Source organism: Capra hircus, chromosome 23 (genome assembly GCF_001704415.2).
Source record: "Capra hircus breed San Clemente chromosome 23, ASM170441v1, whole genome shotgun sequence".
NCBI classification, from domain to species: domain Eukaryota; kingdom Metazoa; phylum Chordata; class Mammalia; order Artiodactyla; family Bovidae; genus Capra; species Capra hircus.
Genome location: NC_030830.1, coordinates 3748160 through 3820248, shown reverse-complemented (window position 1 = coordinate 3820248; position 72089 = coordinate 3748160).

The following is a 72089-nucleotide window of genomic DNA, read 5'->3' as shown; positions in this document are numbered from 1 at the left end:
TCTTCTGCAGAACATGCCATGTTCTTCCTTTGTGTCTCTACAGAAATAAGTGAGGCTATCACTCTAGTTTAAAGCTTCCATTGCAAATGAAAAGTTAATCAGGGTTCTCTTCATTTGTACCTATTCCAGTTGGCCTTTATACAGATAATCAAGTAATTTAGGGACTAGCGCAGAGAATGGAAAACAAGAGGGTAAAGGAGCCTTTACTATAAAGTGCAAGGAGAAAAGCACGAGAAGGGAAAAATAGGCCTGAAATGGAATTTATCATTATTTATTGCCAAGCTCTTTATTTCATAGATGTGCAAAATGAAGCAGAGATGGACAAATTGACTTATTCCAGGCAAAGCACCTAAGAGGTTCAGTAGAGGTTCAGGTCTTACCCCCTCGCCTGTTGAGGATTCTTTCCTCTAGAGCACAGGGCCTCCCCTCAAAAGGCATTAGGAACTAGGCCACCGGATCTTGCTGCAAATTGCTGAGACAGAAGATGCGATGAAAGCAAGCAAAACAATCACTACAATGCAGGTAACAAATAAAGATTTTTTTAAAAAACAGACCAAGGCGGCCCCATTGTTTACACCCATCACTATACGACAGTAACTTAGAAGTGAAAAATTACAATCACCATCTCTATATTGTTTATTTTATCCAAGACTGTGCAGAAAAGAAAATGAGGAGAAAAAAGAAAATAGCATTTCTAGCTAAAAATTCGATTATACTTGCCAATCAAACTGCTGCTCTGACATTTTGTAATTGTAGAAGTTTTAAGAGACATGTCTGAATAGATCATCAGACAGGTAAGTTCTGTGAATGAAAACTAAAGAGCAGGCCAATGTGTATGGGTAGGAGAGAAGCTGTTACTGTCCCAAAGAAGAGCGCCTAGGATTATTCAGTCCTGCATTGTAGAAAAAATGCAGGCTTTGCAGTCATGTGAGCCTTGAGCTCTGCCTTTTGCCAGCTACACACTTCGACTCATCTGACTCGAGCAATCCCAGGCAGAAGATGGGACAAATAATTAATACCATCCTACTCGCTGTCAGCATTAAATAAAGTCATATACTTAAAATTACTGGCATAAAATAAATGTAGAGTTAAAGGCAATTAGGATTATTTTCATATATTTTAAGAAGAAAATTTCAAATCTGTATAAACTGTGAAAGTGAAAGTGAAGTTGCCCAGTCGTGTCCTACTCTTAGCGACCCCATGGACTGCAGCCTACCAGGCTCCTAATGTTGACCTATGAACCTACTACTCAGCTTCAGGGATTAAAAATGTATGGTCAATCTTGTTTGCTCCAAATCTACATCTGCTCCACCTCCTGTATCACTTGGAAGCGAGTCCTAGACGTTACTTTTCATCTTTTGCTGTTGTTCAGTTGCTAACTTGTGTCTGACTCTGTGATTCCCTGGACTGCAGCACACCAGGCTTCCCTGTCCTTCACTGTCTCCCAGAGTTTGCTCAAACTCATATTCATTGAGTTGGTGATGCCATCCAACCATCTCATCCTCTGTCACTGCCTTCTCCTCCTGCCTTCAATCTTTCCTATCATCAGGGTCATTTCCAGTGAGTCAGGTCTTCGAATCTGGTGGCCAAAGTATTGGAGCTTTGGCTTCAGCATTAGTCTTTCTAATGAGTATTCAGGATTGATTTCCTTTAGGATGGACTGGTTTGATCTCCTTGTGGTCCAAGGAACTCTCAAGAGTCTTCAGCACCACGGTGAGAAAGCATCAGTTCTTTGGCACTCAGACTTTATGGTCCAACTCTCACATTCAAACATGACTAAATACAAGAGACCTGGGCTGGTTCGATTCCTGGGTCAGGAAGATCCCCTGCAGAAGGGAATAGCAACCCACTCCAGTATTCTTGCCTGAAGAATTCCATGGGCAGAGGAGGCTGACAGGCCACACACCATGGGGTCTCAAAGAGTTAGACATGGCTGAGTGACTAACAATTTGAATATGAGAACTTTTATCAGCAAAGTAATATCTCTGTTTTTCAATGTGCTGCCTAGCTTTGTCATAGCGTTCCATCCAAGGAGAAAGCATCTTTTAATTACATGGCTGCAGTCACCATCCGCAGTGATTGTTCAATATGTATCTCTAGAAAATAAGGATGATTTTATATTCATAAATTATTACCATGCCTCCCAAGTAGTAATAATCCTCATTATTAAATATCAAATCAGTGTTCAGACTTTCAAGCTGTCTTGTCAATACTATGTGGGGATTTTTTTCCTTTAGCTTATTTGAGTCAGGATCTTGGTAAGTTTGGTTTGTAGGTAATCACTGTGATGATGATGAAAAAAGCTGCTGGGAGGAAGTCATTATTTTGGAATGGAAATAAACTTCATAAGTAATACTAGTCCTTGCTACAGGAGATTAAAGAAGGTGCAAGAATATAATATATGACTCATAGATCAAGTCAAACTTCTCCTTTTTCTTACGCTACTTCAAAGGAAGAATTAACTCAGTTGTCCTGGCAAACAGATGAATGAAGAAAACAGCCCTTGTTATTCCTGTATTATTCTATAAGTCATTAATTTGAACTTGTCTACAAATAGAATTCTTGAATATTTGCAATAGATCATGGATTAAAGCTTCAGTCCCTGATGAATAATAAGTATTATATGTGCTTAAATTAATGAAACCACCATGCAATTATGTTCCAGTTTCACTGAAGTTGATCCAGACCTGGTTAAATTAGGGTGTACATAAGGCATTATTTTAGGTCACACAATTGTTCAAACAAAGCTGAAAAGGATGGTTGTTCTCTTACACTTTGTATAACTGCAGTAAATCACATATTTTTTTTAAAGGGAAGTGATCAACTTTAGATACAAATATATTACCATACAATAATAATTTAATCTTGGGGTTAAATGACTTTTATTTGGAAAATAAGCAGAATAATCAAATCTCAGGAAAGTCCTACTAGAATAAGAATTTAATCTTTTTTTTTTTTTAATATAGAGAGCAGTTTCTACTATATGGTGCTCCATAACGATTTTATCATGAATATACAAATTCATGTAGCCATGATCTTTCCTGACAACAATGGGCTTCCATTAACTGACCAGGGTTCTGGAAAATGGTACAAACAGGCCTCCAGTTTGGCAAGAGAAAACCGATAAGTCACCTGGAAAGACTTTCTCTCCCTCATTCCATATGCACCTCATCACTAGGTTCTGTGCAGTTCACACCCTGCATGCTGACTGAGTTTTGGGTTTTGTGGTTGCGGGTTAGTCCCTAAGTCCTGTCCAACTCTTTTGTGACCCCCATGGACTATAGCCCACCAGTCCATGGGGTTTTCCAGGCAAGAATACTGGAGTGAGTTGCTGTTTCCTTCTCCAGGGGATCTTCCTGACCCAGGGATCGAACCCAGGTGTCCTGCACCACAGGCAGACTCTTTACCGCCAGGTCACTTCAGTTGTGTCTGACTCTTTGTGACCCCGTGGACTGTAGCCTGCCGTCAGGCTCCTCTGTCCATGGGATTCTCCAGGCAAGAATACTGGAGTGGGTTGCCATGCCCTCCTCCGGGGGATCTTCCCAGCCCAGCGACATAACCTGCATCCCTTACGTCTCCTACATTGGCAGGCAGGCTCTTTACAACCAATGTCACCTGGGAAGCCCTGCGGTTGGGTTTGTGAGTATAAATCATTTGGATGAGTGGCTTCCAGAGATGCTGGTTTCTCACACTTAGTCCACACTTTGCCTTCATCAATTCACTAAAAAATTCAGCTAAATTCATCTGTTGATGTATATTATTTGGAATCTGACTCAGATAAGAAATTGTTTGTTCTCTCTCTCTTCTTGGAGGTGCTCATCTTTTACTAGATTTTAAATTAGTTCTCTGCCCTGTAATTCCATTTTTTACAGTATGTTGTGATTTTTCTTCTTTTAATTATCTGTGTCTTCTTGTTGTAATCTTGGAAGAAAAGCTTTTCCAGCTTTCTACATCTTAAGCAGAAGCTACAAAGTCCCTGACATGTTTTAGCACATAAAAAAGATTTTAAAAACACATTGTTTGATTTTATTTAAAAATATGGGCGCAGAACAAATTGAATGATATCAGAAAACCTTATAAGCAAGTACACATGTAAACTAGTGATTACCAGTGAAATAAGAGGAAAGGCAGGATCTGAGAATCTACATGATTCAAATGTATGAACAACTTATGTTCACCTCCTCAAGAGCAAGCATATTTTGTTAAAAATAGAATGCATAGTGGTCTGCAGTTTAACTGTTAGTTTCAACATCTATAAGCATGTTTGAGCAATAATAACCAGCAACACTGTGTTAAACTAGGCCACACATGTTTTTTTCTTTCTTGTCCTTCAAAATAAAAGCAGCAATGAAAAATGAATAGGAAGACAGGGTGAACGAGACAGAATAAAAAGATTGCCATCCCCACAAATGCTGATTAATTAAGGATATGGAAGACATCAAGCTGTCCTACTAAAAGTGTTTCTGGAGAAGGAGTCTCAATAAGTAATACGGCTGCCATTACTCATTTGCAGAACATATACTGAGCATTTCTAGTCATTCCAATATTGAGTACCAAACAATGGTCATTTCGGTAAGCAAAAAGTTTTGCCTTTGTTAAAGAGTTTCAAAGTCCTAAGTCAAGAATGAAATATTATTTATCATTCAGTTCCAGCAGCTCAAAGCATGTGGAAGAGGGAGAGAGCAAGCAAGCAAGTTATCTAGGTTTCTCATTCTACACGTATAAGCCAGTTATCAGAAATTCCATATTGGCAAAATTTTTATTTCACTGTAGGTCAATCCAGAAGAAAGAAAACATTTTTCTACAAAGGCGCCTATGTTGCTGTCAGATGGCAGCACATTAAATTGTCCAAAAAATCCACATCCTGGCATGTGAGTATTTCTCAAAGCTAACTATTCATAAAATGTTGACATATCATTCCTGTAACTGTCAACAGACATGGATACTGGTAAGATCACATGAAATTCTCTTCTGAAGGAGACCAGCTATCACAAGACTATTCTGGGAATTTTCAGAATGGCTAATACTCAAAATAAGGAAATGGTCAGATTTATCTAAATTTATCTAGATTTATCCAAATATATAAAAATATGATAAAAAGTAACAGTTTCAAAATAAGAAATTCTGAAATAGTCACAAAGTCAGAGATTCAAATAGTATTAGAAAGTGAAAGTGAAGTCGCTCAGTCGTGTCCGACGCTTTGCGACCCCATGGACTGTAGCCCACCAGGCTCCTCCCTCCATGGGATTCTCCAAGGAAGAGTACTGGAGTGGGTTGCCATTTCCTTCTTCATCAAATAGTATTAAAGGGGGCCTATTAATTATATTTACCAAGCTTAGTTAGTAAAGCATACAGCTTTGGAGATGATTACACAGGGAGCAATTCCTTTTAAATGTGAAAAGTTTATGTAAAATTTGACTGCATTAATCATGGTTCAACACTGTGATATGCAAGGTCCTTTGATGATCTTGACATATGAACTTAGCCCAGTTGATTTATGCCATATTAAGGTAGAGATTTTAATGTTTGTTCTTAGACACTTTCAGGGAATTTAACTGGATGAAGAGCATAAATATAGAAATAAAACTCCCCTAGCTGTTATCCAGTGAGTGATTAGGAAAAAAAAAATTTAGCTCAGTACATCTGAGATGTTTTCTTAAATATCTTCAGTTCAGTTCAGTTCAGTTGCTCAGTTGTATCCAACTCTTTGTGATCCCATGAATTGCAGCATGCCAGGCCTCCCTGTCCATCACCATCTCCCGGAGTTCACTCATGTCCATCGGGTCGTGATGCCATCCAGCCATCTCATCCTCTGTCGTCCCCTTCTCCTCCTGCCCCCAGTCCCTCCCAGCATCAGAGTCTTTTCCAATGAGTCAACTCTTCACATGAGGTGGCCAAAGTACTGGAGTTTCAGCTTTAGCATCAGTCCTTCCAGTGAACACCCAGGGCTGATCTCCTTTAGAATGGACTGGTTGGATCTCCTTGAAGTTCAAGGGACTCTCAAGAGTCTTCTCCAACACCACAATTCAAAAGCATCAATTCTTCAGCGCTCAGCTTTCTTCACAGTCCAACTTTCACATCCATACATGACTATTAGAAGAACCATAGCCTTGACTAGACGGACCTTTTTTTAGCAAAGTAATGTCTCTGCTTTTGAATATGCTATCTAGGTTGCTCATAACTTTTATTTCAAGGAGTAAGCATCTTTTAATTTCATGGCTGCAATCACCATCTGCAGTGATTTTGGAGCCCCCAAAACTAAAGTCAACCACTGTTTCCACTATTTCCCCATCTATTTGCCATGAAGTGATGGGACCAGGTGCCATGATCTTAATTTTCTGAATGTTGAGCTTTTTTTTTTTAATTTTTATTTTTACTTTATTTTACTTTACAATACTATATTGGTTTTGCCATACATTGACACGAATCCACCACGGGTGTACATGAGTTCCCAAACATGAACCCCATTCCCACCTCCCACCCCATACCATTCCTCTGGATCATCCCCGTGCACCAGCCCCAAGCATCCTGTATCCTGCATCAATGAATGTTGAGCTTTAAGCCAACTTTTTCACTCTCCTCTTTCACTTTCATCAAGAGGCTTTTTAGTTCCTCTTCACTTTCTGCCATAAAGGTTTGTCATCTGCATATCTGAGGTTATTGATATTTCTCCCGGCAATCTTGATTCCAGCTTGTGCTTCTTCCAGCCTAGCATTTATCATGATGTATTCTGCATATAAGTTAAATAAGCAGGGTGACAATATACAGCCTTGACGTATTCCTTTTTCTATTTGAAACCAGTCTGTTGTTCCATGTCCAGTTCTAACTGTTGCTTCCTGACCTGCATATATGTTTCTCAAGAGGCAGCTCAGGTGGTCTGGTATAAGCATCTCTTTCAGAATTTTCCATGGTTTATTGTGATCCACACAGTCAAAGGCTTTGGCATAGTCAACAAAGCAGAAATAGATGTTTTTCTGGAACTCTCTCCCTTTTTGCATGATCCAGTGGATGTTGGAAATTTGATCTCTGGTTCCTCTGCCTTCTCTAAAACCAGCTTGAACATCAGGAAATTCACAGTTCACGTATTGCTGAAGCCTGGCTTGGAGAATTTTGAACATTACTTTACTAGCTTGTGAGATGAGCACAACTGTGCAGTAGTTTGAGCATTCTTTGGCATTGCCTTTTTTTGGGATTGGAATGAAAACTGACCATTTTCAGTTCTGTGGCCACTGCTGAGTTTTCCAAATTTGCTGGCATACTGAGTGCAGTACTTTCACAGCATCATCTTTCAGGATTTGAAATAGCTCAACTGGAATTCCATCACCTCCACTAGCTTTGTTCGTAGTGATACTTTCTAAGGCCCACTTCACTTCACATTCCAGGATGTCTGGCTCTAGGTGAGTGATTACACCATCCTGATTATCTTGGTTGTGAAGATTTTTTTTGTAAATATCTTCAACTAACTTTAAATGTCTTGTAAAATAATAAAAAATATCAAATATTTTAAAAATAAAATATTGAATGGATTAGATTAACAAAAGATCAAAGACAGCAAAAGAAAAGGTCACTGAATGTAAAGTTGCATAAATTAGGTTCAGTTCAGTTCAGTTGCTCAGTTGTGCCCGACCCTCTGCGACTCCATGGACTGCAGCACTTCAGGCTTCCCTGTCCATCATCAACTCCCGGAGCTTGCACAAACTCATGTCCATCAGTCAGTGATGCCACCCAACTATCTCATTCTCTGTCGCCCCCTTCTTCTCCTGCCTTCAATCTTTCCCAGCATCAGGGTCTTTTCCAATGGATCAATTCTTCACATCAGGTAGCCAAAGTATTGGAGTTTCAGCTTCAGCATCAGTCCTTCCAATGAATATTCAGGACTGATTTCCTTTAGGATTGGGTGATTTGATCTCCTTTCAGTCCAAGGGACTCTCAAAAGTCTTGAAGAAGGTACCCAATATGAAAACACAAATTTAAAAGTATTAAAAATTAGACTTGCGTAACAGTTGTGGAATTCCAAAAAGAGAAGAGAGTTAAGGATACCTATTCTAATATCAAGAACAACAACTTAAAAAATTAATGCAAAAAGACACACTTAGAAATGAAGCAGAGAAATAAAATTTTAATGCTATTTTTTGATTATCCTAAAATAGGAAATTATAAATAGAGAAAGAATAATAGCAACAGAGATAAATGGGACAAATAAATGGCCCATAGAAAAATGTTATAGATTTAAATTAATAATATCAATTAGTACATTAACTGTAAATGTATTTCCAGAAACATAGGTTGTTCAGTGTTAGGACATCCATTGTTATAGCAGGCATTTTAATACATTTAAAGAAATAAAAATCATATGATTGTATGTAAAAAACTGAAAACCCTTGACAAATTTCAACATCTGCTGATGAAATTTTTTTAATTAAAGACATTTTCTGAATATATGTATATTTTAAAGTTTCCTCCAAAATGAGTTTATTCATAATTGCCTGTAGTATTTCTTGGAGTGACTACTGACTTTTATTTATGCTTACTCTCTGGACAGTTTCCTTCCAACTGAAGTCATCCCATTAGAACTGATGATACAAGATTTGTCCTTGAATTTAAATGATATGTTCAATGATACCATCTCATCCTTGCAAGGCATATAGGTCAGCTTCTACTCAGAGGCTGAGAGTTTTATGGATTATAGCATTGGCCCAGAATTCCTCCTTGTTTGCCAAGGTAGAATCTGTGAAGTTGCTAATACATCTTTCTCAATCTGGTTTAATTCTTTAGGTCAGGTGGTAAAGTCAGTGCAGAAATGGAAAAAGAAACCCACCTGGCTATCTGAGGTAGACTCTACTGGTTTATAGGATTTGTTCAGTTAAAATGAAAGTGAAGTCGCTCAGTCGTGTCCGACTCTTTGCAACCCCATGGACTGTAGCCTACCAGGCTCCTCCCTCCATGGGATTCTCAAGGCAAGAATACTGAAGTGGGTTCCCATTTCCTTCTCCAGGGTATCTTCCCAACCCAGGGATCGAACCCCGGTCTCCTGCATTCCAGGCAGACACTTTAACCTCTGAGCCACCAGATCTGAAACCCTATAGGAAGTGGCTAAATTCAATGCTACAGGTTGCCCTCAACCTGCTGTTTGGAGTTCTGTTTCTTGTAGTCTTAATTAAATATTGCATGAGACAAATTGAAGGGACTTGTCCCTAGTCTCTGTTGATCAGATTAATCAGAGTGGCTGATGGAGTGGTGTATTCAGGTGTAATTTTGCCAGAAGGCAAAACGGAGCAAAGTTCAGGTAGGGGAACTTTGGTAGTGGGCCATCAGGGGAAAAAGAACAAGCAAAGTCTTCCAGTTCTTTAAGCTCAGAGTTCCTCACTTGTGAAGGAAACCTATATGCAAAATTAACTGAGGCCCTCTTCATGGCTTCTGTGAGACTTGGGGTGATATTCACGCTTCTTGCTGTGGTGTAAGAAATTAACAACTTTCTTAAGAACTGAGATTCATGTGTCTTCTACTACCATCCATGAAACAATGGCAAAATAATTTACTACCTTGTAAGTGGGGCAGAATGTCAGCTACTCCGTAGTTATTGATGCCAGGATATGGGGAAAATCCAAAAATTGTATACAGACACAATGAACTGAACCATATATCAGATGGATAATATTACTACAGTTAAGGGATTAGGGAAGAACTACCCTGTCTTTAGGCTAAAGGCAAAAAATAATTATTCTGTTTTTCTTTTCACAGAGCCAAGGGTTGGCATTTCTGAAACTACTTTCTGTGTATTTTATAATTGAGCAAACAAATACATATATTATGGATAATAAGAGCCAGATTTCTGACTGTCAAAATAAGGATTTAAAAATTAAATGGGGAGTTGTTGAAATGGGGAGTGTGACTCATGGGTTTTAATATACAGATAATAGATAAATAGATAAATACATGCATAGATGCATAAATGAATACAGCTATGTATGTGGAAATGTAGATATTTATGAACATGTATATGTGCTGTATCCTTTATTTCACAGACCAATTCAATGAGAGGATGAGGACACAGTGATACCCTAATAGCAGTGAACATACCTAGAACCCAGACATTGGTTTCTAAATGTACTTCTCCAAATTAAGACACAGGGATCCACAGTGTAATAATTAACACCAATTAATACATGTTGTCACAAATAGGAAGATTTTTTTCATTTTTATGGCTGAATTATCTATATATGTGTATATACAGACATATATTCCATTGTGTGGAATATATCATATATCTGTCATAATTTTTATCTATCCATCCATCGATGAATATTAGGTTGCATTTCAGCTACTGTAAATGATGCTGCTATGAACACAGAGGTGCATACATCTTTTTGAGTTAGTGTTCTCTTTTTCTTTCATTAGATACCCATACCCAGAAGTGGAATTGCCAGATCACATAGTAATTCTGTTTTTAATTTTGTGAGATGCCTCCATATGGTTTTGCACAGTGGCTGCACCAATTTACACTCCCACCAACAGTGCATGTTGCTGCTGTTGTACAGTCGCTCAGTCATGTCTGACTCTTTGCAACCCCATGGACTACAGCACACCAGGCCTCCCTCTCCTTCACCATCTCCCAGAGCCTGCTCAAACTCCGGTCAGTGATGCCTCCCAACCATTTCCCTTTTCTCCACATGTTCACCAACCCCTGTCATTTCTTGTGTTTTTGCCAATAGCGATTCTAACAGGTGTGAGATAATTTGTCACTGTGGTTGGGATTTGCCTTTCCTTCATGATTAGAGGTGTTGAGCACCTTTTCACGTACCTTTAATCTTGCATGCTGGTCTCCTCCTCCTTGTCTCAGTGAGTCTGTCAGCTCAGTCTGCTGGTGCTTAATTCTCTCTGATCTACTTTTCTGTCGCCTTCCTGCTACATCAGTACTTGGAGTTGTCTTTAGTTTTCTATCCTCCAGTTAGTACACTGATGAAATGATGGAGGTCATCATTCTCATTTTCTTTCTCTAGGGGATCAGCATCCCGTATTGCCAGTGATCCATTGTTTAAAATCCATAGTTTCATATACTTGCCCAGTTTAGCTTGTTGCTCAAAGTTAGCAGGTAAATCCAGTCCCTGATATTCCATATTGGTCAGAACAGAAAGTACGGTACAACTACTATTGAAAAAATTTTCTCAGCTAAGCCAAATTTATTGAAACACTATGACCCAGCAGTTTTACTCCTAGGTGTTTTCTTGAAATAAATGAAAACATATGCTTAAAAAAAGACTTGTAGGAGAATATTCATGGCAGCTTCATCCATAGTAACCAAAAGCTGAAAACAGTTCAAATTCCAAATGACATGAAAATGTGTAAGCAAATTGTGGCATATCCATACAAGAAATATTATTAAACAATAAAGAGGAATAACTTGCTGATATATGCAACAACATGGATTTCTCTCACAGACATTATGCTCCCTTAAAGTCAAAGTGAAAGTCACTCAGTTGTGTCAGACTCTTTGTGATCTCATGGACTGTAGCCCATCAGGCTCCTCTGTCCATGGGATTTTCCAGGCAAGAATACTGGAGTGGGTATATGATTATCTCAATAGATGTAGAGAAAGCCTTTAACAAAATTCAGCATCCATTTATAATAAAAAAATCTCCAGAAAGCAGGCATAGAAGGAACATACCTCAGCATAATCAAAGCCATATGTGATAAACCCACAGCAAACATTAGCCTCAACAGTGAAAAACTGAAAGCATTTCCCCTAAAGTCAGGAACAAGACAAGGGTGCCCACTCTCACCACTACTATTCAACATAGTTTTGGAACTTTTAGCCACGGCAATCAGAGAAGAAAAATAAATAAAAGGAATCCAGCTTGGAAAAGAACTGAAGCTCTCACTGTTTGCAGATGACATGATCCTCTTCATAGAAAACCCTAAAGACATCACCAGAAAATTACTAGAGCTAATCAATGAATATAGTAAAGTTGCAGGATATAAAATTAACACACAGAAATCCCTTGCATTTTTATACACTAGCAATGAGAAAACAGAAAGAGAAATTAAGGAAGCAACTCCATTCACCATTGCAACAAAAAGAATAAAATATTTAGAAATAAATCTACCTAAAGAAACAAAACACCTATATATAGAAAACTATAAAACACTGATGAAGAAATCAAAGATGACACAAATAGATGGAGAAATATACCAGGTTCATGGATTGGAAGAATCAATATAATAAAAATGAGTATATTACCCAAAGCAATCTATAAATTCAATGCAATCCCTATCAAGCTACCTGCAGTATTTTTCACAGAACTAGAACAAATAATTTCACAGTTTGTATGGAAATACTGAAAACCTCTAATAGCCAAAGCAATCTTGAGAAAGAAGAATGGAACTGGAGGAATCAACCTGCCTGACTTCAGGCTCTATTACAAAGCTACAGTCATCAAGACAGTATGGTACTGGCACAAAGACAGAAATATAGATCAATGGAACAAAATAGAAAGCCCAGAGATAAATTCACGCAGCTATGGACACCTTATCTTTGACAAAGGAGGCAAGAATATACAATGGAGAAAAGACAATCTCTTTAACAAGTGCTGAGACAACTGGTCAACCGCTTGTAAAAGAATGAAACTAGAGCACTTTCTAACACCATACACAAAAATAAATTCAAAATGAATTAAAGATCTAAATGTAAGAACAGAAACTATAAAACTCCTAGAGAAAAACATAGGCAAAACACGCTCTGACATAGATCATAGGAGGATCCTCTATGACCCACCTCCCAGAGTAATGGAAATAAAAGCAAAAGTAAACAAATGGGACCTAATTAAACTTAAAAGCTTTTGCACAAAGAAGGAAACTATAAGCAAGGTGAAAATACAGCCTTCAAAATGGGAGAAAAATAATAGCAACGAAAGCAACTGACAAAAAATCTCAAAAATATACAAGCAGCTCATGCAGCTCAATGCTAGAGAACGACCCAATCAAAACATGGGCCAGAGAACTAAGCAGACATTTCTCCAAAGAAGACATACAGATGGATAAAAAACACATGAAAAAATGCTCAGCATCACTCATTATCAGAGAAATGCAAATAAAAACCACAATGAGGTATCATCTCACACCAATCAGAATGGCTGCTATCCAAAAGTCTACAAGCAATAAATGCTGGAGAGGGTGTGGAGAAAAGGGAATCCTCTTACACTGTTGGTGGGGATGCAAACTAGTACAGCCACTATGGAGAAGAGTGTGGAGATTCCTTAAAAAACTAGAAATAGAACTGCCATACAACCCAGCAATCCCACTGCTGGGCATACACACCGAGGAAACCAGAATTGAAAGAGACACGTGAACCCCAGTGTTCATCACAGCACTGTTTACAATAGTTAGGACATGAAAGCAACCTAGATGTCCATCGGCAGATAAATGGACAAGAAAGCTGTGGTACATATATAAAGTGGAGTATTACTCAGCTATTAGAAAGAATGCATTTGAATCGGTTCTAATGAGGTGGATGAAACTGGAGCCTATTATACAGAGTGAAGTAAGTCAGAAATGAAAACACCCATACAGTATATTAATGCATATATATGGAATTTAGAAAGATGGTAATGATGACCCTATATGCAAGACAGCAAAAAAGACACAGATATAAAGAACAGACTTTTGGACTCTTTAGGAGAAGGCGAGGGTGGGATGATTTGAGAGAATAGTATTAAAACATGTATATTACCATATGTGAAATAGATCACCAGTCCAAGTTTGATTAATGAAACAGGGCATTCAAAGCTGGTGCACTGGGACAACCCTGAGGGGCAGGATGGGGTTCATGATGGGGGACACATGTATACCCACGGCTGATTCATGTCAATATATGGCAAAAACCACTACAATATTGTAAAGTAATTAGCCTCCAATTGAAATAATTAATTAAAAAAAATTCTCATGAGTATGAGCTGGCCACAGAACAACACTAATTATAACCAAAGAATTAAATAAGGATATGTATAGTTACACTGTTATCAATACATGGATGATTAAATACATAATTTAATAGAGTAGAAGGGAAAATTCTTCTGGAATTCTGAATTCTCCAGGCCAGAATACTGGAGTGAGTAGCCTTTCTCTTCTCCTGGGGAATCTTCCCAACCCAGGGATCGAACTCAGGTCTCCTGCATTGCAGCCAGATTCTTTATCAGCTGAGCCATAAGGGAAGCCCAAGAACACTGGAGTGGGTAGCCTATCCCTTCTCCAGCAGATCTTCCCAACCCAGGGTCTCCTGCACTGCAGGAGGATTCTTTACCAACTGAGCTATGAGGGAAGCAGGGGAAAATTCTTGCTTACAGTAAAAGTTTAAGTAATAAATATAGAAGAAATGATGAAGGAGAAAACAATCAGGGGATGCTGAAGCTAGTGAGGAAGGGCTTCAGTTCAGTTCAGTTCAGTTGCTCACTAGTGTCCGACTCTTTGCGACCCCATGAATCGCAGCACGCCAGGCCTCCCTGTCCATCACCAACTCCCGAGTTCACTCAGACTCACGTCCATCGAGTCAGTAATGCCATCCAGCCATCTCATCCTCTGTTGTCCCCTTCTCCTCCTGCCCCCAATCCCTCCCAGCATCAGAGTCTTTTCCAATGAGTCAACTCTTCACATGAGGTGGCCAAAGTACTGGAGTTTCAGCTTCAGCATCATTCCTTACAAAGAAATCCCAGGGCTCATCTCCTTCAGAATGGACTGGTTGGATCTCCTTGCAGTCCAAGGGACTCTCAAGAGCCTTCTCCAACACCACAGTTCAAAAGCATCAGTTCTTCAGTGCTCAACCTTCTTCACAGTCCAACTCTCACATCCATACATGACCACAGGAAAAAACATAACCTTGACTAGACAGACCTTAGTCAGCAAAGTAATGTCTCTGCTTTTGAATATGCTATCTAGGTTGGTCATAACTTTCCTTCCAAGGAGTAAGCATCTTTTAATTTCATGGCTGCAGTCACCATCTGCAGTGATTTTGGAGGCCCCCAAAATAAAGTCTGACACTGTTTCCACTGTTTCCCCATCTATTTGCCATGAAGTGATGGGACCAAATGCCATGATCTTCGTTTTCTGAATGTTGAGCTTTAAGCCAACTTTTTCACTCTCCTCTTTCACTTTCATCAAGAGGCTTTTTAGTTCCTCTTCACTTTCTGCCATAAGGGTGGTGTCATCTGCATATCTGAGAAAGGGTTTAACAAGGAGATGGAGACAATCTCAAATGCTCTAGAAATTATGTATTCATTACGTGTGAAGAATAATGACTTCACACTAGAAAGTCCTGATGGATATCATTTTAAATAGTCAGTCTTAAGATCTGTAGAAATGGGGCAAGCTGACATCATATGCCTCTATTAGGATGCTCTAGGGAGGACCAAGACTTTGTCTCTGTCGTACCTTCTGTATCAGTTTGAGATCTCCAGAGAAACAGAACCAATGGGATATATTTACATACAGAGAGAGATTTTAAGGAATTGGCTCATTCAGTTCTGGGGATGTTATTGCTGTTATTGTTTAATCACTAAGCTTTGTCCACTAAGCTTTGCCTCCCCATGGACTATAGCCCTCCAAGCACCTCTGTCCATTGGATTTCCCATGTAAGAATACCAGAGTGGGTTTCCATTTCCTACTCCAAGGGATCTTCCTGAACCAGGGATTGAACCTGCAACTTGTGTCTCCTACACTGGCAGACAGATTCTTTACCATTGAGCCACCAGGGAAGCCCCAGTTGTAGGAATAACAAGCCCAAAATTTACCGGATAGGCTGGCAGACTAGAAACTCAGGCAGTATTTCTTCTATATTACAGTTTTGAGGCAGAATTCCTTCTTCTCAGGAAACCAGAGTTTTGCTCTTATGGCCTTAGATTGATGAGATGAAGTCTACTCATCTTATCATGGATAATAGCCTTTATTTAAAGTTAACTGAATGTGGATATCAATCACATTTACTGGATACATTCATAGCAACATTTAGATTAGCGTGTAACCAAATAACTGTACACCATAGCCTAGCCAAGAGGACACATAAAATTTAACCATTGCATCTGCCAAAAGTTCATAATCTGAACCCAGCCATGGAAAACTAGATAAATACAAATGGAGATATTTAATAAAATAACAAGACTATAGAATCCAAAATATATCAAGTAAAGGACAGAAAAGAAGAAGGGCTAAGGAACTGATTTCGATTATGTTGACCAATGACACATGACCATTACATTTAAAGTGGGATCTTGATGTCATACGGTAATGCATGCAGAGCATTGCTGGGGCAATTTGTGAAATTAGGTTTCAGAGTGTGGATTAGACAGTGTTCTTATTTTGATAATTTTGTTGTGGCTATATAAGAGAAATTCCATCTTCTTAGGAAGTCCATGCTGAAATGGTAGAGATAGGGTGCACACCCTCTCCATTTTATTCTCTACACTAGGCAGAATAACGGTCCTCAAATGATGTCTGAATCCCAGCACCTGTAAATATGTTTCCATTTGTTGTTGTTTTTCTTTGAGAAGTACTCATGCTCACGCTTAGTGATGTCTGACACTGTATGATCCCATGGACTAGCCCACCCGACTCTTCTGTCCGTAGAATTCTCCAAGCAAGAACACTATAGTGGATTGCCATTTTCCTCCTCAGGGGATCTTCCAGACCTGGGATCAAACACTAGTCTCCTGTGCCTCCTGCATTGCAAGCGGATTCTTACTCTCTGAGCCTTTGGGGGAAGCCGAATATATTTCCTTACAGGACAAAAAAAGACGTTGGATGTGTGATTAAGTTAAGGATCTTGAGATGAGGAGATTCTCCTGGGTTATCACAGTGAGCCCAGTGTAATCACAACTGTTTTGCAAGTGAAAGAAGTTGGCAAGCGAATCAGAATGTGAGGAGGAGCGGTTAGGATGGTGTAGAGCGCAGAGTGACCCAGCTACTAAGTAGCTTTAAAAATGGAGGAATGCCGCAGCCAAGGGACACAGGCAGCCCTCTAGAGGCTGGAAGACTCAGGGCAGCCTGTAGATGCCAAAGAAGGCAAGGGTGATTCTCGCAAACCCCTCAGGAAGACTCTGCTGACATTCTGCTCTTACCTCCAGAAGATCCATTCTGACTTTGGAAGTCCAGAACCATAGGAAAATAAATCTGCGTTGTTTCAAAGAACTGACCTTATGGCGCTGTGCTGTGAGTCCTAAGTCACTTCTGTTGTGTCTGACTCTTTGCGACGCTATGGACAGCAGCCCGCCAGGCTCCTCTGTCCTTGGGATTCTCTTGGCATGAGTACTGGAGTGAGCTGCCATTTCCTTCTTCAGGGGATCTTCCAAACCCAGGGATCTAATATGTCTCCTGCATTCACAGGCAGGTTCTTTATTACTAATGAGTGTGTTATAATAACCAAAGAAAACGAATATACCCTCAAGTAATTCAGAAAAAAAATCTGCATTTATTTGAAACTATGTACAGAGATGACATGTAATGAAGCAAACGCATGTACACCCGTGGTGGATTCATGTCAATGTATGGCAAAACCAATAAAGTATTGTAAAGTAAAATAAAGTAAAAATAAAAATTAAAAAAAAAGTTAGCAAATTTTGCTTAAGAATCTCTAGCAGCTTTGTTTTTTTTTTTTCGTATTACTGTTGGAAATTCTTTTGAAGTTTGAAACAAAACTTAAGTTTGAAATGAAACTTAAATGAAATGAAAAGGAGCAAGAAAGTCACTGGGTTTAAAAGATATTTAAATATTATGAAATACTTCCAATTAAATGGCTGTATAGAATTTGCTTCAAATAAAACAGGGAGGAGGGAAGTGTGTGGGGGTATGAATAGGGCAGTGTTTACTGTGGATGAACGCTTGTTAGGAACGGGCAATGTGGAAAAAGTTTGTACTCTTTTGTCTGCTTTTGCATGTGTTTCGAATTATTCTTAAAAAGTTAAAAAATAGGACGAGGTTATCTAAAAATCTATGGAAGGGAAAATGATGCAATGCAAACATTCATGTATCAATCAGTCCATCTGGGGAGTAGCAGCCTCAGTTGGAAAATTTTCAAAAAAAAAAAAAAGTCTAAATTCAGTCTGGTGCCATATCAGCTTAATATATTTTATTTACTTGAACAGATAAAGCAGGAAACGAGGCTTTCCTCTGAGTATGTCGGCCAGTCGACATTAGCCTTTCTCTATCATCAGTGCTACTCTCTGCAGCCTCTACAGTTTGGTTCGCTTTTTGTTATAATTGCAGGCACTACCATGAGTGTTTGGTATGCTGTTGAAAATAGCAGTAGTGGAAGAAACTGGATGTCACTTAAGATATGGTCCTTGGATAGACATCACATGCTCCTGGCCTTCTCACAAAATGGGTAAGCGCTGAGTCTCTTTTTGGCCGCCAAAGCCCCTCTTATTTTCCTGGAGCCTTCTAGTTAGCAGGTAGTTTGAAGAGACCATGGAAAGGGACAGACAGCACACATGTGAATTACTGTCTTCCTGGCCTTCACCTGTCCCTTCTTTTTGAACAAATAACAAATAAATATATGAAAGCACTAAGGATATTAAAAACAAAGTGAAGGTATTAGCCACTCAGTCGTGTCCGACTTTTTGAGACCGACCCTATAGACTGTAGCCCGCCAGGATCCTCATTCTCCAGGCAAGAATACTGGAGTGGGTTGTCATTCCCTTCTCCAGGGTATCTTGACTCAGGGATTGAGCCTGGGTCTCCTGCATTGCAGGTGGATTCTTTACAGTCTGAGCTACCATACTTGCATGCAAGTGGGCTTCCCGGGCGGTGCTAGTGGTAAAGAACCCTCCTGCCAATGCAGGAGACAAGAGACTCCTGGATCCCTGGGTCAGGAAGATCCCTTGGAGTGGGGCACAGCAACCCACTCCAATATTCTTGCCTGGGAAATCCCATGGAGAGTGGAGCGTGGTGGGCTCCAGTTCTTGGGGTCGCAAAGAGTCAGATAAGACTGAAGCGACTTAGCACGGCAGACAGCAAAAGAAGAAAAGAAAACTAAAACAGTCCAAATAGGGAACCTAACTTTTTGCCCTTTCCCCAATGCAAAAAACAAATGAGAGCCTGCATTTCTTGGCCAGATTCAACGAATTTAAATTCTCCATTAGCATATAATAGGTTTAGGTTTATAAATCCCTTTGAGTGTGGGAATTACTGAGGGGAAAAAACTAAACAAAACAAAAAACACACCACTCTGCAAGCTATGGCTCAAATAAGCTCCAACGGTTATTTTAGAATCCACTGTGCCTGTAAAGAGAAACATAATCTGTTCGATGAGTGTCAATTTTTTTTTTTTAAATAGCAAGATTTTTTTTTAAGCCATTTCAATCTCCGAGAGATTGAATGACCATGTTTGATGACAAGCCAGATGGCAGCCGCTCTCTGGACCCGGTGCCAAGAAGCTTGACAGGGGCTGCAATTTACCTTCCGCGGTGAGGCTGGCCGCGGAGCACAGCACAGCTGCGGGCGCGCAGGCGGCTGCCGGAGGTGCGAGCACAGTTGGTTCCCTCCCAGTTTGGATGGAGCAGGTAAGGGGCTGAATCAGTACCCGGCAATTATGGAGTTGGCATGCGCTGCGTTGTTTACTCACAGTGATATTCCTACTGGACTTTATTAAAACACCATCTGTTGTCAGGGCAGACAAAGAATTCAAACACAAATCCAGAGCAAGGCACAGACAGGGAGGGAAAGGGAGGGCACACGCGTGTGTGTCAGAGTCACGCTGCAGGATAGGGTTGTGTTTCCAAGAGGCCACCTTTGACCCCGAAGGTCATCTTGAACGCGATATTCCCCCTCTCCCAGATTTCTGTGTGTCGGTCTCCACCTTCAGTGAGGCCCACGCGATTTGTGATCCAAATGAATTTGGCCAGTCAGGCTGGAATAGAAGGCAGTAAGTGCATGCGTCTGTGGTGGTGGGGGCAAGGGGGAGGTGGAATCCCAGTCACATTAGCACGACTACAAATTAAAACCAAAATGAGGGAAAGTAAAGTTGTCCCTCTGAACGATGCTCAGGGTACATTTCTCAGTTAATGTTTGGAATATAGGCTGACTAATAAAGGATATCTGCCAATCATAATACCTCCAGGGCACAAGGAAAGTGACTGTTTTTTACAATCAGCTGTTTTCTCTCACTTTTTCAAGTCCTGCAGATGGGGATCAGATATTTCTAATACACAGCTGGTCTCTACAAATGGCCAAGTGTAATTTTTCATCCACCAGCCTACAATTCCAGGTGAAATTAATTAGTCAGAATTCCTCATCGGATAATATACTAATAAAATGTGATGCAAGTAATTAAATATGCAAATATGAGAAAGACAGCATTAAAACTCTGATGTGTCATTTCAACTTCACAAAAAGACATCTGTCTGTTTGGATACTGAATCAGAAAAAAAAAACCCCACCAAACCTTAAAATGAAAGGGTAAACAAGCGCCAATTCATGTGGCAAAGTGAAACCTGCAGAAAAAAAAATGATCCTAAAACAGGCACTGACTACCTTCTGGGTAAAAGAGTTGGCTCATTGAAAATATAAATTCACATATTATGGAGCAAATGAATTTGGAGCATTTGGGGGAAGCCAAAGGGAATGCTCACACAGTGTATGATGTCATAGTCTGCTTTGCCTAACACTCAGACCCTTGATATTCTTGCCAGGATAGGAGCAGTCATTTTAATTTACAGAAATGCTGTTTACCACTTTGCAAGCCATACCAATATTTACAGAGAATTCAATGAATGAATGAAAAGAAACAGCTGCGATGCCTTCCACCTCATTGCCCACTTCATCTCTAACTCTCCTCCTCAGTAGTGTCTTATTTATAGTCATTTGTTGAGCAATGGATTGGACTGGCAGCATTCAACATGCCAGAGCAAGTTCACTAAATACTTCACAATCCCTGTTATGAATTTTCCCTTTCCTACGTGTGTTCTGCAGAGAATGTTGTGATTGACTGACTATACTCTGGATTTATATTTTTAATAGGCTTTAAAAATGTGCAAATATGCCAGATATATATTGTTTTCCTAAAACTGCTTTTAAGATGGTTTTAAGCTTGTCTCAAATATCATGGTTTTCTATTAATATTTTGTCTTTTGGTAATATATATATGCCATAGTATCGGTTACTGTAGAGGATGTCTTAAAAAATACAAAAAGACACAATTCTTACCTTCTGGAATCTTAAAATTTAGTTCCGGAGATGACACATTATACATGTTGAAACAATAGAATACAGTATCAAGTTACACAAGATGAACAGGCTATATAAATAACTGAAGGCCTGAGTTTACCAAGAAAGAATTAATGAGTGATTTGATTGTAACAGCTGCAAAATATGGTTAAGAAAACGTTGCAGAATCTAAGTGCCCTTGTAAATTTGTTTCTGCCATGTGGGAAGAATTTTGGTTAGATGCTACACCAGTAACTGGATCACACCAAGTGAGGCTTCACCTTTGGTGGTTACTGTGCTCCTAAACTGCGCTTCCCAGGTGGCACTAGAGGTAAAGAACCCACCTGCCAGTGCAGAAGGCATAAGAGATGCAGGATTAATCCCTGGGTCGGGAAGATCCCCTGGAGGAGGGCATGGCAACCCACTCCAGGATTCTTGCTTGGAGAATCCCATGGACAGAGGAGCCTGGTGGGCAACTGTCCATAAGGTCACAAAGAGTCAGTCATGACTGAGTATGCATGCACGTGACCTAGGCTAGAACAGGTGGGCTTTTCATCAGGACAGCAGAATGGTAGATATTGAGCTTGAGCCATACTCAAAAGGAGGAAGTCTAAGGTCAAAGACAAAACAACTCTCTGTAGCATCAGGTCTGAGGATGAGATCTAACCATGCAGAGAATGACAGTGTTGCAGGGTCTGAAGACAGGAAAAGCTGGAATAGGTTAAGAGCTGGCTTATGCGTGGACTGCAAACAAAGGCCAGGATGATTGTGTGGCAATCAGAGCCTGGAACTTAGCTGGTACGAAGTAGGGACCCATAAAAATGTGTTGCTGTTTTATCCCATGGTATGTATTTAATACAGGTTTCTTAGTTTCAATATCAGTCCTTCCAGTGAATATTCAGGGTTGATTTCCTTTAGGGTTGACTGGTTGAAAGAGAAGTTAGTTCTCCTTCATACTGATAGAAATTGATCCTACTTTTTAAAAAAAGCATAGGATCACGGTCTTTGAATTATTAATCACTATATCACTTCATTAGCATGAGAAGTTGACAAATACATAGCCATCTACACAGAACCTAGACAGTGTATTAAAAAGCAGAGACATCACTGCCGACAAAGGCCCATCTAGTCAAAGCAATGGTTTTTCCAGTAGTCATGTATGGATGTGAGAGTCGGACCATAAAGAAGGCTGAACGCCGAAGAATTGTTGCTTTCAAACTGTGGTGCTGGAGAAGACTCTTGAGAGTCCTTGGATCTCAAAGAGATCAAACCAGTCAACCCTGAAGGAAATCAACCCTGAATATTCACTGGAAGGACTGATATTGAAACTGAAGCTCCAATACTTTAAACATTTAATGCGAAGTGCCGACTCATTAGAAAAGACTCTGATGCTGGGAAAGATTGAAGGCAAAAGGAGAAGGTAGTGGCAGAGGATGAGATGGTTAGATAGTGTCACAGACTCAATGGACATGAATTTGAGCAGACTCAGGGAGACAGTGGAGAGCAGGGAAGCCTGGTGTGCTGCAGTCCATGGAGTCACAGAGTCAGACGCAACTGAGCAACTGAACACCACCACCACCAAATGACTAGACAGGTTGAAAGAGACTTTTTGATAAAACATTACACAAAAGAGTTCTTTCTATATGATCACATTTAATCTGTCCCTCACTCTCATTTTCCCCAGCGCTCACTCTTTCTAATGTTTCGCCCCTGGAAAATCTGATGGCAGTCACTTCTCAGTTCAGTTCAGTTCAGTCACTCAGTCGTGTCCGACTCTTTGCGACCCCATGAATCACAGCACGCCAGGCCTCCCGTCCATCACCAACTCCTGGAGTTCACTCAGATTCACATACATCGAGTCAGTGATGCCATCCAGCCATCGCATCCTCTGTCGTCCCCTTCTCCTCCTGCCCCCAATCCCTCCCAGCATCAGAGTCTTTTCCAATGAGTCAACTCTTCGCATGAGGTGGCCAAAGTATTGGAGTTTCAGCTTTAGCATCATTCCTTCCAAAGAAATCCCAGGGCTGATCTCCTTCAGAATGGACTGGTTGGATCTCCTTGCAGTCCAAGGCACTCTCAAGAGTCTTCTCCAACACCACAGTTCAAAAGCATCAATTCTTTGGCGCTCAGCTTTCTTCACAGTCCAACTCTCACATCCATACATGACTACTGGAAAAACCATAGCCTTAACTAGATGGACCTTTGTCAGCAAAGTAATGTCTCTGCTTTTGAATATGCTATCTAGGTTAGTCATAACTTTCCTTCCAAGGAGTAAGCATCTTTTAATTTCATGGCTGCAGTCACTATCTGCAGTGATTTTGAAGCCCAAAAAAATAAAGTCTGACACTGTTTCTGCTGTTTCCCCATCTATTTCCCATGACGTGATGGGACCAGATGCCATGATCTTCATTTTCTGAATGTTGAGCTTTAAGCCAACTTTTTCACTCTCCTCTTTCACTTTCAAGAGGCTCTTTAGTTCCTCTTCACTTTCTGCCATAAGGGTTGTGTCATCTCCATATCTGAGGTTATTGATATTTCTCCCAGCAATCTTGATTCCAGCTTGTGCTTCTTCCAGCCCAGCGTTTCTCATGATGTACTCTGCATATAAGTTCAATAAGCAGGGTGACAATATACAGCCTTGATGTACTCTTTTCCCTACTTGGAACCAGTCTGTTGTTTCATGTCCAGTTCTAACTGTTGCTTCCTGACCTGCATACAGGTTTCTCAAGAGGCATGTCAGGTGGTCTGGTATTCCAATCTCTTTCAGAATTTTCCACAGTTGATTGTGATCCACACAGTCAAAGACTTTGGCATAGTCAATAGAGCAGAAATAGCTGTTTCTCTGGAACTCTCTTGCTTTTTTGATGATCCAGCGGATGTTGGCAGTTTGATCTCTGGTTCCTCTGCCTTTTCTAAAACCAGCTTGAACATGCTTGGAGAAGAGCAGGAACAAAGAGCCCTGTTCCTTTTGCCTCCACAGTTCTTTTTTTCATCTACTGTACCAAACGTGGCCCCTCTTGACTGGAGTTGGTGTCTTCACACATAAAGCGTTGACTTTTGATATTTGTTCATAACACAGTCATTCTCTTGCTTCCCAGAGGGATTTAGTTTGAAAACTTGAGAAGGATCACAGGGTGGATTCTTAACCACTGGACCACCAGGGAGGCCCCCAAGATGGTGATTCTTTTTATTTTTAAAAAGATAGATTGATGATGATTATGGAGACTGTGACACAGGAAGGATGAAGTGGGGCTGGAAGGGAAAACTTGTGGACCTTTTAGCAGATATGAGTATCTTTTGACACAGTTCATTAACATATAATGACATAAGCAATGACCTTAGGACTTGATGTTATCAATGAATGAATGAAAGTCACTCAGTCGTGTCTGACTCTTTGGGACACCATGGGATGGACCGTAGCCGACCAGGCTCCTCTGTCCACGGATTTTTCCAGGCCAGAATACTGGAGTGGGTAGCCGTTCCCTTCTCCAGGGGTCTTCCAAACCCAGGGATTGAACCCAGGTCTCCCACATTGCAGGCAGATTCTTTACCATCTGAGCCACCAGGGAAGCCCTGAGGTTAGCAGGTGAGCAGTGATTCATGGTGTTTGGAGACTGCCTGTTAAGAAGTATGAACTGAGTCTATGCTGAACGACATGGCTAATTCAGAAGTAAACTGAGTCACTGGGGCAGTCCCAACAGGGAGTCGTCTTCAACATAAAAATACACTTCTTACATTTGGTGAGTTTTAGAGGAATCTCCTGGGTTATCTCTAGCCACTTTGAAGTCCAGGTTAGAAAACCCAAATATGTTTAAGCAACTTCAAATGGGATATTGTGAATTGGGAAAGAAAAGGGAAAAAGATGTAGAAATGAACCACTGACTATGAAGATGTAATCAAAGAATAGGATTTGTTTTTTGGGATTATGCCAGAATGATTGATTCTTGGCAAGGCTAAAGAATAACTAGCAAGAACAAGGAAGAGAATGACCAGACCAAAAGACTTTTAAAATGAAAGTGTAAGTATAAGAAAATATTCTTGAGAAAACTTTAAGGCAAAGATGTGTGGAGAAGATATTCATCATTTTGTAGAAGCTATAGAAAGCTTCTACGTGAATGTACAGAGAATAAATAATTGGGGTTGAACTTCAGTGAAAAGAATTAAAGAAGACTCCAGAATTCAAGAGATAGGAGCTGAGGAAAGGCAGGGGGCTGGGGGTGGGGGGATGGGGGTGGAGGGTGGGGAAATACCTTATTTGAAAAATAAACAGACCTAGAAAGTAGAATAAATCCCTTTATCAAGAAATTTGCATATGTGAAAAATCCTTAAATGTAGAAACCACATTAAAAAGCAAATGGGCATGCTTGGGGCTGGTACGTGGGGATGACCCAGAGAGATGTTATGGGGAGGGAGGTGGGAGGGGGGTTCATGTTTGGGAACGCATGTACACCCATGGTGGATTCATGTCAATGTATGGCAAAACCAATACAGTATTGTAACGTAAAATAAAGTAAAAATAAAAATTAAAAAAAAAACAACAACTGGACAAAGATAAAAAGCAATAAAATGATTTTGGTAAGACATAGACTGTAGATCATCTTGTCTGATAGGATTATAGATAACATGTGGATTATGTTATAGATTTCCTATATATAGATTAAAACCTGACACAGATGCAGAATATATTTAGAATCAGCGACTCAACTGCTGGGCTGCTTGTTCATTCTTAGTCTTCTAAGAACAGATCATTTGAGAAACTCTTGTCTTGCCTACACTTCCTTAAGTCAGTAATAAAGGAAATTTTATTTCGAATTTAGTTCTAACCATCACTTAGTTAATTTGAAGCGATGGGAAATTCAGAGGAGAGTGTCCATGTCATTTTCATTTTTAGTTATTAGGAAATAAACTAATGGTGGAGATTGTCACAGAAAATTCAGATATGATCAAGTTGGGATAGAATAATATGCCATGGGTTTTGACAAAAGATAAATCTGATTTTAAGCCTCCTGGGTTCAACTCTTTTCTATCTAAATGACCTTGGCCAAGTCAACACTTTTAATTTTTTTCTAATGAGTAGTTTACATATATCCAGAATATCGTTTTATTACTGTATGTTGCACTAGGCGAGAAAATTTAACTTCAGAAATTCTGTATTTCTTATACCAATAATGTCACTGAGTTAGAAAATTACTGCAATAATTCAAAATCTGGCAATTAACTATGTCTGCATATGGGAAGAGGGAAAATGGTCATACTGGGCTAGTTACTAAGCAACCACTTTGTAGCGCCCCGTCTCTCCAGGCTGGGGAGAGAATAAAGAAATAACGCTTTCCTATGAGGCCCTATTAATCCCCTTTAAAGGGGCACAGAACCAGTGCAAGGATGACAACTCATTTCTCTAACAACTTGGTGGTGAATGAGGCTTTGCATTTCTATGATTCTTCTTCCCATTTTCTGGTATTAAATTTTAACATTTCTTGGGACATAGGCTGCTTTGGGAATCATGAAATCTACAAAGATGAATGAATGAATGAATGAATAGATAAAAAGCCCAACAGATAGCTGTGCACATATTATGACCTTGACAGCCGCTCATGGATCATAACGTAAAACTAAACACAGATGCATATTATTACTGATTTTTTTTAATGTTCACTCAAAGTCTAAAATGTTTATGTATTAAAATATAAAGCATATATCAAAAGCCCAGGAAAATATGAGTGTTTTCTAAAAAAAAAAAAAAAAAGGGGGACACAAAATATTCCAAAAACTATTACGGGAAGTAATATTGCTATTGCCAAGACCTAATGGAGATATGGCGGCTATCCAGAACAGCATATTATTTTTGCCCACTTCTGTCTGAGAAGTAAATTAAACCCGTAATTTCAGAAAACGTTGACTACAATTCCTAGGTGAAGGTCAACATGTATTTTATAACTGAGAAGAAAAAAAATCTCTGCTTTAGAAGATCTATGGCTATTTTTCTTGAATGTTAATCTACAGCTACCTCATCAGAATTACCCAGGGCACTTTTTGAAATATGGATTCTGGACTTTTTATCATATCTATGAATCAGATTCTCTATGGTGATGTCTGTGAATGTTTGCTTTTTGATAAGCAACCTAGGTGATTCTTAGGCAGACTAAAGTTTGAGAATTGTTTTGCAGAGTCTTAAAAGTCTTCATTAAGAATTTTTTGGTATTTGCCCAAAGCTGCAAAGAAATATGAGCTTAACTTGTAGCCCAGTCCATAAAGAATCTGCCTGCAATACAGGAGACTGTTCGATTTCTGGGTCGGGAAGATCGCCTAGAGAAGGAAATGATAACCCACTCCAGTATTCTTGCCTGGAGAATCCCATGGACAGAGGAGCCTGGCAGGATACAATCCAGAGTGTCACAAGGAGTCAGACATAGCTGAGTGACTAAGCACACACACACACACACACAAAGCTAGAATCCTACAATGATATGAAATTTCATTTTGTTAAATGAAACGTATTTCCAACCTGATTGCCCTATTTTTTGGTACAGAGACTTTTTATAGTTTTGACTGTATTGTTCACGGGAAGTTGAAAGTGCTATAATCCGAAGGGGCATAAAACTACACCTATCTGATTGTCATCTTGTTCAGTTAATAAGAAATATTACCAATCATATCATCTTGGAAAGTGACGTGAAACGTGGTGATCATATTCATGTTGAGAGTTGAGCAGTAGGATCTCCAGAGATTATTTTCTGAGAAAAGCATAATACCCAAAGCTGAATATTATTCAAACTTAATTTTTTTTTCATAACCATAAGTACTGTGTAAGTCCAACAAAGCTTGAGATGCATCTTTCATTCAATTCTGATACAAAATGTATAAATGAATGGCATAGAGCACAATATACTTTTTCTCTTCTATATCACTTCAACTTTGCAGGTTTGCATTCTTTTACTTTCTTCCCAGAGATAGAATAACATGTGGAGGGGAGGTTTGAGAAAATAGAGCAAATACAATGAAGCTGCCAACTGTTCCAGAAAGGAATGTTTTTATGGTACAGGAGTCCACTAGGGATCCAATAGAGGCAAGTCAACTAATTACAAGAAGCTAAACTGTCCCCTGCCCCTAAGGATGGCATTTAGTATTGACCTGCTTAAAAGACATAGCCCAAACACATTCATTACCACAGAGGTCAGTGCTTTCTCCGTACTGAAACAATCCCAAAATCTGTTGGCACTGACCTCTCTTATCATGTGCTACCTGTACGGGAGCATCAGCGCCTCTGAGAACGGGTCCGTCACACTGCAATGCAAACATGCTGAAGCTGTATAACATTTGTGCCAGAACTTTCGCATCCTTATAAATCATTTCCCAGCTCTTGCTGGGGCAATGAAAAAGAAATTGCTGGCATATAAATGTAAATCATTGCATGTCCTCTGGAATAGAGTCATAATCAAGTTGATTTACCAGCTATGCACAGTTCCCTGAGAAAGTTTGAGCGTGAGGAATGGTTTTAATGGGGGTGGACGGGTTGGCTTTTAAGGAACCATTCACATATAATTCAAATCATAAGCAATCAGCGTTGTCTATCACCACCTTCTGGGTAGACATTTCCATCAATCCCTGCAAGTAGACTGGAGTGAAAAGGGGTAGAGAATGAATTCCACCCCACCCCCATGTTAGTATGGTGTCTAATATCGTCATGCCCCATTGTGGCCTAAATAAAAGCTTGTGATCTATGGCAGCAGAGCAGTATCAGATACCAGCAGTGGTGTGCTCCCTTCTTCTGTTCTATTTCTGGGAGTGGGGCAAGGGATAATGATGAGAAAAGCTCATTGTCTTGAGAAATGATGGTGTGAGGCTCAGATGGAAAGAAACACGTCTCTAAAAGTGAACAATTTCTCCATAATTTTGGGGCTCATGCAAATCTAAATGTTTCTCATTCCTTTTGCTTCTCTTCCTTGCACCCTCCTTCCTTCCCTAATTCTTCTTCCTCTTCCTTTTCTCCTTTCCCTTCTGCTGAATGTCTCCAGGACTGTGCTTTGTGTTCAATTCAGCCCTAATGAGGAACAGGTAAATAACTCAGGAATGTGAACCACTGGCCCACCTTCAGCGTTAGGACGGTTCTGTCGACGGCACAGTGACAGGTGTGGTCATTCCAGAAAGCACTGATCTGAACACTAATTCCACCAACTAGGTAACAAGGGAACTACAAATCCTGAATATCCTAGAAATTATAAGTTTAGGCTCATCATTTGACAAGCAACATTGGAATGATAGATGTAAACAAGAAGTGTATCCACAGTTTCCTAAAAGCTAGTGGAAATTCTAATTGATTTCTTTTCCAGAGGAGAGAAAAAGGGAGGTATGACTTTTATAGGCCAATGAATAAAATTATTTTATGGATGAAAAAGCAATCTGACAGTCAGTCTTATAAACAGGATGCAATGTTTACAACTATGCCCAGAAATCTACTTTTTATACTCCCCTCCTAGAAATTGTATATATATGTTTATTTATATATAATAAACACATTAATTTATTCATATAAATTGTGTTATATATATCTATATTTACTTATTTATTTCCTAAAATTCAGTCATCAGCTCAACAAAGTAGTAAAAATAGTTTGTAGGCTTTGCAGTTCTTTGAAGGAACTATAGACCCGAAGGAACTATTAGACCTTTGACTAATTTACTCCCAAACTCAAATGTCTTACTTAAATATATCATCTTTAGCAGGTTAAGTGAATTCACTTTTTTAAAAACCTTTTCTCCTAAGTATATCCTCTGGAATTTTTAGTAATACTCATGGATTTTATCTATCTACATATCTATCTATCTATCTATCTATCTACATATGTATCTACATATATACACACACATATATAAATCTATCCATGTATATATAAACATGTTTTCATCACCTTTATGATTATTATTACTATTATTATACATTCTTAAATGCAATTCCATTGTTATACTTGAGAAGCATTTGTTAAAGTTAGTTAACACTTAGCATTTCTGTTGTTTCCCTGCACAGATACAAGCATACAGTAGGATTGTCCATTAACATTTACTTCTGCTTAATTAGATTATGTATAACTAGATGAAGTGGCATACTTCCTGAATGAGCAATCAGTTAAACTTTCTGGAGAATAGATATTTACTATTTCTAATCATGGCTCTAGAAATATCTGCTGAAGTGTTTTCTTAGAGTATTTCCCTTAGGATAGCTTCTATGGTATGTGGCAAATATTATAATAGCTCCACTTTCCACAGTTTATCATGAGGAAAAATTCAGAAACATTAAAATAGTCCATGAAAAAGGCATTCATTTTCAATAGTGGAAATCTTGAAACTGTCTAAATACTCAACAACAGAGGGAAATAATTATGACATCATATTCAGTAACTATACAACTTCTAACAGAGTTTAACAATAATAATTTTGAGAACTAGATAGTAACTGGGAAAAGAAAGCTGGTGATATAACTGTTAAAAATAAGAGCAACAAGTAAAAGTGTATTTTTGCTGCGTTACACATGCTTGTAGTCACAGAGTGCACAAATGGCAGGGGAAGTGGCAGGTTCCACGCGTGTGCTCGGCGGCTTCAACTGTGTCCGACTCTGCGACATTACGGACTGTGGCCCGCCAGGCTCCTCTGTCCGTGGGATTCTCCAGGCAAGAATACTGGAGGGGGTTGCCATGTCCTCCTCCAGGGCATCTTCCCCACCCGGGGATCAAACCCACATCTCCCACATCTTTTCCATCACAGGCGGGTTCTTTACCGCTGAGTGGTTTTCACGGTTTTTAACTCCATAATTTTTAATTATATATAACCACATATATAATTATATATTACATGTATGTGTATATGCATATGTGTATATATAATGGGGCTTCCCAGGTGGCTCAGTGGTAAAGAATCTGCCTGCTAATGCAGGGACATGCAGGACATGCGAGTTTGGTCCCTGGGTCAGGAAGATCCCCTAGAGCAGGAAATGGCAACTCACTCCAGTAGTCTTGCCCGAAAAATCCCGTGGACAGAGGAGCTTGGTGCACTACAGTCCATGGGGTTGCAAAGAGTCGGACACGAGTAAGCACACAGCACTCACTCACACACACACACACACACACACACATAATACATATAATAAAAACTATTATTTGTATGTCACATATGTTATAATACACATAAACATTGTATTATATAATTTATTGGGGTATAATAAAACTATTTAGAACTGTTTCCGAATATTAGGACATTACCCACTCCAGTACTCTTGCCTGGAAAATCCCATAGACAGAAGACCTTAGTAGGCTGCAGTCCATGGGGTTGCTAAGAGTTGGACACTACTGAGCGACTTCACTTTCACTTTTCACTTTTGTATATTGGAGAAGGAAATGGCAACCCACTCCAGTGCTCTTGCCTGGAGAATCCCAGGGACAGGGGAGCCTGGTGGGCTGCCGTCTATGGGGTTGCACAGAGTCGGACACAGCTGAAGCGACTTAGCAGCAGCATAGCACCATTATGGCAGCCTTATGGCAGAAAGTGAAGAACAACCAAAGAGGCTCCTGATGAAAGTGAAAGAGGAGAGTGAAAAAGTTGGCTTAAAACTCAACATTCAAAAAACTAAAGACCATGCCATCTGATTCCATCACTTATGGCAAATAGATGGGGAAACAGTGAAAACAGTGGCAGACTTTATTTTGAGGGGCTCCAAAATCACTGTAGATGGTGACTGCAGCCATGAGATTAAAAGACTCTTGCTCCTTGGAAGAAAAGTCATGATCAATCTAGACAGCATATTAAAAAGCAGAGACATTAATTTGCCAACAAGGGTCCCTCTGGTCAAAGCTATGGTTTTTCCAGTAGTCATGTCTGGATGTGAGAATTGGACTATAAAGAAAGCTGAGCGCTGAAAAATTGATCCTTTTGAACAGCGGTGTTGGAGAAGACTCTTGAGAGTCCCTTGGACAGCAAGGAGATCCAACCAGTCCATTATAAAGGAAATTAGTCCCGGATGTTCATTGGTAGGACTGATGCTGAAGCTGAAAGTCCAGTACTTTGGCCTCCTGATGTGAAGAACTGACTCATTGGAAAAGACCCTGATGCTGGGAAAGATTGAAGGTGGGAGAAGGGGGCAACAGAGGATGAGATGGTTGGATGGCATCATGACTTGATGGACATGAGTTTGAGCAAACTCTGGGAGATGGTGATAGACAGGGAGGCCTGGTGTGCTGCAGTCCATGGGGTCACAAAGAGTTGGTCACGACTGAGTGACTGAACTGAACTGATAGCACCGTCATGGCATTTCTTTAGCATATTTCAGAGGCCATTATCTTTCTGAGCTCGTACAGTTTTTTCTTCAAATGCAGTTTTAATAGATGAAGTTGCGCCTTCTTTTCTTTCTCAGCTCTGCCATTTGTGCTTAGCAGCAGATTCCTTCTGTTTTGGGAGTTCCAAAAGTATCACTTCTTCACCTCCTCACCCACCTCTATCCACAGTGGTGTCAGTGTATCTGGTAAAAGAAAGATAACCTCCATCAACCAGTGCTTTGCACTGACATTTGCATCCTCGTTGCTATATAATAAACTACTGCACGCTGAGGGGCTTCAAACACACATCTTTAGCACCTCACAGCTTCTCGAGGTCTGGAGTCTGGGCCTGGGTTAAATGGCCTTCAGTCCAGGGTCTCTTTGGGTTGAAATCGGTGCAGCAGGGCCACCCCACCCTCTCATCTGAGGTTCAGTGTCCTCTTTTGAGCCCACTCAGATTGCTGGAAGATTTGAGATTTGCAGTTGTTAGACTAAAGCTAACTTTCTTGTCAGGCCTTGACCTGAGGCTGTTTCTAGCTCCTACCATTACCACCCCCTTGTAGCTTCCCTTGTAGTTCAGTCGGTAAAGAATCTGCCCACTGTATAGGAGATCCGGGTTCAATCCCTGGTTTGGGAAGATCCCCTGGAAAAAAGGAAATGGCAACCCACTCCAAAGAGTCAGGCACAACTGAGTGACTAACACTTATTACCACCCCGTATCCTGGCTGCTACACTGTGGCCCTCAGTTCAAGACCAGCAGGAGGAGTTCTTCATCCTCCCCACTGAGTCTTACATGACATAATGGCATGAGAGTGGCTATCCCACCATCTTGCTCATAGAAAGTGAAAGTGAAGTCGTATAGTTGTGTCCGATTCTTTGTGACCCCATGGACTGTAGCCTACCAGGCTTCTCCGTCCATGGGATTTTCCAGGCAAGAGTACTGGAGTGGGTTGCCATTTCCTTCTCCAGGGGATCTTCCCAACTGAGGGATCAAACCCAGATCTCAAACCAGGCCTCTCACGTTGTAGGCAGATGCTTTACCTTCCACCTTGCTCATTGCTGAAGGGGAGGGGATTCATGGGGGCAAGTGCACCAGCAGGTGGGAATCTGGGGCTTTGGTGGGAATCTGGGGTTTTCTCAGGATTCTGCTTACCACAGTACTCCTACCTAGGCTGGAGACCAAGCAAAGACATTAAGAACTTTTCTTTCTAAGAGAAAGAAACAAACTATCACATAAGATCTGAAATTTATAAATTAGAAAATTAAATAGTCTTTTGGGTTCCACAGAGCAAAAAGGAACAGAAGTGTAGAATAGTTTGAATGAGAAAGTGCAACATATTTCTGTGATTTGTGGGGGGATCCTGCTCCCCTAGTGGAAAAGTAAGTCATGGCAGATTTCACTTTTATGAAGAATTTTCTTTGTTTAATTAAAGTAGAATTGATTTACAACGTTGGTTATTTTCAGGTGTACAACAAAGTGATTCAGTTATATAGATTATATGTGTATAAGATATGTACATATATTCTTTTTATATTCTTTTCTATTATGGTTTATTATAGGATATTGACTACAGTTCCTATGATATACAATAGGACCTTGTTGTTTATCCATTCTGTTTAACAGTTTGCATCTGCTAACCTCAAATTCCCAGTCCATCCCTACCGTTAATCCCCACCTTGACACTCACAAGTCTGTTCTCTATGTCTGTGAGTCTGTTTCATAGATAAATACGCTTGTGTTGTATTTTAGACCACACGTATAAGTGATATCATATGATATTAGTCCTTCGCTGTCTGACTTAATTCACTTCTCGTGATAATCTCATTTCAGTTCAGTTCAGTGGCTCAGCCATGTCTGACTCTTTGTGCCCCTATGAATCGCAGCACTCCAGGCCTCCCTGTCCATCACCAACTCCCGGAGTTCACTCAAACTCACGTCTATCGAGTCGGTGATGCCATCCAGCCATCTCATCCTCTGTCGTCCCCTTCTCCTCCTGTCCCCAATCCCTCCCAGCATCAGAGTCTTTTCCAATGAGTCAGCTCTTCGCATGACTGGCCAAAGTACTGGAGTTTCAGCTTTAGGATCAATCCTTCCAAAGAACATCCGGGACTGATCTCCTTTAGAATGGACTGGTTGGATCTCCTTGCAGTCGAAGGGACACCCAAGAGTCTTCTCCAACTCAAGGCCCACCCAAATAACTGCAGATGGCATCATTTCATTCTTTTTATGGCTGAGTAATATTTCATTGTATATATACCACATCTTCTTTATCCAAAGAATACTGTTTTATTAAAAACATTGGATATTGGTTTTGCCAATACAGAATTATAAAGTAAAATAAAGTAAAAATTAAAATTAATAAATAAATAAATAAAAACATGAGATAGCTAAGAGGATGATGTCTTATAAATGATGAATTGTTATTCTCCAGCTTCAATACCTTAGGCTGTGATCTGCTTGCCTTTTCTTATGGGTGAGGGTTTCGAATCAAGTTTATCTCCAGTTATATTTTGTATCTGAAAAATACAGCAGGTGTAACACATAGAAATGCATTGAGCTCCCCTTCAGATCTACTCTAGACACAGCATTTGTTAACATTTCTGTGCTAGCCCATTTACTCTTGATGCATACCAGGTTAATCAGCCCCGTGGGTTCAGCCATCAACAGGTAGTTATCTTTCTTCCATTGTGCAGGTGAAATCAGGGAAACTGATACATTAACTGCACTTCCCGAGGCTTCATGGCTAATCAGTGATGTAACTGGGGTTGTAATTCAGCCTATAACCCTTCACTGTGGTGTGTCCACAGCCCCCATAAAGAAGACATTGAGCACTGGACTAAAAGTTTGAGTTATCAAAGGAATCTGAAAAAAAAAAAGTTGAAGCAACAATATGAACTTCTCACTTAATTTCCCCAATAGTGTTTCTTTGAAGTTAAACAGGTCATACCATCAACTTGTTCTCAATAAATTTACCAAGTCTTTAGACACAAACGGGCTTCCCTTGTGGCTCAGATGGTAAAGAATCCATGTGCAGTGCAGGAGACCTGGATTCAGTCCCTGGATTGTGAAGATGCCCTGGAGAAGAGAATGGCTACCCAACCCAGTTTTCTTGCCTGGAGAATTCCATGGACAGGAAACCGGGTAGACTGCAGTCCATGAGGTTGTAAAGAGTCAGACATGACTGAGACTTTCACACTTTGACACAAACACAGACACGTAAAGACTTAATGCTCCCAGCTATCAAGTTTACTGTTTTAATTTCCATTTAGGAACATGATTTTGCAAATTCATTCTAGAATCAACTATAAACAGCTTTTCCAAGTTGACCTCTTCTAGAGACAGTAGGTCAACATCTGTACCCTTCAAGCAATGCAACTATCATTTAGGATAATTCCTTACTTTTCTATGACTTGTTAACAGCACCCTACACATCAAAACACGAAAAGTTTCAAACCCTTTCAGCTCATCTCTCTGCTAATGAAAATTTTAATCTGACCCCAGTAGACTAACACTGAACAAATACTTTTGGAAGTTTTCATTTATTCAATTATTTTTGCTTCACTGTATGAAGTTTTCCTTGTTTGGCAGGTACTTATATTTTCCAAATTCAAATTAAAGTGGAATTCCATTGGATAAAGGGAAATAAGCATTTCCTCTCAGGAGTTAGCCCACGCTTTCTCAAAATGTTTCTTCTGCAGTATAAGTGGTGTTCGTCTTTTTATTGCCACTGTTCTTTTTATGTTGTTGATTTTAGATGGTAGGTAACTGTGCTTTTATTTTTTTTATTATTTCATCTTCCCCGTCCTGTTAGTAAGTTCTTTCAAAACGTCTCTAGAGAAATGTCTCATATCTTGGCATATAGAGATAGATCTGGGCGTATAATTATTTTCAACCATGATTAAATAACAACACCCAGTCAAATTGTTATATAAATTAAAGCCATCATGAAATATTGTGTTAGGAAAGATTCTGGGAATGTAGATTAAAAATAAAATGTTCAGCTCATATATGCCTAATTAATGGCTTAGGCTGTAGCCTCATTAAGCCTCAGAGAAGAGCTGGGTCCTTAGCTCCCAAACTTAGGCGACCATTTCCATTGTCCTGAGTTTGTGCTCTAGGACCACCTTCTCCATCTCTGGCCTCCCTGAGAGTTAGGTTCAATAAGTCTGAAAGCTTCATGATCCTTGTAAATTCTGAACATCACTGGGTAAGAGGCATTTTTTCATTGTTTTCATCTGTGAAGACATCTATGAAGATTTTTATTTCAAATGTTTTTCTTTTTGAGGTGTATTTTATGGAGAATGGACAGATTGGCAGAGATTTACTATTATTTTCTATAAACAAAAGAATCACCATTACTGTGCAAACCCTGATTAGAGATATTATCTATTCAATTTCAGACATTCTTCAAGAGAAAATAGAAACTCTGCAAACTCTGATTACAAATGGCACTTATGCAAGTATTGTTTTATCCTATCATCTGTGTATCTACCTATCTATCTAATCTATTTGCCTGAAATTTGATTCGGGTAACCTTTCCAATAATGCTTATTTTAAAAAAGGACATTTATATAAGTGTTTGTATTTCTTTTATTTATTGATTTCCTAAAATCAGAAAAACACCATCAGCAATCCATCAATGTGGATTTCTAACCCTCAACACTATCCAACTCGCAAGAGTTCCTGTTAATTATAAAGAGTGTGAGTTTGGTGACCTCACCCCGACTAATGATTTCATCCTATAACAGGCAGTTTCAAAAAGAAACACTCAGCATACACACACGCATATAATAGCAGAAATTCTCTCAGCCACCTAAGCAGACTAGTCTTTACAACGGTGTGATGCTTGTCTCTGTGAGTGATACAGCTTTGGAGGTGAATCTCCTTAGATATGAAAACAAGGAAATGGGTAAGAAGTATTTCAGAGGGTATCTTATCTATTCCATGCTAGGGCTTCACACTAAGTGTGTATGTATTGTAATTTCTGTTCAGGGTTTTATTAATAGGCATTGCTCAGATATACATAATTGACTGAAAGTCTGACCTTGTTCACACTAGTGAACTTGTTCTCCAGAGAAGAAAACTGATAACAGGCTTCTTTGTCATCAAAGGGTGAAGAAGTGTGACAATCTGGGAACTGGTTTTAGGGCCCCATCTGCTAAACCAGAGAGAAATCAAGATTTTACAGTTCTATAAATATTTTAGTGTATCCCATCATTTATGAACTGTGGCAGCTATCATAAAACGTCTCTGACTTTTGTTACAACTGCATATAAGGCCAGAAAATTGCATCTCGTGGTAAACCATAAAAACCTAAGTAAAAGCACCATTCCTTTCAGTATATTCTAAAAATATACAACCTCCCTGTCAGTACATGGCAGAGTAGTTACCACCCCAGGATGCCTGTTTCTTTCTCATTTTTTTTATCTGATCTTACCCTGGTCTTTTCAAGCCCTTTTGTATTTCAGTATCTTTTTATGTTTCATAAATAATAGCCATCGCCATGTAACAGCTCAAATAGATTTTAGTTTGTCGCAATATACTGTAAGCAAGAGCCACTGGATCATGATAATTCTGCCATCCTGTAAGCTTTCATTCTTGATCCAGTGTCTAATTGCTCAAGATGCCATTCTCCTTTTGTCTCCACTGAGTTTCTTTAGGTGGCGATCAGAAGAGCTGAATTAAGAAACAATCAGCAGCTTTCTAAGAGGCAGCTACTCCTCAGGAACTATACAGAAAAAAACACAAGTAAGACCAACTTGGCAGTGAGATTCAAATAGCGATTTGTGCGTTGCTCCATCCCTCTTTCCTACACACTCTTGTTCTCTGAGTTTTAAAAATGTTTTATGGTACACTCACCATATTTTATCTCTTGAATATGTTTTGATTCTTCTGATGGCCCCTCAAATATGTAACTGCTCTGAGGACCGTGTGACATTCCAGGGAGGACAGACTGTACAAATTGCTATCATTTGATCAGAGAGCAGAACATTCCTCTTCTTATTGGACTATAATTTGCTAGCCTCACTAACGTCAATAAGGTAGTAGACGCTAGAGTTTGCAGTCATCTGTGGGAATCTGAGAGCTCTCACTGCATTCTGACATACATCTGATTCTATATGGATTATATCTGGGGTGGCTGGGTAATAGTATTGCTTTCTGTTCTTTATTTCTTCCACACAAGTGAACATGTGATTCTCAATGTCCAAGCCTGCCTGAACATTTATCATATAAGTCAAATCATTCCCAGCTTATATTTTAATGTTATTTCCACCCCCTTAAAATCCATCTCTCCACTCTAGCTTTCCTCCCTATAAATAAGCCATTTTCATTTGCAGTGAATAATGCCAGGCTAATACTTGGGATGGGGATGTGAGTTTGAGACAATGTGAGGGTGATTTACGGACCATGAATATAGTTTGGGCGCACTGAGATCCGTGATGGACTGCCCTGTGTGACTGTGTTCTCAGACATAAGTGGTGAAAATTAGGTCATATCCTGGACCTTTCTCCCGTACTGTGTAGATCCCACTTCTGACCTGGGAAAAAAACATTCAGACACAGGCAATCTGAGCAGAGGAAGACTGGACAGAACTCCAGGAGAACTCTGGAGGAGTCTGCAGGGCCTCGGTAGAAAGATTAGTGCCTTGCTGGTGAGGTTTGAGACCCCATTGCCTAGTGCTGGAGCTCCTTTCTGGTACTACAGGACTCCACCCAATAATAATGAGCACAAGAAGATGTCGTATACCTGAGTCTTTAATGGCAGTGACAAAGAGAGGCAATGAAAACTGTGACCGAGAAGCTGGTTTTCTGAAACATTTAACCCAGAGCTTTCAGGATGCCCTGACTTGTGCTATGACAGGCCATAGAATAAAATGCAAAAACTAAGAGAAAAATCAAGGCTGAAAACCATAGTGTGAGACGGGCTTATCCTGACTGCAAAGTTAACACACACATGGCGGTCTTGAGAAACAGCCCTGAAAGCTTTGCCACTTGCTATCCAAGGTGAGTTAATTTAATATCTCACATCCTCAGTTTCCTCTTCTGTGAAATGGGCTTCCTTGAGCTCCCAGGATAGTATACTGACAGGACCATAGTACTTGTTGGATATTTTGAACAACATCCCTGTCTACGCATAGTTATTATGAGAATCAAAGTGTATAAGATGACCCACCTCAGCGCCTGAACCAAGAGATAAATACTCAGTTACTGAGTAACTGAGCTCTTGTTACTATCACGATATCAGTGTGTCTGACACATGGTGATGCTCAGCAGATTTTGGCTGAATTGAATTAAGTTGGACAGAGGTGTATGGAAGTGATATGTAGGGATACATTTCTACTCATTGAAAATAGTCTTGGACGGGGGTGTTTCCACTTATAAAATAGGAATGAGTGAATTGAGTGAATATCTAGCAATGCAAGTGGTCCTAAGCCCTGTGCAGTGTTTACTATATAAAATTATCATTAAAATGCTGGAAGTTAGGCATTTTTCCACTTCAGTGATAAGGACATCACATTTCAAAGAGGGAAAGTGACTTCCTTATGGTTACACAACCAAATGGCAAAGCCAAGATTTGAATTCAGGTTATCTGGCTCAAAACCAGAAGACAAAGAGGAAAGACAATAGCAGACTGGAGATACTGAAAAGCTCCTGAGGCAGCATGCTGTCAGGACAGAAAAACCGATATTAGAATGCTGAGTAACTGAAACAGTGTTGTTGTTGTTTCGTTGCTAAGTTATGCCGGATCCTTTTGTGACCTCATGGACTGTAGCCCACCAGTCTCCACTGTCCGTGGATTTCCCAGGCAAGCATACTGGAGTGGGTTTGCCATTTCCTTTTCCAGGGGATCTTCCCAATCCGGGGAACAAACCCACGTCTACTGTGTTGGCAGGTGGATTCTCTACCGTCTAAGCCACCAGGGAAGTCCAATTTAAACAAGACACATGTTAATATTTTACCTAAAAATTCCTAAAAGAGCTCTCAAAGTGTTATGATTTGTGAATCCTATAGTAAGCTCTGTCACCTTAAAAAAATAACTTCTATCATTAGAGATTGGCAATTAACGAGTGCTCTGAATTTGTGCTGTTCCTCTCGACACCAAGTCCTGGTGGGGCTGGGGCATATGGTTGTGGTCCGGTGCAAGACTCCCCTTGCGTTCCAGGGAGAGAGTTCTCACCTGCTCCCACACAAATGAGCAGAAGGACCTTGCTGGAGCAGCCCACCAGTGCCTTCTTTAATTTGTCACAGAGGAATTGAACGTTATGCAAGACCTTATTTATTGTTGGTATGTTGTTGCTGCTGTTGTTTCACTAGAATTAAGACCACTGAGAAGACTTGATAAGGAAGTAGATTTAAGTCCTATACAAGAAAGACTTTTTCAAATCATTAGAGCAGTTGTCAAGTGTCATCTACTCTAGAAGAGATTTTAATAGTGAGCAGAAAATTCAACAAATGATGTCTAGGCTGCCTTTTGACTGGAAATGCTGTGATTCTATTCGAGAAGCTATCTTGAAAGCAGACGTTTTTCCTTATTTGATAATCTTTCATTGTTTAATTGACAATCACATTTTTTAAAGAGAATAGGAAGTCCTTCTCTGTGGCAGCATGGGAACTGTTAGTGGCATTATATGGGATCTAGTTCCCTGAACAAGGATCGAACCCGGACCGCCTACATTGGGAGCATGGAGTCTTAGTCACTGGACCACCAGGGAAGTCCTGAAAATGAAGTCTTTTTAAAGAAAGACTTTTAAAGTAAAATGGAGAAGCCTGGTCACAGATAAATTTGTTTAATCCTGTAATCTGGACTCATTGAGCACATTGTGTGTTTCGATCAAGGCAAACGTGGTTCCAGCCTTGTGAACCGCACAGAACAGTTGGATCTTATTGTTGACAACGATCCTGGTAGACTCTAACTGTATATACAAATAAGTGTCTGAAAATTTTGAAAGTTTAGCATTGCAGGCCTGCCAGGGAGGGCTGAAATTTCCATCAAAGAAGACTGACGTGTTTCCGAGGTCCCTTCATACACTGTGCCTTTTGTCATCATTCTTGGTTGGGTGCAGCTGTCCAGTCTGAGTGCTGACAAGACTGCTCGTAAGGGCTCCAAGCTCCATGCCCAAGCTGCCCATGTATATCCAAAAGTACAAGCCCTCCTTTCTTTCGTCAGTTATGCGGGTACGACGGCCCTGATAGAGCGACTGTGGACTGTGGGAATTCATTTCCGAAGCAGGAAGTGAGACCAAGAGGAAGCACAACAAAGCCGATGCATGTCTGTCGTGGTAACTAAATCCACGTCTGGGTTTAATCAGAGGGCAGTGGTGAGTCACGATGCGGAGAGCAGGGGTCTTCATGGCACTAATCAGCAGCAGAAGCCCACATCCAAATGCAGCGTCCATGCTTGACTTCCTGCTCTCCATTGTTCCAGACAGACATCCTTAGAGCAGAAGGTGCAGCAGAGACGGTCGTTGCTTTCAGTTCTTGTTTTCACGTTTCACAGCTTTCACAGGAGTTCATTCCCCTAAGCCACAGAGACAGGCCAGCACAATAGTATTTATCCCGAGAGCAATGACCTTGTTGGATCTGGATTCACAGTATCGATGCTTATCTGCAGCCTTCTGTTCCAGTAGCTCTGATTGGACCTACGGGAGAGGCTGCATCTCCCTCTTGTCCATGCTGGCATCTTGCCTGGCTAACGGGGTGTCCTTCTCTCGTGTGAGTTATCTCTCTCCCCAAGATCTCAAGGGGACTCCTAGGCAACTTCGCCTGGGGCTTTGTGTTTTGAAAGTCTGCCCCTAGAAAACGTTATCTTTCTGCAGCACATGGGCCTCTGCGGGAAGTGTTCTTCTAAGGAAAGCAAATCATTCTTATTCATCACTGAGTGCTGCCTCACATGCAGACTCGGAAGTGCGTTGCAGGCAAATTACTGTACATAGAGTAACGGAAGGAGGGTTAAAGCTCACATTCTGAGGCTACAAGCAGGAGGCTACATATGGTGTTACTGTTCTTTTAGAAAAAGAGCATAAGTGGAACAGAGGCTAGAAAAATCGCCATGTTAACTTCTAGGCCATTTTCCTATTCCATGAACTATATCTGTAATCAACATCAGTTTACACTCAGCTAGTACAAATGGATACTCTGTATACTCAGCAACTCAGCAAGTTGGAGAAGACTCATGAGATTCTCTTGGACTGTGAGGAGATCAAACCGGTCAATCCTAAAGGAAATCAGTCCCGAGTATTCATTGGAAGGACTGATGCTGAAGCTAAAGCTCCCTCCAATACTTTGGCCACCTGATGCGAAAAACTGACTCACTGAAAAAGACCCTGAAGCTGGGCAAGGTTGAAGGCAGGAGGAGAAGGGGATGACAGAGGATGATATGGTTGGATGGCATCACCTACTCGATGGATGTGAGCTTGAGCAAGCTCCAGGAGGTGGTGATGGACAGGGAAGCCAGGTGTGCTGCAGTCCACGGAGTCAGAAAGAGTTGGACACGACTGAGCAAGTGAACTGACTGATACTCAGCAAGTTTTGGTATTTGGAATAATATTATTTTTGCAAGTAGCAAAAATTATTATTATTACAAATAGGTTGTCATGTCCTTACTCAAAATGAAGATTTCTGTGCCACTTTTGAATTCTGCCATGAATTTTAAATTATTTCTTTCATTACTTCATTTGGGATTTGAAATGAGTTATTAGAGCTTTAAAATCTATTTAAATGCAGATATATCTGACTTTTTCCTTTATTTTCCATGCCCATTTATACGTGAGTGGTTTTCTACAATCAGAAAAAAATATCATTGGTGTCTTAGTTAAATTGGTGATTTTATTTTGTATTTCCTAATGTATAAAAATTAATACATAGCAAATTAACAAACATTTAATCAAAAGGGTCTATAATTCTTTACCCCCAGTATAACAGGATGGACTGAAGAAGGTCTTTCTTCACTCTGAGACAAATGCATTCCCTCGCCATTAACAGAAAGAATTTATACAACAAATCTAAAAGGTAACTCTTGATCAAATTCACATGTGAGGAGAGTTCACCCTTGAAATAATGACTGGTGACCTGGTGACAAGTCACTTAGCGATCTTCAGCACAATGGGCAGTTTTTGTCCATAATTTAGGGCAGAAGTTCCATTCTTCTTAGGGAACATTCATTTCTGGAAGAAGAATGTCTTGTCAATGCAAGTCCTGAGGAGGAGTCATACAGACTTTTTGTAAAATATTGTTCTTCTTGTATAACAAAAGGGATCATCCTATGGATGGAGAAAGTTATTCTGAACAGGTGTGTCTCCTGGACGTTTGAAAGACAGCAGCTTTTCTACTCTACGCACATTTCATAAGCTCCTTGACACAGAGATGTTGGCAGAACTGTTTGCTTTTTCCTTGTTATATTATTTCTTGTTGGGCTCAACTTGTTGACTTGAGCAGAGCAACCTGATCTCGTAATTGCATCCAGAGGAAATACTCCTGTGACCCCCTAGACTTCCAGGAGTTTACAGCATCCAGTTTTCACTACCTCTAGGAGGACCACCTTACTTCAAAGGGAAATGGAGAATGTTTTACTTTAGATACAGTCTCAAAACAAGACTCAGTGAAAAGCAACAGAAAGGAGGGCTAGTGAGGGAATATGAAAAAGTTCCCGTTGCCTGTTTCCTTTTGTTCTCAACTTTCAGTGCCTTTTCTCACTGCAGACTTAAGCAACACAGTGGAAAATGGTGCTGCTCTCCCACGAAACTATAAGAATAGTTTTAGGTTAAGGAATTGATTTTGCCATGGCAGAAAAACAAACAAACACAAAAAAGTTTTGTGTTCTGGAAACTTCTGTTCTTGCCCATAATGCTGTCAGTGGTCCTTCATGCTCTGTGTAATGTCCCAGGGAGCAATCTCAGGGTGGCAGTGAGCATCATTAACCTAATGACTTGGAGTGCTTTGCCCTGGGCCACAATTTCCATTCTTACTTTCTCAGGACATAATCTGGTTTAGCCAGGACTTAATTTCTTTAGAGGCTTGAGCCCAGGGACCTCCAAAATAATTTCCATGTCCACAGCACTATGTTTTTGGTAGAAAAACATCCAGAAATAACCAATAGACATGCTATACCTGATTAATAAAATTTTAGACTGAGTGCCACTGACAATTTTATTCCACAACCGCTCCTTCCAACAGGTATTTCTACACTTGATAATTAGAGTTGTCATTGAAATGTAGAATAAATAAATAGCTAATAGGTAGATCCCTGGTAACTCAGCGGTAAAGAATCTGCCTGCAATGAAGGAGACACAGGAGACTCGGGTTCGATCCCTGAGTCAAGAAGATCCCCTGGAGAAGGAAATGAAAAGCCACTCCAGGATTCTTGTTGGGAAAATCCCATGCAGAGGAGTCCCATAGGCTACACTCCATGGGGTCACAAAGAGTTGAACATGACTGAGCACATGCGTGCACAAGCAATAACGATTTTACCTTCTCATTTTTGTGTTGGAGGTGCTGTATAAGAAAAAAAACTTCACAGTCGCAACCATCTACGTTTTGAAGTAACTTGTAGAGGAGTTTCTTTTGTGCCACTAAAGTGCTGGCAGTAACACTATCTGTGCTTTTATTTTATATTATACAGTTCAAATTCAGCTTGTCTTTTTATCAGGACTTTGGCCTGAGAGTAAAGGATTCCGGATCCACGTTCCCTTAGACTGCGCACAGAATGTCTGAGAATGGCTTTCACATTCTGACAACCTCAGAATTTTATTTAAACAAATTCTTCTCCTCCAATTCCCTACAGAGCAGCTATTGTGCCCTTTTGTTGATTGTAGTGGACACACTGCAGATCTCCGATTACGTCCCCGTGGACCACCCACCACAAGGCGGTTTTGTCCCCCCAGAGCAGCAATGCTGTCAGGCTTATGCCTCCTGAGGACTGGAGAGAGGCTTCTGTCCAGCCCCACTCTCCACTGGCCCCCAGTCTGTGCTTTTCCTGATGAATAACCTAATCAATTACCCCAAACCGCTTAGGAGTATGTACATCGTCTAACATAATAATCATTAGGTGGCGAAAAGAAAACATCTTAATGTTCTTTTGGATGGGGAAGTTGACAGCTTCCAGACAACACAGAGCTTTGTCTGGCTATGACACTGTAGTGCAGGAACAATCAAGTTGCCTTTGAAAGCCTGTCTGTTCAGTTGCTCAGTTGTGGCTGACTCTTCTGCGACCCCACGGACTGTAGCAAACCAGGCTCCTCTGTCCATGGGATTCTCCAGGCAAGAATACTGGAGTGGGTTGCCATTTCCTCACCCAGGAGATCTTCCTGACCCAGGAATCGAACCCATGTCTCCTGCGCCTCCTACATCTCAGGAGGATTCTTTACCCACTTAGCCACCTGAGAAGCCCTGCCTTTGAAATTGCAACTAAATACAATATGACAGGTGATTCCAAGTATTGTTACGAATCTCTGAGTATTTACAATCAATACCTTAAACCTAGCACTTCTTTTGTAATCTTCTGAAGGAGGTAATTTGATTATTAAAATCTCTTGTTAGTAAAGTAGCATTTGAAAATGTTCTTTGTATATTACTTGAGGCAACATATATCAAAGTACATTATGGGTTGAAAATGATGATGTGGTTCTGGGTAAATAATGTAGATTCTGATTCTTTGATTTAAATTCTTTTCCCAGGTAAGTCTGGTTTACATAAATATGATTTCTGGAATGATGTCTTACTCTATTCCACTTTCTTCTTGGTATTTTTCCTGAAAAAATAAGGATACCTCCTTAAATTTGAATAAATCAGATGCTATTTCAATTGGTATGTAAAACTACTCTGAAAACATATTCCTATTGTTATAGTTACCTGCTGGAGCAGCAGTGAAGACCAGGGGATCTTCCCGACCCAGGAATCGAACCCACGTCTCCCACATTGCAGGCAGACGCTTTAACCTCTGAGCCACCAGGGAAGCCCTCACTGAAACCATACTCACAGAAATCTAGTCAATCTAATCACACTAGGACCACAGCCTTGTCTAACTCAATGAAACCAAGCCATGCCTGTGGGGCAACCCAAGATGGGTGGGTCATGGTAGAGGTCTGACGGATTGTGGTCCACTGGAGAAGGGAATGGCAAACCACTTCAGTATTCTTGCCTTGAGAACCCCATGAGCAGTATGAAAAGGCAAAATGATAGGATACTGAAAGAGGAACGCCCCAGGTCAGTAGGTACCCAATATGCTACTGGAGGTCAGGGGAGAAATAACTCCAGAAAGAATGAAGGGTTGGAGCCAAAGCAAAAACAATACTCAGCTGTGGATGTGACTGGTGATAGAAGCAAGGTCCGATGCTGTAAAGAGCAATATTGCATAGGAACCTGGAATGTCAGGTCCATGAATCAAGGCAAATTGGAAGTGGTCAAACAGGAGATGGCAAGAGTGAACGTCAACATTCTAGGAATCAGTGAACTAACATGGACTGGAATGGGTAAGTTTAACCAGGATGACCATTATATCTACTGCTGCAAGCAGGAATCCCTTAGAAGAAATGGAGTAGCCATCATGGTCAACAGAAGAGTCTGAAATGCAGTACTTGGATGCAATCTCAAAAACAGCAGAATGATCTCTGTTCGTTTCCAAGGCAAACCATTCAATATCACAGTTATCCAAGTCTATGCCCCAACCAGGAATGATGAAGAAGCTGAAGTTGAACGATTCTATGAAGACCTACAAGACCTTTTAGAACTAACACCCAAAAGAGATGTCCTTTTCATTATAGGGGACTGGAATGCAAAAGTAGGAAGTCAAGAAACACCTGGAGTAACAGGCAGATTTGGCCTTGGAATCCGGAATGAAGCAGGGCAAAGACTAATAGAGTTTTGCCAAGAAAATGCGCTGGTCGTAACAAACACCCTCTTCCAAAAACACAAGAGAAGACTCTACACATGGACATCACTAGATGGTCAACACCGAAATCAGATTGATAATATTCTTTGCAGCCAAAATTGGAGAAGCTCAATACAGTCAACAAAAACAAGACCAGGAGCTGACTGTGGCTCAGATCATGAACTCCTTATTGCCAAATTCAGACTCAAATTGAAGAAAACAGGGAAAACCGCTAGACCATTCAGGTATAACCTAAATCAAATCCCTTATGATTATACAGTGGAAGTGAGAAATAGATTTAAGGGCCTAGATCTGATAGATAGAGTGTCTGATGAACTATGGAATGAGGTTTGTGACATTGCACAGGAGACAGGGATCAAGACCATCCCCATGGAAAAGAAATGCAAAAAAGCAAACCGACTGTCTGGGGAAGCCTTACAAATAGCTGTGAAAAGAAGAGAGGTGAAAAGCAAAGGAGAAAAGGAAAGATATAAGTATCTGAATGCAGAGTTCCAAAGAATAGCAAGAAGAGATAAGAAAGTCTTCTTCAGTGATCAATGCAAAGAAATAGAGGGAAAGAACAGGATGGGAAAGACTAGAAATCTCTTCAAGAAAATTAGAGATATCAAGGGAACATTTCATGCAAAGATGGGCTCGATAAAGGACAGAAATGATCTGGACCGCACAGAAGCAGAAGATATTAATATGAGGTGGCAAGAATACACAGAAGAACTGTACAAAAAGGATCTTCACGACCCGGATAATCACGATGGTGTGATCACTCATCTAGAGCCAGACATCTTGGAAAGTGAAGTCAAGTGGGCCTTAGAAAGCATCACTATGAACAAAGCTAGTGGAGGTGATGGAATTCCAGTTGAGCTATTTCAAATCCTGAAAGATGATGCTGTGAAAGTGCTACACTCAATATGCCAGCAAATTTGGAAAACTCAGCAGTGGCCACAGAACTGGAAAAGGTCAGTTTTCGTTCCAATCCCAAAGAAAGGCAATGCCAAAGAATGCTCAAACTACTGCACAATTGCACTCATTTCACATGCTAGTAAAGTAATGCTCAAAATTCTCCAAGCCAAGCTTCAGCAATACGTGAACCGTGAACTCCCTGACGTTCAAGCTGGTTTTAGAAAAGGCAGAGGAACCAGAGATCAAATTGCCAACATCCCCTGGATCATGGAAAAAGCAAGAGAGTTCCAGAAAAACATCTATTTCTACTTTATTGACTATGCCAAAGCCTTTGACTGTGTGGATCACAATAAACTGTGGAAAATTCTGAAAGAGATGGGATTACCAGACCACCTAACCTGCCTGTTGAGAAATCTGTATGCAGGTCAGGAAGCATCAGTTTGAACTGGACATGGAACAACAGACTGGTTCCAAATAGGAAAAGGAGTACGTCAAGGCTGTATATTGTCACCCTGCTTATTTAACTTCTATGCAGAGTACATCATGAGAAACGCTGGACTGGAAGAAACACAAGCTGGAATCAAGATTGCCGGGAGAAATATCAATAACCTCAGATATGCAGATAATACCACCCTTATGGCAGAAAGTTAAGAGTAACTAAAGAGCCTCTTGATGAAAGTGATAGAGGAGAGTGAAAAAGTTGGCTTAAAGCTCAACATTCAGATAACGAAGATCATGGCATCCAGTCCCATTACTGCATGGGAAATAGATGGGGAAACAGAGGAAACAGTGTCAGACTTTATTTTTTGGGCTCCAAAATCACTTCAGATTGTGATTGCAGCCATGAAATTAAAAGACGCTTACTCCTTGGAAGAAAAGTTATGACCAACCTAGATAGCATATTCTAAAGCAGAGACATTATTACTTTGCCAACTAAGTTCCATCTAGTCTAGGCTATGGTTTTTCCAGTAGTCATGTATGGATGTGAAAGTTGGACTGTGAAGAAGGCTGAGCACTGAAGAATTGATGCTTTTGAACTGTGGTGTTGGAGAAGACTCTTGAGAGTCCCTTGGACTGCAAGGAGATCCAACCAGTCCATTCTAAAGGAGATCAACCCTGGGATTTCTTTGGAAGGAATGATACTAAAGCTAAAACTCCAATACTTTGGCCACCTCATGCGAAGAGTTGACTCATTGGAAAAGACTCTGATGCTGAGAGGGATTGGGGGCAGGAGGAGAAGGGGACGACAGAGGATGAGATGGCTGGATGGCATCACTGACTCGATGGACGCGAGTCTGAGTGAACTCTGGGAGTTGGTGATGGACAGGGATGCCTGGCGTGCTACGATTCATGGGGTCGCAAAGAGTTGGACACGAGTGAGCGACTGAACTGTACTGAACTGAACTACCATACATTTGTAGCTCAAATTTTTAAAAAAGGAACAGCCCTTAAAATTTTATGAGTTAATAGAGTAGCAGAATAAAAAGTAAAAGATTCAAATTTAGTTTCAATTTATTAGTTTTTCTTCACTAACGTCAGATAAAATTGTTCTATTATTCAATTGTTTCATTAATAGAAATATGCATAACCCTGGATTTACGTTTCAACACAGAAATGTGGAAAGAATTTTGGGTTTATATGTGAAAAATATTTTAGCTCTTTCAAATACATATTATTTAGTTTTTCTAAAAATGAATAGCAAAGAGCCGCAGTTAAAGATAAATATAAAATGTGTTAGCTGACTTCAACCATTCCTGCTTTTCATTATCACTCAAGAAACTTATTCCTTAATAACTGCATCATTATGAATCATCTACCCACAATTAGGATGGAAAATGCGAGGTTATCAAATTCATGCTCTTTTTAATTTATGGATCAGAATTAAGTATTGCTATTATGCATTGTAGAGACAAACTGATACCCGAATAGCTTTCCTCTTACATTTTGATCCTGCAGTCTTGCTCACCTCCAACACTGTGCATGCATGCACACAAAACACACACACACACTCGCTCTCTCTCTCTCTCCAGGATCAGTTTTTGATCACAACTGATCAGTTTTTGATCAAGATTGTGATTTTTTTTTTTTTTTTTTACCGTGCAGAGTTTGAAGACATTTATTATGGAACAATAAAAAAATGCTGGTGTTTTGTAGACTGGAAAAAACTGATGGTAGTGATAGGCCTGCACACATACCTGCAGGTGTATATAGGAAGAGTTAGTCACTCAGTCGTGTCTCTTTGGGACCCCATGGAGCCCACCAGGCTCCTCCGATCATGGGATTTTTCCGGGCACATGCAGATAAATCCCTGATGACTTAGTGATAAAAGAATCTGCCTGTATTGCAGGAGGCACAGGAGACGTGAGTTCGATCCCTGAATTGAGAAGATTCCCTGGAGGAAGAGATGGGAACCCTCTCCAGTATTCTTGTCAGGAAAACTCCGTGGACAGAGGAACCTAGCAGGCTACAGTCCATAGGGTCTCAAAGGGTTGAACGCAACTGAGCAACACACACACTAAGTGTTTATAATCACTTTCAGTAGGTCCTGCCAAGTGTTTTCCAGAATGGTTGTGCCAATGTGTACTCCTGGCTGCAGCTCCTGAGAGTTCTAGTTGCTGCTAATCCTCACCAGCGCCAACAATCTAATTTCACATCTTAGTCATTGTGATGTATGTGTGGTAGTATGACATTGTGTTTTGAAGTATTTCCTTCAAAACCAACATACTGATGATTTTACAGATATTTTTTGGTAGCTTTCGAAATCATTTTTATAGCAAAGCGCCTTTCAAGTAGTTTTCTATCGTCCTGTTGGGCTGTGGGGTCTCTTTCTTCTCGTCATGTAGGAGTTTGTTGTAGATTCAGAAGAGGAATCCTTTATTAGCAACAAACACTTCAAATACATTCTCCCTGACTAGAGCTTGCATTTTCCATCTCTTAGTGGTATTTGAGAAAAAGTAATTCTTAGGTTTAAAGAGTTTCAATGTCTCATATTTTCCCTTCAGAATTAGAAGTTTCCATGTCTTATTTGAGAAATCTTTGCTAAATCAAGTAACATGAAGACAGTCTTTTGATTTTTTCTTCTAAAATTTGTACTGTTTCTACCTATCACATTGAGATCTAGAGTCCATTTGAAAATTGGATTTGTGCTAGTGTGTATTTGTGCGAGATGAGGATTAAGAGGCATCATTTTTCCATGTGATTTCTAATGACTCAGTGCTATTAATTGAAAACACTATTCTCTTACAGTATTCTTTTACTGTAATTTTGCCGCTTTTATTGTAAATCACATGACTGGATACCCATGATAGACAAGTAATCACTTGTCTGTCTTTCCACCAATACGCTATTTTCTATGACTCAAACATTTTAACATGGATTCTTGTTATGTCCTGACAATCCTCTGGCTTTATCCTTCTTATTTAAGACTGTCTTAGTTATTTTTGTTCCTTTGTATTGCCTCATAATTTTTAGTGTAAAAATTTTAACTTGTATCCGCACATACAAACACCTGAAGTTCTGTGGTATTACAGTCCTCCAACATATAGGTCTACCTTAATTTTCTCGGTAATGTTTTGAAATTCTCTGTATAAAAATTCATCATTTATTTATTATTTTAGCTTAACTATCTGATGATATTTCATGTTCATGTAAGTGACATTTAAAATTTTTCACTTTCTATTGATTTATGCCAGTATATAGAAATGGTATTGGTTTCTCTAAATTGACCTTTTGTCATCTGATCTTTTGCTTAATCCACTGATTAGTTTTACTAGCTCATCTATAGATGATATGTGTGCATCACGTCATCTTTATTTCTTCCTTTGTGATCGCTTTCTTTTCTGTTTCCTTTGCTTTGTTTCCCAAGTTAGGTAGGCTCTCCATTAAAATGTGAATGGAAGTAACAATAGTAGGTATCTTTGTTATGTTTTGAGCTTCTGGGAAATATTTCAGTGTTGCATTATTAAACATTATTCTTCATACAATTTTGTTATAAATGCATTTATTAGGTTAGAGAAGTTTTTCTCTCCCTACTTTTCAAGATTGCTGTTATGATGAATCAGTCTTGAATTTAATCAATTTTTGGCATCTATTGTAATGGTATTTTCTTCTTTTCCTATTAATGTGATAAATTACCATGATTTTTTAAATGTTATGATACACTTGTCTTCCTAGAAAAAAGAAAAAGGCTTAAATTGGTCATGATATATTGTCATTTTTGTGTATCTTTGCATTTTACTTTGTAACATTTTAAGATTTTTTTATCTATAATAATGAGAGAGATTTTTTTCCTCATTATAATCTGTTTGGCTCTTATAGTCAAGTTATGCTGACTTCAGAAATACTTTGAGAAGTTTCACTTTTGAGTATTTTGAGAATTAACAGTGATCTGGGCTCAGCTTTTGCTTTATGAGAAGGTCTTTAACTATAGATTCAACCGCTTTAATTATGTAGAATAATTCAGATTCTCCATTTTTTCTTATTATGTTACTTTTGAGACCTTGCTTCTTATCTAGGAATCTTTCAGTGTGTTCTAAATTTGTAGATTATACTGATCCTAAAATTCTCATGAGGTTGCTTATAACTTGATACATAGGTTACTTAGAAATATTTTGGCTCATTTTCAAACTGCTGGGCAGTTCCTAAAAGTTGTTTTGTTATTAATTTCTAGCTTCTTTCGCTGTGGTCAAAAAAATATATGAATGGTTTTGGTCATTAGAAAAGCAATGAAGCCTACACTCTTTAGTTGCTAAGTTGTGTCCAACTCTTTGAGGCCCCATGGACTGCAGCATGCCAGGCTTCCCTGCCCTTCAGATCTCCTGGAGTTTGCTCAGACTCATGTCCATTGAGTCCGTGATGCCATCCAACCATCTCATCCTCTGTTGCCCCCTTCTCTTTTTGCCCTCCATCTTTCCCAGCAGCAAGATCTCTTCCAATGAGTCAGGTTTTGGCATCAGGTAGCCAAAGTACTGGACCTTCAGTTTCAGCATCAGTCCTTCCAATGAATATTCAGGGTTGATTTCCTTTAGAATTGACTGGTTTGATCTCCTTGCTGTCCAAGGGACTTGCAAGAGTCTTCTCCAGCACCACAATTTGAAAGCATCAATTTTTCAGCACTCAGCCTTCTTTATGGTCCAACTTTCACATCTGTACATGACTACGGGAAAAACCATAGCTTTGACTATACATTAGTGTGCATTGCCACACCACATGTGATTGGTCTGGATGAGATGCATGTGATCTTGAGATGTAAACTTTGTTTCCTGTTGTGCTCAGTTTTCTAGATATGTTATTTAGATCAAACTTGTTGATCATGACCAACTATATTCTTAATAGTATGTGTCTGCTTCTACAATCAGCCTTTGGCAGGAATTACCACATTTAATTCACAAATAATCCTATAAGATCAGTATTTAAAGATGAGATGTCTTATGTATGGAGTTTCATTAATTGAGCAAAAGCACTAAAGCCAATGAATGGCAAAGCTGAGACCCAGACATAAGTTTCTTTGTCTGCAAAGTTTCGCTTCTCTTTCCTTCACACAGCACTGCCTCCTTGCATCACTAAGTGGATGTATTTTAGGATGTCTGTCTAGGCCATGATTCGCTCTATTCTCCTGAGAAATGCCTTTCTTCTGTAAGGACTAACCTAGGGCAGCTACCTGTGTTCTTAACATACTCCAGACTTGTGGGTGGTTGGGAAAGAGATGAACAACACTTGACCAATGTTGGGCCCCCAGAATCAATCTCTTGGAATGTTTTGAGATAAACTGAGACTAATAGTTGGAAGTTATGTCAAATGATAGCATAAAGGTCAACCTATTTTTTTGCTACCCAGGTTTCCATGTTTCTTAGTGTCTGTTTGCCTTTTCATTAGCTGATTTATAATGATTTGTTTCACTAGCAGCTAGATACTCTAATCTTGCTACAACGCTGCCCTCTAGGCATTTGCCAGTTTTTACCTATGAACTGTGTTCATATACAGAATATATAAATAATTTCATAAGTCAATAACAAAAAACACATTAATGGAAATACAGGCAAAAGACAATCAGCTGATGATGTGATGGTTGTATTCAGTTTCCAAAAATCTGTCAAGCTATATGGAACAGCTAAGCCCATGTGCCACAACCACCGAGCCTGTGCTCTAAAGTCCACAAGTCACAGCTTCTGGGCTCGCAACTACTGAAGCCCATGCACCCTAGAGCCTCTTCTCCACAAGAAACGCCACCACAACGGGGAGCCCACACATTAGAGCTAGAGATCCAGTTGCAGTTCTCACTCGCCGCAGCTAGAGAAGAGCCCACACATCAATGAAGACCCAGGACAGTCAAAAACTACTTAATAGTCTAACTGGAAGCTCAATGGATATCTTGCTCCAAGGCACCATCAAAATCTGATTAAAGAAAAAAAGTCATTTTCATCACAGAAAATGAAAACATATATACATTAACATTCACAGTTAAACATAAAGCATAGAAATACACATTTTATTTTCGCTCATCTTTGATATCATCTTTATTGGTCAGTTGATTAAATTTCCTCATATTTTCCTGTGACCTTTTGACCAAAACTGCACTCATGTTATATCCTTCCTAGTGCCCAGTTTTTGTCTTAATTGGATGGAGAACATGAAGATACCACAACTGGAGGAAAAGCACTCGGAACAATGAAGACCCAGCACAGCCAATAAATAAAATCATTTTTAAAAGATCTATCAAGCTGAATCCTGTGATTTGTGTACTTTTTTCTGAGTATTATATTTAAATATGAAAATATTCTTTAAAACTTTATAGGTACTTTCTAAAGCATTTAATGGAGAAGGCAATGGCACCCCACTCCAGTACTCTTGCCTGGAAAATCCCATGGACAAAGGAGCCTGGTAGGCTGCAGTCCATAGGGTCGCTAAGAGTTGGGCATGACTGAGCGACTTCACTTTCGCTTTTCACTTTCATGCACTGGAGAAGGAAATGGCAACCCACTCCAGTGTTCTTGCCTGGAGAATCCCAGAGACAGTGGACCCCTCTCTATGGGGTCACACAGAGTCAGACACGACTGAAGCAACTTAGCAGCAGTAGCAGCAACGCATTTAAAATTACAGAGAAATTTAAAATTTCTTTCTTTCTCCATATCAAGCTCCATATGAGATGGTTTTCTTTTTCTCAGATACAACAAGTCTTTATGTTTTCTTCTTCAACAGTTCTGCCCATCTTGAAACAGTATTTGGTGCTGATACTGAAAAATAGGACATGCGTCCCTCCCAGGCATTTTAAAATGGAGGTTCCTCCCATATGCCTGTGACGTTGATGAACTGCTCTATGAAGGAGGAGTATAAAGTTTAGAATCCGTTCCTTCACAGGCGCTACTAGTCACCTCCTGCCACAAAGAAAGTATTGAAAGATCAAAAGAAACATACTTTTGCCACTCAAATGCCCCTGAGATCTTTCCCCAGTGCTATTATGTATGTATTAATAATAACTTGTAAACAGAAATTGACTCTTCCATAGAAATTTAAATAGTGAAGTTTTCACAAAGTGGAACAAACAGGCTTTGAAGCATTAATCACTTAGAAGAATAAGTATGAGAAACACAAAGAAAAATACATAGTTCTTCCGAACACTGACCACTAGTTAGAACTGAATTTCCAAGAGCCCTGTTTTGAATCAAGTGAACCTGAATGGTTCTTCTTTAAAAGCAAAATGAAAGGACTGAAAGAAAAAAATAAAAGGAAAAAGGATGAAAGGAAGGAAAGGAGAAAGGAAAAAAGAAGGAATGAGGCCTCCGTACGAAAATGCACATTACTGCGATCCCAGCAGAGTCTTAATAGTTTTACAACTACAGTCATAGCTGCTGATTAAATATGTAATTAATAATATCTGGCTCTGAACACTTCTTTTTTTAATTTGAAGTATAGTTGATTTACAATGTTGTATTAGTTTCTAGTGTACAGCAAAGTGATATATATATATGTGTGTGTGTGTGTATACGAATCACTTCAATACACAAAAAAAGAAATATGTATATCACACACACATACGAAATGTGTGAACTTATGTATGTGAATCACTTATATATGTGAATCACTTTTATCACACCACATTTTCTTTATCCATTCATCTATCAATGGATATTTGAATAGCTTCCAAATGGAATTGCTTCCATGTCTTGGCTATTGTAAATAGTACTGCAGTGAACCCTGGGAGTGCAAGTATCTTTTCCAAATGAAGTTTTCTCCAGATCCATGTCCAGGAGTGGGATTGTAGAATCATGTAGGTAGCTCTATTTTTTGTTTTTTTAAGGCCTCCATACTGCTCTCTGTAGTGGTTGTACCAATTTACATTCCCACCGACAGTGCAGGAGGGTTCCTTTTTTTCCACACCCTTTCCAGCATTTATTGTTTGTAGACTTTTTGGTGTCAGCCATTCTGACTTCTGTGAAGTGATACCTCATTGTAGTTTTGATTTGCATTTGTCTAATAATTGGGCTTCCCTTGTGGTTCAGCTGGTAATGTGGGGGATCTGGGTTCGATCTCTGGGTTGGGAAGATCCCTCGGGAAAGGGAATGGCTACCTACTCCAATATCCTGGCCTGCAAAAACATAAAGCACAGCCATGCAGTGCATTAAGCTATAATTTAGAAAACTCCAAGTGGTTATTGAAAGCTGTGTTAGCTGGGATGTTCCATATAAACCACACTGGATGCTGAAACAAACAAAAGAATGTGCAAATAGACAAAATAGAAAGGTGAGGACAAATAATTGTGTAAAAATACTTTGAGAAAGGATAAGGCAGTTATGCATAAAGCAAGACATGTTTTGAATCACTCTGTGTTAGCTTAGATTGGAAAAGGAGGGAACAACTTTGCTTCTTGGTAGAAAAGAAAGCCATTTCACTGTTCCTGGAATGATCAGACTCTACAATCGTCTGGAGTCACCCTGGAGACCAGAAGGATTGGAAGAGATATGTGAACAGACAGAGCCATGCTGAAAGAGTGCATAGATGAAATCTAAATATGTATGGCAGTTTGCCACCAAGGGCGTCTTGATCGCAAGCAGACCTTACTGAAAAGCCCCTAGCCATTTTTTGTTTGTTTGTTTAAAAAAGCAAAACAACACACACACACACACACACACACACACACACACACACACACACACACAAACAAAACAAAACATGGAATTATAAAGTAAAATATGACTGAGGTTGAAATCTACCTTTCAGAGGGATGAAAAAGAAATACAAAGCATGACCTCTAACCACAGACTTTTCAGTTTACTAAGGAGTTTTGTGGAAGCTTGTGTAAGAAACTCAGTAATAAATTAATAACTACTTATAGTAATAGATATGCTTAGAATACTTGAGTGCCTCTGAAGAAGCTTTGCTGGTGAAGTGGAAGAAAGCCAGTAAGTTATTTTTATGACAAAATCTCCCATGTGTCATCCTTGTTTCCATAGTGTCTATAACTACGAATCAAGAAAAAATATAATAATTTTAAATTTTGGATATACATTTATTTTGTATATTTGTAAAAAAAATTGATGTTGAATTAAATTTTGTAAGGACAGGTACAGCAGAGAATGGGGGCTTCCAAGGTGGTGCTAGTGGTAAAGACTCCATCTGCCAATGCAGGAGACACAGCAGACCCAGGTGAGATTCCTGGGTCTGGAAGAAGGAAATGGAAACCCACCCCATTATTCTTGCCTGGGAAGTCTCATGGATAGAGGAGCCTGGTGGGCTACAGCCCGTGGGGTCTCAAAAGAGTCAGACACATCTGAGCGCACACACAGAGGGCAGCAGAGGGTATAAAATATATGTGCCTTTTGAGTCAGGTTACTGCTGCTGCTAAATCACTTCAGTCGTGTCCGTCTCTGTGCGACCCCATAGACGGCAGCCCACCAGGCTCCGCCATCCCTGGGATTCTCAGGTTAACCTAGATTCAAATTCTAATCCGGCTATTGACCAGCTACATGAACTTGTACAAGAACAATCTCTCTGAGCCTCAGTTTCTTCTTCTCTAAAATGATGGAGATCACTCTTATTTGTACTTAAGGAAGCTTTGATGAAAATAGTGATCATCTTTACCAACAAAATAGGAAGAAAAAGATTAGTCTCCTACAAAGTTTCAGATTGTTTTCTAAGTAAATTGATTTTTTGTCAGTAATTTCTTGGGAAAAAAAATTTTTTTTTTTTAAATTTTTACTAACTCTATACTTTTCCAGCCAAAGCACAACAAAGCCTAAGAAACAGTTTACTTTTTTGGAAAACAAAGAAAAAGTTGTACAAAATGTATGTACTGTTATATGTGGCGTACTTTATAGTTCTCATAACTCCTTAATTACCTTTTAGCTAGGGAATCACAGTGGAAAAAAGCTGAATTGAAATTAGACATTCATGACCCGTTTTATAATTTGAATAATAATGGCCTGTAGTTGAAGCAACACAGCACTATTCATTGGCAATTGGTAATAGCGAAACTTCTTCAGTATGTCTCTGGCTTCAGTACTTGGAACTGTTAGACCGTTTTATGCATGACCATTTTATAAACAAAACAAATATTTCTCCTCTGTATTTAAAGTAATTTTTTTTTCCGCAGGCTGTGTGATTCCACTGGCAGAATGAGCTCAATGGTAAGACTGAATGAGTTGATTTTCCTTCAGTATGTGACGGCAACACTTAAGCACAGAGACTTATTTGTAAGTACGCAAACAAGGATTTTGTGTTACAGAAACAGTTTATAGATTTCTGCACCAGAGGCCATTGATGAGATGGCATAAGCAATGGAAAAGTAGTTTGGGCAGCTGGAGAAATAACCTTGATTCAGCCCCCGCTGGCCACAGCACCCTACATTAGTCATGTAACCACTTCTGGCCTTAAACTTCCTTCCTGACAAGGTCATGTGGACTGTGTGACCTCCAAGTGTTTCTTTGGGCCTCATGTAATCTATGAGTCATGATAGACAAACCCCAATGACCGGAAAGAATTAATTTTTCTTTTAAAATCCTGCCTCTAATATTTCAATCGCAAATAGCAATACCTTAACCAGTGTGGTGGTTACATGAGTGTTTGTTTTATAGTTACTCACTACGACCTACAGGTTTATTTAATGTACTTTCTGTATCAATCTCTGTATCAATCTTTATATGTTTATAAAGACTAAATAAGTACAGGAATGTGACAGTTAAAATTCATTTTTTTCTTATAGGGCAGTGCAAAATACAAACATTTAAAATTTATTTGCTTTCTAAGCTGGTGTCCCCTTGACAGTCTTGTGATGGTCTATTGTTTTCCTGAACTATCTTCCTCAAACTTAATAACAAATGCACCAGATGTACTATAAACTAATTAGGCACAGAGATTTGGAAAGAAGTTTCATCTTCTCAAAAATCATTGTTATCACCTATGTAATATTGTCCAAGAGTGCTTCCTAGGTGGCTCAGTGGTAAAGAACCTGCCTGCAATGCAGACAACACAGGTTTGATCCATGGGTCAGGAAGATCCCCTAGAGAAGGAAATGGCAATCCAGTCCGATATTCTTGCCTGGACAATTCCATGGACAGAGGAGCAGCCCGTGGGGTCCCAAAGAGTCTTATAGAGCTGAGCAACTGAGCACACACCCACATACTGTCTAAGAGGCAGACTCTTACAGCTTATCAAGCTCTTCTGCTCATTCGCACTTGTGATTGAAGTGTGTTTATTCTTATGTCTCCCCGTGTGTATAGCAATACTCCTTCTCTTCGGGTTGGAAATACGATGACCAAAAGCCTTTTGTTACCAGCCCCAGCACCCGCCTTAATGTAGGAGCAGTTTAGATCATGTTCTTCCAGGTGACTTCTTTTTGGTTTTTCCTTTCTTCTGTTTGGCTGTGGTCTCAAATCTATTTGAGTGTATATAATATTGAGCCAAATCCTCCAAACACTCTAAAATCCCCCCAGTGCTCATGAACTTTAACCACTTTGCTTTTACCACATGCTTTCCCAGCAACTGTAGATGTATATAGAGCCTAAGTTGCAAATCCTTTTATCCTTAATGAGAATACTGGAGGCCACTGGGGAAATCCTAAAGTTTTATGATTTGTGGAAAACAGGCAGAACCGGAAAGAGTTACTTGAGACACCAAATAATGATATTTGTGTTCTTTTTTACATTTTGTTACCAAATTCTATGCCTATGACTTAGAAGCAGGGGGATTTCTCTGTTCTTTCTACTGTCTCCCTTTCCCATTGCCATCTCCAAACTTCTTTCCTTATGGCTTTTTTTTTTTTTTTTTTTTTTTGCACTAAACATTAAGCTCATTGATTACCCGGATGGCACCAAGTGACCTAATGACGTGTCAGTCTTAATGAGAAAAGCAAGCGGCTGCCTGTGATGTGGCCGGGCTTGGCCACCCCCCACCGCGTCCCGGCATGTCAGACTTAGTCCCCTTTAGGAGAGGGGAGCATGGAAAATCAACAGAGACCCGCCCGGTGCCTCTTCACAGAATGGACATGGGCATGGCTATTTAGCCTGTAAAAGGGGGCGCATTTGCACAAATGGGAGTGAACATAAGGAGTCCTTCAGCAAAGAATGGGACCTTGGCAAATTTATAGACTCCCCTGAAAGAAAGTGATTACAGATCATTATCCAATTGAGGCAGATTGATGGGCTGGGGTCAAAGTAATATTGCAGATCTCACAGAGGGCACAATGGCTGCTTGTCACAGTGAAAGAAAGGGCGGGGGCGGGGGAGACAGCCACACAGAGAAGCAAGGCTTAAGCTTTACCAACTGCTCTGAAAGGGCCTAGATGTGTATGTCGTTACTCTTCTTGAGCACCATGTTCTATTTTATGTTGCAAAGGACACGCCATTGAGATCAAATTGGGCATTCAAACGTACCCCAATGAAGAACATACAAAGGCCCTTAAATATAGACCGCAGCACTCTTTTTTCTTTTTCTTCCAAAAAGGACTAAAGCAACATAAATGGGGAAGAGGATGGACCACATAAAAATGCTTAGTTCCTCCTTTCTCTCCCTCTTTCTCTCTCTCTCTCTCAAGTGGAACTATCTCATAAAATATGAATATGCAAAAAGAAATAATAATAGACAGAAGGGCTTAATGTCTATAAGTGAAACTCCCTTAAGCTGACAGCCAGGGGATGAGCAGATCTGACTTTGAAACTTTGCAACATCTGTTCAGGCCCAACGCGGCAGTCCTGAAATGGAATAAAACAGGGCGCGATGTGTCCCCACTGCTTCCTTTGTGTTGGTTCCTGAGTGTTTAAAAGTGCTTTGCATTCATGCGTTTTACAAAATGCGATACAAAAGACGGAAGAATAGCCAGCATGTCCAAGCGCATTCGCCTTTCATTTTGCAATAGGTTTTTGGGATCTAGAGAGTTAGAAGTATCAGGCAAACATGTATTCAGAGGAGATCCGGTTTTTAGCTACTTTGTTGGGGTCCAGAGAGTATTAGCAAGTAAAACAGAACAGATTTATATTCTGAACTTATTTTACCAGGAAGAAGCATAGTCATTTTTTCCCCACATAAAGACTGTTCTTAAACAATAAAGTTATTTGATTTCTCTAAGATATATACGGCTAGAATTTTAGGATAGATAGATGATAGAAAGAGACATAGATAAAACTGGAGGAAAAGAAAAGAAGGAAAGAAAAACCTCAGTTGGGGAATAGGGGATTTTTTAGCTTTCTCCTTCATGATAAAATTAAAGTTATGAATTCAATCACTTGTGTCATCTTTTCTTATTAAGGCAAATCAGCTAAGCTATAACAAATGGTAATATTATTATTTTTTTGTTTGTTTTTATAAGTATGTAAGTAGCTTACTTGCCTTTATCATTAGACATCACGGATGTGTTTCAAATTCTTGAGTTCAGAAATAATTGAGAACACTCAAAAATGAAGATTTCCTTCTCAGCACTGCTCTTTCTTTTTTTCTCCCCCCTGTTTCCCCTGATCACAAGGTCTTCACTGTTTCCTAATGAGCTCTTAATGAGCTGTCAATTGCTTATGTAAATAGAGAAGGAAACAAACACTGAGGGGATGCTGGATATTCAGTTAAAATTTGATACTGCCTAACCTCTCAAAGTTATTAAAAATGTAGATTGCTCCAACTTAATAGCTAGCCTCGACTCTCCCTTTCTCTTACTTCCCTACTTTCTGCAAGTATGCCATTTGAAAGACTCAGAGATACCATCACTTTACTTCCAGATTACTAGCTTTATATTTAAAAATACTGCGTACATAGTTAAAGTTTCATGTTGAATGCACTGTAGAGATGTAGGTTAAAAGAAAAAAAAAGTGAAAGTTGTTTCATCTTATTTGTGATAATTATGCTAAAAGACTGGGAGTATGTTTGCTGGATTGATAACAGCAGTTGTCTTTGGTGGGGAGAGAAATAGAAGCTGTAGCAGGACTTTTTTTTTTTTTCCAAATGTGTGCATGTTGCTTGGATAAATTTAACAGAAATTAAAGATTTAATTAAAAACATTTCCCTGTCCCCAAAAATGATTTCCTGAAAATATCTGGGATTCATGGACATTTACAAAGACATTGAATTTTTAAGTCTATTTTCATTGTGTATTTTACTCCAGTTTTATTTCAGAGTCACTGATGTGTAAATCTGTGTTATGTCTTTTTCCTAAATGCGCTGCATTCATGCACATATTGAGACTCTGAAGGGTTTCTAGACAACTCCTTAGGAGCTAGAGTTCTTCAGTGCAGATTGGAAGGGTAACTTGCAATGTGGATTATCACACTGTAGCTACGACATGTCAGAACTGATGTTCGGGGCCTTCACATATGCTGCAGGACGAGCTAATTGAGACCAGTGATTGAACTGAGCATCCTAAGTTAGGAGGGGGTTTGGGAGAATGTTGGGCAGTCATGGTGCTAATTAATTTGCTGCTGCTTCACACTGAGATAAGGATTGGGCTAGTTTCATAGATGTCCCAAATTCCTTCCTGCAATACCAGCCCTGGGGTCTCAAATTTATTGGCAGTTGGGAATTATAGACCCAGAATGTGACATCTTTTCCCGAATGTCCAGACACCCGGAGTTCTCAAGGGGGCCCCGATTTCATTAAGTATCTAAGGGGAGAAAGGTTCTGAGGAAATACGGGGCAAGGAGAGATGGTGAGTGGGAGTTCCCAAAGGTGAAAGGACCCACTTTTCCATTTATCTGGGATGGATCCTGCCTTGAAACCAGGATCCATAAGATGCTTGATGCCCCTTCAGAAACAAAGATCTGCCTGACGGTACACAACTGTCAGGCGAGTTCACTGAGATTGTAACTCTCATGGACTTGATTGCTCTTTTTCTTGTTTCATGAAATGGTAATGGAGAAAATCCGAGCCACTGTCGATAGGTCTGAAACCTGTTAGGGTTCTACACTGTATCCAGTAGGAGGTAAGCACAATTCAAGTTATCTTGGCACAAAAAGATTGGCACGTTTCTTTATAGCCTTGTATCCTCTTGGCAAGATTACTGTCTTCCTATAGGGGGCCTTTTATACACTGTGAGTTTCTGTAGTAAATCCAGAAATTATGAGACTTTCTGTGAAAGGCAGGCTGAATTCAGACATCAGTAGAAAGAACTAGGAAAAGGGAACTGTGGAAAATTCTTAAAGAGATGGGAATACCAGACCACTTGACCTGCCTTCTGCAAAACCTGTATGCAGGTCAAGAAGCAACACTTATAACTGGACATGGAACAATGGACTGGTTCTAATGGGAAAGGAGTACATCAAGGCTGTATATTGTCACCCTGCTTATTTAACTTCTAGGCAGAGTACATCATGCGAAATGCCAGGCTGGATGAAGCACAAGCTGGAATCAAGATTGCTGGGAGAAATATCAATAACCTCAGATATGCAGATGACACCACCCTTATGGCAGAAAGCAAAGAGGAACTGAAGAGCCTCTTGATGAAAGTGAAAGAGGAGAGTGAAAAAGCGGGCTTAAAAATAAACATTCAGAAAACTAAGATCACAGCATCTGGTCCCTTCACTTCATGGAAAATAGATGGGGAAACAGTGGAAACGGTGACAGACTTTATTTTCTTGGGCTTCAAAATCACTGTGGACAGTGACTGCAGCCATGCAATTAAAAGACACTTGCTCCTTGGAAGAAAAGCTATGACACACCTAGACAGCATATTAAAAAGCAGGGGCATTACTTTGACAATCTGTATTGTCAAAGCTATGGCTTTTCCAGTAGCAACGTATGGATGTGAGAGTTGGACAATAAAGAAGGCTGAGCGCTAAAGAATTTATGCTTTTGAACTGTGGTGTTGGAGAAGACTCTTGAGAGTCCCTTGGTCTGCAAGGATATCAAACTAGTTAATCTTAAAGGAAATCAATCCTGAATATACAATGGAGGAACTGATGCTGAGGCTGGAGATCCAATATTTTGGCCACCTGATGTGAAGAGCCGACTCCCTGGAAAAGACTCTGATGCTGGGAAAGATTGAAGGCAGGGGAAAAGGGAAAAACAGAGGATGAGATGGTTGTATGGCATCACCGACTCAATGGATATGAGTTTGAGCAGGCTTCAGGAGATGGTGATGGACAGGGAAGCCCGAGGCCCTGCAGCCCATGGGGTTGCAAAGAGTCGAACACAACTGAGCGACTAAACAACAACAAATCAAAATGTAGATAAAGTTACCAACTTGAATATAGTTTTACTTTTCTCTTGTAAAAGATGCCTATTTAGATTGCTGTATTCAAGCGTATGCTATGAGAGAATACTTACGGCTTACATAGTGTTCTCTAGAAATAGGCTGATTGTGAGTAATAAATCTTTGAGGGGATTGTAGCGAAATATGTTTAGGTTTCCATACTATATGTGTTCAACTCAGTTAAGATAACTCAGGTTTTACACTGGCAGACTGAGTAACTGTTTTGATAAAACAAAATGCATTTATTTACATAGACATTTTGTAAAGAAATCGGAAAAATCTTTTGGGAGGCTGTGATTACTTGTGACAAAGTAGAGAAAAAGATATAATTTTTATCAATCTGATGTATTTCTATAGCTAATCGGGATCATGCCAGTCTGTGAAGGGTATTTGGGACCTGACTGATTTACTTCATATTTCTCGAGTTACCCATGATTGTCTAAACTACTGTCTAGAATGCCTTCAAGAATTTTGGAAAAATAAAAGAGAGTGATGAATCCCTATATACTTCAGTTATTAATCTGAATTAAAGTGGAATAAATAACACTGTTTTCATGTTATAGTATTTGTTTATATGATATTTTTATCAAAATAGCCTAAGAATAAAATAGATTATCCCCCCTACACAAAGTATTTTAGGAGTAGTCCAGCCAGTTAAAAAGAAATACCTCCCTAAACCGACATTTTATTTGACTCGGCTTTATTTGACTATTATTTATGTAGGAGATAGATTAGAGTATTGTGGTTAATTCTCATAAGTATCCCAAAATTCTTATCATCATAACAGCTTTGTTTTAAAGTGTTATAATTTCAAATATTATTTTTGACACATTTTATTTAATCTTTATAGAACATTATAGATGGCTTCAACAGTAACAAAACATAAACAATTTCTCAACAAAATACAGATGCTAAGGGAAATATAAATAATGGGCTTCGTCGGTGGCTCAGTGGTAAAGAAAATCTGCCGGCAATGCAGATGCCGCAAGTTCCTTCCCTGGATCAGGAAGATTCCCTGGAGAAGGGAGTGGCTACCCACTCCAGTATTCTTGCCTGGGAAATCCCATGGACAGAGGAGCCTGGTGGGGGACAGTCCATGGAGTCACAAAAGAGTCAGACACAACTTTCCGACTAAACAACAACAACTTACCACCTTACTCAAAGCCTGAGTCTGTTAGATGACAACAGGCCACACAGTGGAGTGGAGTTGGATGCACTCATTCTTGGGATGGCTTCTAGATGTCTACATTTGGAAGTCTGTATAGTTCCTCACAATTGCTCACGGTCCTGTCACGTTGCAGCCATTAGGTGTTCCAGAGGTCTCTAAGTTGAAAATGAAGGACCATGGTTCAGCCTCTGGGCCCCTGTTTTCATCGTATTAGGTGAAAACAACTCGGTAAATGTGATGGAAGCCATTCTTTCAGACTCCAGAGATTAGCCCCTCCTAATAGATTCTAAATATCCAGGCCAAATTCAACTTTGTTGAAGCCAATGGAAAGCCATTTAATGTGCTTTCATTAGTCTGATAAAGCACTTCTTGAATATTAAGTGTGTACATTGCACTGGTGAGACAATTTTAAAGATACTTAATAACACACACAGTTTGGCCTAAAAGAATTAACGGAACTCCCAAGAAGTGAATCATTTGTTCCACAGAAGTAGTCGGGCACATTGAAAGATGTGCTTTACCCGTTAGTGATAGAACAAAGTAGGATTTCTCCAGGATATTCTCCACATAACATAGGTAAACCTTACCAGTGTATAATTCTGCCCCAGTTCTCCTCCTCATGAAATTCCAGTGTCTAGTCACAGCTGTGGCATATTTATTTTTGCATTTTCAAAATATGTCTTTTCCCCAAATTAGCCAAAACATTTATTCTCCTTCCCCTCCAAAATAAGTCTTCACAATAGAACATCAATTTTATTCATGCAGAATGTTATATTTTTCAGCCTTGAAAATTGTTTCACTTCTTTCTAAAGTCTTACATTAAACGTCAAAGCCTAACCACAAAATCTTTCCCAATCTTGCAGTACTACCAAACTTAGATTTTCCCCAAGTTTTGCCAAAAAATAAAATTTGTTTTGTGCCATAATTGTTTTTTCTAAGAAAGAAGTCTCCCTAGAGGGTAAGAAAAAAAAAAAAAAAAACAACCTAACCAATTGTACCATGTAAAAGACAGTATAACGCAAGAAATATGTGTCAAAAACAAAGAGTACCAAAGGCGAAGTATCAGTTTATTGTGAAAAACTGATTATGCCATATGCCATCACAAGGTAGCCGATTGTTTATCAAAATGAACAAATTGGCTGTGCTTGGACCAGAGTAAATACATTAACTATCCTTTCCCGGAAAGGCTTTGCTATAAAACCACCCTTGGGAGGCAGTTCTCCTTGAGTTTCTTACCCTTACTGATAATGAGTTTGACCAAATGTAAATAGAATGGTCCGGGTCTGGCACCCACCAGGCTCCTCTGTCCATTGCATTTTCCAGCCAAGAATACTGGAATGGATTGCCATTTCCTCCTCCAGGAGATCTTCCCAGCCCAGGGATCGAACCTGCATCTCCTGTGTCCCCTGTGTTCCCTGCGTTGGCAGATGAACTCTTTACCACTGAGCCACCTGAGAAACCCACCCCAGGGTTAGAAATTGTAAGAATTTTCAGGTGAGTCTGTGGTTCAGTAGCTCTGATTGCTTCTTGGCTTGACTAAGGATGTAATTCTAAATCTTCTAGAGAGACAGAGGTCCTCAGACTGGTACCCTCACTGCTCCACATCTCTCTGGAGCCTTCTGCAATGCTGAGGTCCTACATTTGGACCCTGACTAATTGAGCTGAATTTTCTGTGTTGCTAACCCTCTTTGCCCAGTAGCACATCTTTGTGTTGTACTAGCTCTGGTTAATAATTGCATCAAGTCACTCAAGCATATTTCCTTGAAGCAGGAAAAATGCCTGGTTCTTCATTTGACATTTTGTCTCATCATTCACAGGGAGGTAGGCCAGGTCACTCTTAGGAGGTCATGGGCATTGAAAACTACTCTGCTTTGTAAGGGATCTGTGTTATGGATCTGATGAAATTTGTCCGAAAATCTGCCTTTAGATTTTGTTTGATTAGCAACTGGAAAACAAGCAAGAAAGCAAGATAGATTATCTAGCTTTTTTAAGTAAAGACAGTTTCTACACAATGGACAGTTGATGCAATAGGGCCCTCCTGTGGACCCAGGGCAGGTCAGTCTTAAAGCTCCCAATTAATCTTCCTTGCTGGTGACGTCTGCTTTCTAATGCAAGTTCTTCAAGTGTTTTCAAGTACAGAAATGGCAACTAATAATTGCCATTTGCACTATGAGTTTTAAAAAAAAAATTTGTTTATATATTTCCACACAAGGAAAAGCTTATTTTGTCTCTTAAAATCTTGACATCAAGAATTATATTCTTAAACATAATAATGGTATCCAGACTTGAGATACTTTCTTTTGCTTGAGTTTTGTGAGAGCAAAAAGTTGGGAGGGTAAAGATACATCCTTAATATCCTAAAGGAAATCTAGGCGAAGTCACTCACCCAAATTATATTGACCATAAAGACTTCACGGGGCCATTTCATTAGTTTATGGGGCAAAATTAAATAAAACGGGACCTTAAATGAATTATAACCAGCTTGTGGAATAACAAATATATTGTGCATGAGAAAACTAGCTCCATGTGACTTGCACCGCCACCATATGTAAAGACGCCTATTATTTGTCCTGTCTCTTTGAAAATCATTTTATTGGAATGTATCAGCTAAAGCAAAACACATGACCATCTAGTTGGTACATGAAAGAAACCACTGAAGACAAGTTTCTGCCCAGCCCCCACACCCAGCATGTGAGCACTCTGGGAAAACAGCCTGAAGGATTTCTTTTCTTTTCTTTTCTTTCTCTTTTTATCGGCATCTATGTACCAGCAAGTGCATCACATGCACCCTCCACCATTAGCTGCCTCTGCCTAAAAAAGATTTGGTCAACATTTAAGCATTCGCTTCATGAAAGGCTAGCCTATTGAAAGCTCTGTCGGCCAGAGGAGCAGCTTGGGTTCCTCTCTAACTTCCTGGATCCCTGTAAGTGCTGCTCGGCGGCTCATCCATGTGATCCTGCCCAGCCCCTGGACATCAAGACAACACTGTGATGTTGGAGCCCACACTGTCTGCTGTGGACCTCAGGCTTGATTTCTAAGACGCCCTTTGTTTTGCACACTGCAGCAGGTGGCACTTATTATTGAATGCACAGCGCCAACTTGTGCCTGGAAAGTGCCCTCAGGTGGTCTTCTGGGAAAGGGGTGCAGCTATAGTATAGCAAAGTGTCTAGGTTATCTGTAGGAATCTTCATCAGAGACAGTGCACCATGAATTTCTGTTTAAGACTACCTCCTGCAGCAAATGCTAAGGGGCTGTTACCCGAACTTGCTTTTGAGGTTTGGTTGTATGGAAAGATTCAAACATGCACAAATGCCTGCTCAGTTGTGTCCACCTCTTTGCGACCCCACAGACTGTAGCCTGCCAGGCTCCTCTGTCCATGTAGTATTCCAGGCAGGAATACTGGAGTGGGTTGCTATTTTCTACTCCCAATGATAAATCCAACATAAAAGAAGTTCTTTGACCAAAGAAGTTATGTCAAATTATTTCAATGTTTCCACAGTACTAAGTGTAGCATGAGAACTTGATATTATCATATTTTACACAGAAAATGCATTCAGTAGATAATTGCTTACCCATTGCGTGTTAACATCAGTCACAGATTGAAATAGCGGGTCCTGGACTGTTAATTTAGAAGGCCAGAGAGGACCACATTTGCTAAGTATATTCCTATGCAGTCATCACTGAATCATCATTATTTTTAAACAAATAATCTCATTTATTTATATTTAATAAAAAGATTTAAGTTCTAATTGGTCTTCATCATTAAAAATCTGTGTGATTGAATAAATAACATCACCTCCCTTGAGTCTTGAATTTTCATCTAAAAAATGAGGAGGCTGTTTGAGATCATCTTGAATGCCTCAAATTTCCACACACACATTTCTCTCAACTCTATAACTGTTCTTTCATAGCTATTAAGAATTTCAGAAAGCAAATATACAGATAGCTAATAAACACATGAAAAAATGCTCAACATCTCTCATTATTAGAGAAATGCAAATCAAAACTATGATGAAGTATTGCCTCACACCAGTCAGAATGGCCATCACTGAAATGTCTGCAAACGACAAATGCTGGAGAGGGTGTGGAGCAAAGGGCAGCCTCTTGCACTGCTGGTTGGAATGTAAATTGATACAGCCACTATGGAGACAGTATGGAGATTCCTTAAAAAACTAAGAATAAAACTATCATATGACCCAGCAATCCCTCTGCTGTGCATATACCCTGAGAAAAGCCGTAACTGAAAAAGATGCATGCACCCCAATGTTCTCTGCAGTACTGTTTACAATAGCTAGAACACAGAAGCAACCTAGATGTCCACTGACAGATGAATGGATAAAGAAGCTGTGGTACGTATACACAATGGAATATTACTCAGCCATAAGATGGAATGCATTTGAGTCAGTTTTAAAAAGGTGGATGAACCTAGAGCATATTATACAGAGTTGTGTGGAATCTAGGAAAATGGCACTGATCATTCTGCAGGGCAGCAATGGAGACAGAGACATCGAGAAGAAACTTGTGGTCACAGGGGAGGGAAGGAGAGGGTGGGGCAAATTGAGCGAGTAGCTTTGAAACATACGCATGACCATGTGTAAAACACAGAGCCAGTGGGAATTTGCTGTATGACCCAGGGAGCTCAGACCTGGTGCTCTGTGACAAACTAGAGCAGCAGAATGGGGAGGGAGGTGGGAGGGGGGTTAAGGAGGGAAGGGCGGATATTTGTGGCTGTGTCATGTTGATGTATGGCAGAGACCAACACAATATTGTAAAGCAATGATCCTCCTATTAAAAATAAATAAATTAAATAAAAATAAAAGAAAGGAGAGAGAGGAAAAAATAAGAATTCCAGATTTTTAGGACATATCATGTTTGTGTGTTTGGGGCCCTGAATTTAAGCATCATCAGTGCTAGCATTTTTCCACAGTAGACACACATGTAGACAAGCTCTTGGAGACACTGCTCTCCATCTAAGAAAGAACAGAAGCCCCTCTAGTCACCATCACCATCACCATCACCCATAGCTTCCCTTCCTCCAAGTCCTCTCCTGTGATCCTAGTCAGCAAGGGTTGGCGCTGTTATTTAATGAGATGTTGTTCACCTCATGGGCATTGAACGTCATCAAAGAAGCTTGTGCCTTGGTTTTTTCGAGAGCTGCCATCAAATTGCATTTATTTCAAACGTATTATTGCCATATTTATCAGAATAATCAATTCTCTTTTCCCAAGTCCTGCCGTTCAGATATAAGATCTTTTAAAATGTCCCATGTAGGGAGGTGGTATAGTGAATAGGAATAAAGACTTCAGAAGTAGACAGTCATCTGGGGTGATGAAGAATTTTGTTCATACTCATTTTTCTTAATGGCAAAATGAGATAACAATGGCATTTATCCCATTGCTTTGTTGAGAACATTAATTGAAGTTATATGCATAAAATTCTTAGAATACTGGTTACAAATAGACAAATTATAAATAGCATATATTCAGTTTGTTGTTATGACTTTTAACTATTAGATTTGTTAATACAAATATTATTCTTACTTATCTCTTTCTACTTATTATTCTTCTCTTATCTAATTTAGATGGTTTAAAAAAAAAACTACTTGCCAATGAAAATAGGGAACAGAAGTAAAAATACAACATTTGAGAAGATATTTCATTATTAAAGTCAGTTTAAATATAAGCAATTAATGCTAATATTTTTTTTATTTTATTTTTATAATTTTAAAATCTTTAATTCTTACACGCGTTCCCAAACATGAACCCCCCTCCCACCTCCCTCCCCATATCATCTCTCTGGGTCATCCCCATGCACCAGCCCCAAGCATGCTGTATCCTGCGTCAGACATAGACTGGCGATTCAATTCTTACATGATAGTATACATGTTAGAATGCCATTCTCCCAAATCATCCCACCCTCTCCCTCTCCCTCTGAGTCCAAAAGTCCCTTATACACATCTGTGTCTCCTTTGCTGTCCTGCATACAGGGT